The 68,676-nt window shown below is 59.6% G+C and overlaps 1 protein-coding gene and 1 long non-coding RNA gene across 4 annotated transcripts; one reads left to right on the plus strand and one right to left on the minus strand.

Annotated features, from left to right (window-relative positions):
* The first annotated feature begins 1,413 nt into the window (after positions 1–1,413).
* On the plus strand, positions 1,414–31,419 carry SLC7A5 (solute carrier family 7 member 5). Of its 2 annotated transcripts, none has more exons than XM_079907154.1 (10): positions 1,414–2,030; positions 15,852–15,977; positions 25,516–25,621; positions 26,082–26,126; positions 26,517–26,640; positions 27,094–27,197; positions 27,609–27,705; positions 28,308–28,457; positions 30,039–30,216; positions 31,293–31,419. In XM_079907154.1, the coding sequence occupies exons 1-10, from the start codon at positions 1,499–1,501 to the stop codon at positions 31,346–31,348; spliced, it is 1,518 nt and encodes a 505-aa protein (XP_079763280.1). In that variant the 5' UTR covers positions 1,414–1,498; the 3' UTR covers positions 31,349–31,419. The 2 variants fall into 2 exon arrangements, with proteins under 2 accessions (XP_079763280.1, XP_079763281.1); XM_079907155.1 differs by having other exon boundaries at positions 31,190–31,319.
* Positions 31,420–57,200: 25,781 nt separating this feature from the next.
* Positions 57,201–59,098, minus strand: LOC307178908. Of its 2 annotated transcripts, none has more exons than XR_013825309.1 (3): positions 58,670–59,098; positions 57,964–58,082; positions 57,201–57,462 (listed from the first exon to the last, which is right to left on the minus strand). It is a non-coding gene; the product is annotated as an uncharacterized lncRNA (long non-coding RNA). The 2 variants fall into 2 exon arrangements; XR_013825310.1 differs by having other exon boundaries at positions 57,201–57,519.
* Between the last annotated feature and the right edge of the window lie 9,578 nt (positions 59,099–68,676).

The following is a 68,676-nucleotide window of genomic DNA, read 5'->3' on the forward strand; positions in this document are numbered from 1 at the left end:
GTGACCTTCCCGCCGCCAAGATTTCATTTGGTTGGAACACTGCAGATGAAGGGCTGGCCTCTTACGGGGGGGTTGACTGGGGGGGATGTGGAAGGTCCAAATGACATGCCTTGGCTAAACTCACCTGCGATGGGATTCTAAATTCTTTCCCTGTGTACATGTCAGTTTAATCAGGTAGTATTCCTTTTTGTTGTTTTTTTTTTTTGCGGTACGCGGGCCTCTCACTGCTGCGGCCTCTCCCGTTGCGAAGCAGAGGCTCCGGACGCGCAGGCTCAGCGGCCATGGCTCACGGGCCCAGCCGCTCCGCGGCATGTGGGATCCTCCCGGACCGGGGCACGAACCCGTGTCCCCTGCATCGGCAGGTGGACTCTCAACCACTGCGCCGCCAGGGAAGCCCATCAGGTAGCATTTCTGATTCTTTCCTGCTTCCAGGCCTGGGGTGACTGGTCATCCTGCATTCCCCATTCCGACCCCTAGTTACCTGGCCGCCCCTCCTATCCAGGAGCCTCTGGAGTTCTTTAAGTCTAAAGCCCCTTCACCCTGCAGCGTGCCTTTGGATTTTCCAGGTAGATTTGGGGGAGGGAGTTCTCACGGTGCTCCTTCTGGGAGCCCCCCCATTTTGTCAATTTAATTGAGCTTTTGCAGATTCCTGGTTTCCCAGAGTCTGTGTCGCTACCTCTCAAATCTGTGAGCCCCTGAACGCTGCTCTTTGGCAAGGAGGTTCCCCTTGGGATAAAATGAGAATTTCTGAGCCCAGGAATGAGTTCAGATGTGGCCTCAGCGCTTCCCTCTTCTCTGAGATCGCACTCATGAAGCCTGGGATTCGGGACCTCAGGCCCTCAAGCTCCCCCCGAGGAGAGGTGGTTCTGATCATCTTAATACTTCTCAAGTCCCCAGGGTGAGCAGACCACGAGGGCGCCTACCACCTCGGGGCTGGGCGCCCGCCAGCGGAGCAAGCGTGCCTTCTTTGAGCCCCAAAGGCGCCTCAAATCCCATCCATCCTGTGCTGTGACCCCAGGTCGGCCCTGCTGCACCGCCCGCTCCCACACGAGCAGCGGGGTCCCCAGTGCGTGGGAGGGGCCACCGCGGGAGGGGGGCAGGGGCGACGAGGGAGCTAGCTAGGAAGGCAAGGAGCCCAGCGTTCCACGTGCGCGGGGAGGAGCTGGGATCCCCGGAACCACGTGGGGCCCGGACCGCCCGCCATGCTCCGCGGGACACCGCGAGCTCCACGTGCGCGGGGCGGGGCCGGCCGGTGCCTCTCAACAGAGGCGGACACCGAACCCCAGCCAGGCGAGTAAACCGCAGCGTGCAGGGCAGGGCGGGCGGCGCGGGCAGAGGGCGGGGCTTGGAGGGCGGGGCCGGCGGCGGCGTATAAAAGGCGCTGCGCGGAGCCGGTTAACGTAGTGGCCACGCCGGCAAAGCGGGTTCTCTCTGTTGGGTGGCGAGGGCCCCGTGTCCGGCCCTGCCCGGCCCTGTTCTGCGCGGCCGGCGCGGCAGCATGGCGGGCTCGGGCCCGAAGCGGCGCGCGGCTGCGGCCCCCGCGGCGGCCGAGGAGGAGGAGCGGCAGGCGCGGGAGCGGATGCTGGCGGCGCAGCGCGCGGATTGCGCGGAGGGCGAGGGTGTGACCCTGAAGCGCAACATCACGCTGCTCAATGGCGTGGCCATCATCGTGGGCACTATCATCGGCTCGGGCATCTTCGTGACGCCCACCGGCGTGCTCAAGGAGGCGGGCTCGCCGGGGCTGGCGCTGGTGGTTTGGGCCGTGTGCGGCGTGTTCTCCATCGTGGGCGCGCTTTGCTACGCAGAGCTCGGCACCACCATCACCAAGTCGGGCGGCGACTACGCCTACATGCTCGAGGTCTACGGCTCGCTGCCCGCCTTTCTCAAGCTCTGGATCGAGCTGCTCATCATCCGGCCCTCCTCGCAGTACATCGTGGCGCTCGTCTTCGCCACGTACTTGCTCAAGCCGCTCTTCCCCACCTGCCCGGTGCCCGAGGATGCCGCCAAGCTCGTAGCCTGCCTCTGCGTGCGTGAGTATCGGCCTCGGGACCCCGGCGGGCGGGTGGGTGGGGGGCGCCGAGCCGAGGCCGCCGCGCGCCCGCGTCCCGGGCCCCTCCCGGCACTCCTGGGCCATGCTCACATTCCGCGGCCCCGGGCCGACCCCGCAGTTTTAGACTGAGGGCACTAGCCCCAGAACCCACGTGCGTTTCATTCATTCATTTCCTCACCGCCTTGGGAATTCGGCAGACAGCAAGCAGGGTCTCCGCCCTGAGCCTCAGGCCGGAACTAACCTTTCCACTTAGTCCATCCAGAGCTCTTGGAGCTGAAGCAATATCCTTACTTTCTTGCAAGGCACCCACGTGGAGTGCTTGAATTTCAAAAGCCAACTACCTGTCTGTTTGAGTTCCCAAGGGAAACTCCCTTTTTCAAGAGAGAAATCGTAGTTTAAAAAGAAAAATACCAAAAAAAAAAAAACACCCCACACCTCATTCAAACCAGCTAATCAGGAAAGGCTGACTCATACAAAACCAAATAGTAATAAGATTCTGTGTGGGCAGTGAATGAGCTGCTCGCGTAGGCAGCAGTGTTGAGTGCCCTGAAGGTTGCCTAGTGAGTTGTAAAAGAGAGGTGCTTGGCTGAAACTTAAATGTGTGCAGGGTGGCTTTGGGGTCCCAAGCTGTGCTGAAACACAGCCATTGGGTACAGTCCAAATGTTGGTGGATAAGGCCCCAGTATGTTGGTGGAGGAGGTCCTGGTACGTTGGTGGGCTGTTTTCTGGTGGGATTTCAGGAAAAAAAAAAATCACTTGTACCAAAAGCCACGCAATTTTCTTTGCTTTGTGGCTGCTGCAGTTTTCCCCCTACCCCTTGGCGAACGTCTAAGGAGGCTTGCAAGACGGAAGTTTCCTGCTTTCAGAGCTGCCCCCTAATTTGAGGCTCTGTCTGCACCTTGACGGTGCACAGAAGTGCAGAGCTAACAGGGCTGGTTTGTGGTTTCTGTCCGAGCCCCAAGACTCAGGGGACTGTGCCATCCCTTGGAGCGGCTTCTGACCAGCAGGACATGCCGATGCTGTTGGGATTCTGAGCCTGGGGACCAGCTTCCCGCATAAGCTCACTGCGTGGTGGTGGTAGTGTTGAGGGGCTTTCAGAACTCTGAGGCACGCTCTGGGAAGTGGTGACCCCAGGAGACCTGACACCCTGACAGAGCAACTACGCTGTGGGGGGGGGAGCGTTTTGCCTTTTGGGGGAGTCTCAGCGATGAGGATCTCAGCTTATAAAAACTTTTGGTCCAAATCTAGGAATAGTCACGGCAACAGTCGATCTGCCTGAGGACGGGGAACCTGTGGCTTCTGGTGGGCTTCTCAGACGGTGCTTTGGGCTGAGTAAGGAAAAGCCCCAATTAAAGAATTTTAATTGTGCGATTTTCATCATTGCTAGGTCTTATTTAATGTTTCGGCCCGGGACGTAATGACGTGATACTGCCTTTAAAGGGCCCACTTTCTAGTCTTGGAAAATGGATGCCTTACTTTCTTAAACTTTTAGGTTTAAGCAGGTAAAGGCTCGGGGTGGATTCTGGAGGGGCTGTGGCGGGTACACCCTCACCAAGACTCCGGTCACCAGCGTGGAGGGTCACGTGAACAGCACCCCTTTGGGTGTGAGCTGGGCGTTTGTTGCTTTTTCTGATGGAAAGGAGGTTTTCAGTAACAAAAAGGGATACGTTGTCTGCAGGAGTGAGCGCTAGTCTAGAGCCTGCTGTGTCTAGAGGGGGACGTGGGCCTGCCCGAGGCTGGCGGAACTCGGAGCCGCTGGCCCGGGCTGCTCTCGGGGGCACAGAGAAAGGTTGTGGCCATGCAGGGAGGGGGCCTGCTCTGCGGGGTGCCTGAGAAGGCGGCAAAAAGCCACAAAGTTTCTGAATGTTGTTCGTTTCTTGCACACAGGGTGGGTTCTAGAACTTCTCCTCGAGAGGAGAAAGGACCCTCTGCGTCGCGTGCTCCCTGAGCCCCTCCCCACAGGGGGCACGTGCACCCCTGGCCCAGCAGCCCGTGCTGGTGCCTCACGAGCGGCCCCGGGCCTGCTCTTTGAACAGTGTATCCTGGGTTCAGAAGCCACGCTCTTCTCGGTGTTGCTAGTGGACCGTTCCTGTCCCCTGGTCTCGCCCCAGGACAGCTCCTTTCTTCTTGTTGTGCCTCAGTTTGGCTTTGGTGCTTAGAATGATCCCACTGACAGTATAGATGGGGGGAGGGGACGAGCCCCTTTTCTGGTAGGTCTGACGAAATGGGGCCCTCTCATGGCGTGGCCCTGGTGTTTCCATGTTTTTAACGAGCCATGAAGGTGAGAGAGGGACACGAGCCCCGTGACTCTCTGCCGATGGCCCCGGGAGCTTGGTTTGCACGGGTTATCTATCGCTTAGCGAGAACTTGGTAGCGTTAGTTTGAGATTCAGGGGACACTGGGTTTATCTTTGCGACAGAAGTCTCTCGGGAGAGGTGAGGCTCTCGCCTGGCCGGGTTTTCGTCTGCGATGTCTCTAGCCTTCCTGGCCGCCTCTCTCTCTGATGGGTCCAGGGGGATCTGGAGAGGCTGGACGAGGCATACACAGAGAGGAGCTGCCCAGGGCAGGTACCTGGGAGCCACTGTGGTTCAGAAACAGCTGCGACCTAACTGAGTCCTTTATCTCATGGAGAAGAAGGGAAGGCGTCTGAACAGGCTCCCATCTCCCTCTGCCAGATGGGGCCCTGTCTGAGTTGTGGTCACTCCCGCCCAGGACACGCAGGTGTCAGGGAAGTGGCTGCAGGCCTGGCCACCCGCCCTTCTCCCTCTCCCACTGCGGAGGACGGCCGCCCGGACCCCCCAGTTGTCATGCACGTCACCCGTCCATCTTGTAGAACCTGGCAGGTCTGCTGGTGGCCAGGAGTGGGACTCTGCGTCCCCTTCCGGCTTGGTGGCCCTCGGTGTGGCCTGCAAAGCGCTTCCTTCCTGCCTTCTCACAGGGGACAGAGCGGCTGCCCAGGCTCCCCGAGATGAGCTGCCGCCGCCCCAGTCACCCTTCCTCCCGCAGACCTGCGTGGAGTGGGGGCAGGGGGTCCTCAGCTGTTGTTCCTCTAGCGACCCGTGACCTGAGATATTTTCCACTGGTGTCAGGCAAAGAGCCTGCGTTCTGCACGTGGACAGACCCGGGTTCTGATTTGAGGAATTCGCGGGCCCTCCTAGCCTCAGTTTCCGCATCTGACATGGGGGTTCGTGGGGGGTGTCTGTGAGGAGCCTCGGCCACTGCGTGTCTAACGAGCATGGCATCCGGGGACCCCGGTCACATGGCGGCTGTGCCCTCCTTCTGGCGTTCGCCCTTGACCTCTTGAGCCGCCCTGCAAACTGCTCTCCTCCCCTCTATTAGCGGAAAGAAGGAAGGAGAGCGTTGGAGAGGAGGGAGGCCAGCGTCTCCCTGTCAGGAGCGGAGCTTAGCTGCCCATCGCACAGGCGGCACCGCGGCCCTGCCGGGGGGGGGGGGGGGGTGGCCCCGCCCAGGGCTGGGGCACAGCTGTCCCCCGCAGGGGAGGGTGCAGATGAGGCAGGGGTTTGGTGGCTGGGGGTGAGCCGTGGCCAGCTGGCTCCAGGCTAAGTTGGTCGTTGGGGTCATGAGCCGAAGGGGGTGGGGGGTGGCAGCACACCCTCTCCCCCAGGCTTCCCGGCGTGTCCACCGCTGTGTCCCCGGGCTTCAAACCAGGCCTGTCACAGCGAGGCCGGCACACAGCCCGAGGCCGGCTCAGGGTGTCTGGACGCCTGCCAGCCGCCCGGCCTGAACCCCTCGCCACGTGAAGCAGAGGCTTCTGGGTGTTTCCAAGGAGCTGGCAACCCCAGAATCGCGAGCTGTGAGCTGAGTGTAGACGATAGCATGGTAATTAGCCCTGAAATCCGACTTCCTGGGCCAGACATGAAAGCGCTCCGGCTCGAGTCACGGGGCGTGGCGGGTACTTCACAGAGCGCATGACTGAGGGAGGGCGTTTCTGACCCTTTTCCTCTGGGTCACGGACCCCTTTGATGATCCCATGGAATGTGCAGACCCTGCTCAGAGGTGTCCACCCTGCTCGTTCACCCCAGACTCGCGGTGAGAGCTTCCCAGAACCCCGGGGCCCCGTCCGGGTTGGGAGCCTCCCCCCGACCCCCAAGAGCAGTGCCCCTGTCACGGCATAAACGGCCCAGCCTTTGAAATCAGTGTCATCACCCCCACTGTACAGCCAGGGAGACTGCGGCGCGGTGGGCGGGAGCCGGGGCTGTGGTGCCCTTCCCCTCCGGAGCTGCCTCTCTCATCCGGCGTGGGGACACGGCCGTGTCCGTGCTGGGGGTATCAGGCGTCCGGGACAGTGTCGGTCGCCATGTCCAGGCGCCAGGTCTTCAGGGGCACACACTAGTGGATCTGGGGTGTGTGTGTGTCCTGGGCTCTCCGGGAAGCACTGCCCCCGCACTGTGGGGAGTCGGACCCCTTATAGGAAACCATCTAGAAAAACCTCCGTCTTCCTCTCAGAACTTTGCAAACGAGCTTCCAGGGCAGGGTGGCTGACAGGTGCCCCATGGGTTTCATCTACCCAGTGGCCACGGGCCCTGTCCCATGCCCACGCTGGCCTCCAGTTCCTGTCCCCTCCGGTGACTCACAGCAGGTGCCGGGGACCGGGGGGCACGTGATTCCACACCCCCAGTCAGTCAGGGTAACCTTCCTGGGCCCTTGTCTGGATTACTGGCTGGGGGAGCTGCCCAGAGTACGCCTGTCCCCACCAACGGGCCTTGTCCTGTCCTCTCCCCCCAGCAGGACCACTGCCCAGTCCAGCAGCTTCTTGGCTCAATGGTTGGGGTCCCCTGTACCTCCTGGCAGGAGTTCCCCACCCAGCTCTCTCCTCGGTCCTGGCAGGATCCTGCATTCTTGCTTGGGAGTGGGGGTTGACCGGGCAGCCGGAGGGAGGGGTGGTTTCCCCCCTTGCATGTGTGTCCAGACCTGCCTTCAGGCAGGGGCGTCCTCCGGGCTGCGCCACCCTCCCCCCCGGGGGATGCGCCTGCTCTGGGAAGTCTCCGGCCTGCTGCAGGGAACCCAATCTGCCCTCTGCGTCACCCTGACCTTGGCTGCTGGCTGGCAGCCTGATCGTCTGTGAGTCGCCCCGAGTGTAGCCAGTACGGAACCGAGGCCCCTGCCCAGAGACGTGGGCCCGTGGCCCCCCGTAACCCCGTGGCCCCCTAGCGCTTTGTCCCTGTCCACGTGAGCTGCCCAAGGCCGGTACAAGATTCAGCCCTCGGCATGGACGCTGGCTGCAGGGCTGTGTCCTCAGCTGGTCCCCTTCTAGGGCACCCTGTCAGCCTGAGTCAGCTGGCAGGCCTGCGAGGGCCCTGGCTCCGGCTCTCCGGCTGCGTGACCCGGGGCCTGGGTGCTGGGCCTCGCGGGGCCTGTGTTTCAGAGCCTGGAGCACGGTGGGGTGATCACGTTGTGCCTGCAGAGGGCGTGTGATTGGCCGGCCGTCACGGTGAGGGTCTGGTGTTGGAGGGACTGCAGGGACGCAGCACGACAGCAGGTGTGTCTGACACAGCGGCAGTTGGAGGGGCCCTGGCTGGGCACCCCACACAGCAGCAACACCCCACGCGTTACCAGCCGTGGTGTCAGACCCCTTCAGAGCTGAGGGAAAGGACGAGGCGGGGATGGGGTGCGTGTGGCTGGGAGGGACGTGGGGAGAGAAGCTGCCCCCAGGCGGCCTGTTCCAGGAGGGGCTGACAGCTCGGGCTGAGGGGCCGGGTTCGGGGGTCTGGGTGGGGAGGGAAGGTCACCAGAGTCCGGTTATGAGCACTTATTCCCGGGTCGGGGGGTTGGGGGGCCAGCTCACCTGCTGAGGCACAGAGGGTCGTCGAGGGTCCATGTCTGGCCTCATCCCGGGTGACCAGGGATTGCCCTCTCGCTGTGTGGGTAGGGACTCTCAGCCCGGGCTGTTGTCCAGGGTCGTAGGGTTCTGAAGTCAGCCCTGCCAGGCCCCCCCCACCCCCCAACCGCGACAGCCTGCTTCTGTGCCCCCCACCCAGCCGTCCCCTCCCCTCCACGGGTGTCAGTAGCTGTGTGTTCGTGGTGGGTGGGGCCCTGTGGGACTTGCTCTGGTTGGTGGGTCTCTTCCCTGGCTGCACCTTGGACCACATGGTCAGAGGACTGACGCACAGGCCCTCCCAGGCAGAGCCAGGCCTGTAATAGTACATACAGTGTGTGCTGGGGGAGCCAGGGGGGGGAAACCTGTCACGGGCAGCTGGGGTTGAAGACCCCAGTCAAGTGGCCAGAACATGGGAGTGGGACTTAGGAGGCCTGGGCGTCCTCACCCCACTCCCCTGGTGACTGCTGTGTGACTTCCGGCACATTGGACAACCTCTCTGAGCTCCACTGACCCCCAACTAGCAAATGAGGGGGCTGGGTGGATGCTGCAGTGTCCTCTCACCCTCAGGTGCTGCAGCAGGTTTGGGTGGGTGGCGGGGGGATTCCAGACCACAGAGGTGCGAGCCAGGGATGGAGACTAACCACGGAGTCCCCTGCACACACAGCCTCAGCCGTCCTCAGCGCGTCTTTACTCAGCAGGCGTGCCTGTCGGCATGTCTGCATGTTAAAACGCACCCGTGGGGCCAGCAGCAGTATTCCTATTTAGCTGATGAGGAAACAGAGGCTCAGACCTGCTGAGTAACCTGCCCAAGGTCACACAGCATGTTAGAAATCAGGGCCAACTTGGAGGGGGGCTCCCTCCTATGGGCCTGGCTGTCCTTGGGGCTGGGGGTGGAGGCGGGGGGACCTTTGGGAACCTCTGTATTCTGCAGGGCTCTGCTTCAGAAGAACCAAAGAAAGTGAGACTTGAGGGGTTTCTGCTAACTTCAGGGCTCGGGTGTCAGCAGATCTCAGAGTGAACTGAATCTGCCTTTTTCTGGTGTGTTTTGTTTATTATTATTATTTTTAATTTATTTATTTTTGTTTTTGGCTGTGTTTGGGTCTTCATTGCTGCGCAGGGGCTACTCTTCGTTGCGGTGCACGAGCTTCTCATTGCGGTGGCTTCTCTTGTTGTGGAGCACGGGCTCTAGGCGCGCGGGCTTCAGAAAGTGTGGCACGTGGGCTCCCAGTAGTTGCGGCACGTGGGCTCAGTAGTTGTGGCTCGCGGGCTCTAGAGCGCAGCCTCAGTAGTTGTGGTGCACGGGCTTAGTTGCTCCACGGCATGTGGGATCTTCCCAGACTAGGGATCAAACCTGTGTCCCCTGCCTTGGCAGGCAGACTCCCAACCACTGCGCCTCCAGGGAAGTCCTGGTGTGTTTTGAAATGAAGTGTCAGCCCTGTTCCTGATGCGCGCTGAGACCCCCACCACCAAGCAGGGGGAGCTCTGTGGCCAGGCGTCGCCCAGCCCCAGTTAAAAATGGAAAACGTGAAACACGTTCCAGGGCTGGTCGCATTTGAAAATGTGACTCGGCCTGTTAGCAGTTCTTTTTGCAGGAAATCAGTGGCTCGACAAGGGTGGGGGTGTTGGAGGGGCATCGTCCCAACTGGACTGAGGTGTGGCATCCGTTGGCTCCTGTGGCCACTGCCTCTCTCCGCGGAGATCAGACACTGGAATTGGAGCCCTTGGTCCCACCTGAGCAGCCCCTGCCCCTGAGAATTCCTTCATTTTCTTTCCGTTTTCCAGACTCTGGAGGCTCCGATCTGGAGTGGCCGGTGGTGGGGTCCTGGGTGGGTCAGGAGCTGGACCGTCACCCTGAGCGGGCTCTGTATTTGAGCGCGCCTGGAAGCGAGGTCGGCCTTCTCAGGTGTTCGGGGTACAGTTGGGTCCTGTGCGTGCACTCTCTTAGAGCCAGTCAAGGTGAATTACACGTCGTGAAGTCACCCACTGGTTCTCCCTGAACTGTCAGAAATGCAGGCTCTCGGGCCTGCCCAGTCAGACGCTCTGGGTTGCGGGGACCTGTTTTCCGAGGTCCTCAGGGATTCTGATAGGCTCCGGGGTGGGGGGGAGACCTATCTGTTATTAGGAGGCAGCAGAGTTAGGGCAGGAGGGGAAGGTGCTGGGTTGTGGAGGCACAGGCCATCGGGGGGGGGGGCCGGGCCTGGGGTGGAGGGGGCTCTCACCAAGCCCAGCGGATATCTGGGTGTCCAGGACCAGAGTGGAGGCCCCAATGCACCAGGCACCCGCTGTGAACGCCGGGTCCCCGTGTGCTGGGCGGTTTTGGACAGTAGAGTAAAGGCAGGACAAGAACGCCAGAGCGACTGGACACTTTGTCGGTGGTCACTCTCCCAGCCGCCTGGATCACGCAAGCCCAGGCTTTCCCTGGCCACAGTGGAGGAGCCTCGGCCCACCTGCAGCCAGGGCTCCGGGTCCAGGTGCCCAGCGGGTGCAGCTGTTTGGCGGGTAGAGCTCCGGACGGCAGGTGGGCCGGCTGCCTGGGCCCAGGGCTCGTCCGGCCTCAGTCACGGTAGTCAGCTCCTGCTGCTCTCCGGCCCTGTGACAGCTGCTGCCCCAAGAGACCGGGCTGGCCCGGCTTCCTGCAGCAGGCCCCGCCTGCCAGCCACTTCCGCTCCTGTCTCGGGGGCCGCCGGGGGCCTGCCGGCAGAGCTGCGGGTAAAACGGGGCTCGTCTGCCTGGCGTCTCGGCCCCTCCCACCTGTGTGGGGTGGCAGTTACCGCTGGGCCTCAGACTGGCTTTGTCTCAAGCATTGGCCCTTTTTCTTAGGCGTCCTGAAGCCACGTACAGAAAGCACCTTCTTCAGAGACTCATTTGAGGACGCCACCGGCGGCTTCGTAGGACTCACTTGGTAGTGAGGTTCTAGGCTCTGGGGCTCTGACCCGTGGACCCTGCATGAAACCCAAGTGATACCTGCACTCCCCTTTCCATCCTGGAGGGGGACGGTCCCTACAGACGCTGGGCCGGGGACGAGGGAGGGTCCACGGCTGCGGCCCCATCAGGACGTGGGGACAGTAGGTGGGTTTTCTGATGAGTGGGGGGCCAGCCAGTCCCCAGGTGCTCTGCTTTCAGATGGTTCTCTTGGCCTCGGTCATGCCGTTGTCTGGTGTGTTTGTCCTCGAGTCAGCAGAGGGGGTGAGGGTGAGGGGACCCCCGGGAGTGCCGGGGACGCTGAGTGATGGAGAGCACGCAGCAGGTGCTCACACTTGGCCCTCGTTGCCGGGTTTGTTGAAGATTTTGTTACTGGCAATACACAAAGTCCAGGGGCAGCCCTGGTCACTGGGCCTGATAAATCCCAGCAGGGTGTCACCCTCTGTCAGAGAGGGAAATGGATTTGGGTGTGTGGTTTCTTTTGTTTTTTTTTTTAACTTAAAAAATTTTTAATTTTATTTTCGAGTATAGTTGATTAACAATGTTGTGTTAGTTTCAGGTGTACAGCAAAGTGATTCAGTTACACATACACACATATCTATTTTTTTTCAAATTCTTTTCTCATTTAGGTTGTTACAGAATATTGAGCAGAGGAACTTCCCTGGTGGTCCAGTGGTTAAGGCTCCGCGCTTCCACTGCAGGGGGTGCGGGTTCGGGGAACTAAGATTTGGGTGTGTTTTTTGTATTTTGTTTTGTTTTGTTTTGGTGTTTTAAAACGAAAACAGGTCCCCTTGCCTTTCAAGCTCTCCCTTGCGAGTGAGACAGCCAGTCGGCTGCGCAGCGTGTACCAAGGGGCTGGGAGGCTGGCCCTCAGTGGCTGACAGCTGACAGCAGCCTGTGTGTGAAGAGTTATCATCAGGAGGTGGACCCTGGGGCCTGGAGAGTGAGATAACCGGTCAGGCCGGGGTGAGAGGTCACGTCAGGCAAGGCTGGGCAGGAGCCTTTGGGAACTGCTCAGATATGCGCCCTCCCAGAGACTGGTGGCACCCGTCCCATTTGTACGCTGGTGGGCCGAGCAGTGGCAGCTCCCCACCGGCCACCCTGTGCTCAGGGTCTGGGAGGGTCCCGGAGGCGCTACCCAAGGGGGGTCCTGAGAAATAACAGATGGGGGAGCTGCCGTGCATCCCCGAGCCCGTGGGCCAGCCCCTGTCCTCGGCCCGGGTGGCCCCCTGGGCACGTGTGGCCCTTGCGGTCTGCAGACAGGACTCTGAACTCAAGCCACCTGGTCCGCCAGGCCGCAACTGGAGTTGGCGCTCATGGCCCGCCCGGCTCTAAGTGTGACCAGCTGTCCCCAGGGCCATGGGGTGAGAGCAGCCCAGGAGGCCAGCCAAGGGGTTCTCCCTCCCCCACTGGGCAGCACTTCCTGCTGTCTCGGGCACGAGGATGGGGTACGGGTGGAGCCCCTGGGGTGGGGGGCGGTGGACCAGGGTGTGAGTGCGAGTTCGTGGGTCCGTTGGCAGAGGAACGGTGACTTTGCAGAGGGTGGCGGGCCGTCCAGCACAGCCCCGGGGCCCCCGGCTCATTTGCGAGGTTGAGCTGGGGTGCCCCTGCAGGCCAGCTAGGTGACTGTGTCACGGCGGGATGAGGGCAGGACAGGCACAGCCCTGAAGGGCGGGCTTCCCGCTTGGCCTGCGGCACCAGCCGCCAGGCCCCGCCTGCTCCCGCCTTCTGCACGCAGCCCACTGCCGCTCCTCTCCGGAGGCCGCTGGGCTCTATCTCCCCGGCCCCAGCTGTTGCGGGGTGCTTATCTGGGGGTGCTGGCACGGGGAACCCCGAGGGGGCCGGCTGCCAGCCGGGGTGCCCTCCCGCCAGTGTGCTGGCCTCACCCAGCAGCCCGCCTGCGGGTGCGCTGGGGGAGACTGTCCCCCCCCTGCCACGCAGCGCAGATGGGGTTACTGCCGGGAGTAGCGGTAGTGGCAGCAGCAGACCCTGTGTGACACCCGGAGCCTCTCGTGTCCCTGTCACCCCCCTCCGTCCTGCGGGTGTGGAAGCTGAGGCTCTGAAGAGTCAGGCACCTCGTCCAGGTGACGGGGCCTAAACCAGCGTAGCCGAGAGGCAAATCCAGCCTCCCAGAGCCTCCCAGCACTGCTTTCCTTAAGGCTGAGAGACACGGGCCCTAGTGAATCCCCTGATTTACTTCAGATTCTGTTTCATTTCAGAGTTTTTTAGAAAGGACACTGGGGAGGATAATAAAGCGTTTGTTTACTCATCAGCTGAAGTCAGTGGACATTAAAGTTTCATCATATGTCTCAGTTCTTCTTTCTATAAAGGAAATGAATATTACAAAGTCCACTTTGTTCTGGGATCCAGCCCATTCCCCTCCCTACTGCAGACGGCCAGCCCGGCCTTGCCTGTCCACTCTCTGACACGGAGCTGAGCTCAAGGAACAATACCCTCTGTCCACAGGGGCTCGGACACCTGCCGGGTGGGCTCCGCTCTGCACAGGCAGGGTGGCACCCTGTGTTCCTGAAGGGGAGGGCCTTGGGTCGGTAGAGGAGGGGCCCTGGGCCTCGGTCCGTCCCGCCCCCAGTGACCACTGCAGGGGGATGGCCCTGGGGCTGGGGCTCTGGGCCAGCCACACCCCCTTCCTGGATCCTCCAGGTCCTTGTCTGTGAGGTGGGGAGAGGTGCCCCTGCTCCCCTTGGGGTGCACACCCCAAATGGGGTGAGTCAAACCAGGTGAGTGGTGCAGCGGGAACAGCGAGGGCAGCTGGGCAGGGCTGGCGGCGGGAAGAGCCACCTCCCCGTGTGTGGCTTGGCCACGGCTCTCCCCACTTCCTGCCTGGCATGAATGGAGGAGTGTGATGCAATCTGTCAGCCTGTTGGCGCATCCGGAAGGGAAGGCCTCAGGGCTGTCACATTCCCCATAATGTGCGACTGTCCTGGAAAAGCCCCCTCCCCGCCTTACTGTGCCCAGGCTCCCTGGGGCCAGTGATGGGAAGGAACCTGGGCTGCCCTCCAAGGCCCCCTCACCCTGGCTCCCAGCCATGTGGCAGGTCGCACCAGCCTGGATGCCCAGGAGAAGGTAATTCTGCTGTTCAACCTCCTCCCCCGCCCCCGCCCCCGACCTGGCGGTGGGAGATCAGACGGGTCTCAGAGATCTGGGTCTGCCCCTAGCTCCGTGTACAGGGGTCCTCTCTGAGCCTCTGTTTCCTCTTCTGTGCTGGGAATGGCCGTGCTGATGTACTTAATACGGGACAGCTGTCTCTGCATTGGTCCCGAGGCCCCGAACTGAGAGTGCGTCCACCCCAGAGCCACACGGCGGAGGCCACTGGTCCTGTTTGTCCCTTGCACACGTCGGCCCCCTCATCTGAGCCCGGGCTCAGCTCCTGCTGCCGGAGGTGGCTTCAGTGCTGTGCCGTGGATACCCTGTCCCCCCGTTCTCACAGCCTCGTGTAAGCGCCACTACCCTGAGGCAGCTCATGTTGCCACGAGCCTCTGACAGGTGCAGCCTCGGCCCGGGTCCCCACGAGTGCGGGCCCCTCCAGGTGGCTCTTTGCCTTCGTATCTGGTCTGGGAACATCCGAGGGTTTCAATTTAGGGGTAGCAGCCAGAAGCAACTGGTTTTGAAAGTTTTCAGCCTGAGCTTCCTGAGGGCTTAGCGAACAGTCGTGGTCAGCCGCCGCGTCAGCCAGGCCTAGGGCAGCAGAGAGAAAGTGATGGGGCGGGGGCGGTATTTGGGTATCAGTTAATTTCTGGAAGAGCTAAGCGTGGGCGGGGTGCAGTGCGGGCCCCCGGCCCTAACCAGAGCTCAGGGGGCCATGTCCTGTTTTCCTCACACCTGAGCTGTCAGGTCTCATCTAGTTAAACAGCGTGGATTTATTTCGTTGTGGCCTTTCCCTCACGTCGTAAAAGTACACGTAATTGATTTAGCTGGGGGCGGAAGCCACGTGGCATCTGCCAGCCCGGGGTTGGTTCTGTCTGGAGCAGAAGCCCGGTCCACACTTTCTCACCCACCGCAGCCCTTGGGAAAAGCCGGTGTGTGCGGGGCATGGTGGACAGACGCCCTTCCCTTGGGTCCAGGCTGTGCTGGTTAATGTTCGACCGCCAGCCTGCCGAGAATAAAAGGCCCCATTTGCGCCCCGGCCATCTCCCTGGGCAGCTGGCGTCAGCAGCGGCGTGGGCACTGGAGCGCTGGCCTCGCGGCGTGCGTGTTTCCACGTGCGACTCGGCCGAGAGGTAGGAACCACCGAGTAGGAAGGCACGGGTGTTGAGTGTTGGTTTGTTGCCTTTGTTTTAATCTCGTTTTGTTTTGTGGTGAGTTTGCAGAGGGGCTGCTGGCGAGGTCCCTGAACACTGAGCGCTGCCTCCACCTCTGCTCAGGACTTGGAGGGTCTCCCTGGGGTCCCAGGCGGGGCCTGCGTGTGTCGGCGCATTTGGGGAGCCTGGCTTAGCTGCCCGCCCCCCCGTGTGTCCTCTCCCTCCCCGTGGTGGTGACTGGCATGGAGTTTGGGTCTTTAGTATCTCCTGTGACACCAGCCGCAGAGTTCGTGCTCGTTTGCTATTCTCACCACTGGGAGCCTGGGCTGTGCATCTCCTTCAGCCCCCGTGGACCGCCCCCCCCCCCGGACTTGTCAGGCTGATGCCGCACCCCTTGTGCCCCTGTGGGATCCTACGAGGACCCTCTGAAGAGAGGGTTCCCACCTTGAGAAGTTTGGGTGCCTGTGGGAGAGCCTGACACTTGTGCTGAAATGTCAGGTGGGAGCAGAAAGGTGACTGAGCACCACCCCCCCGAGATGGCAGTGTGGGCGTTCAGCCTGCTCTGAGCCCAGCGCTCTCCTCGAGGGCTCCTGCAGGAGGGACTCAGGTGGCGGTGACGTGTTGAAATTCATTCATTAGGACAAAAAGGCCTTTTTGGCAGCCTGGGGGGCACCTGGGCTCACGGCTGTCTCTCAGCCTGTGACCTCAGGGCTGGGGTTCTCCCCGCCGGCCCCTCTGCCCGCGTTTCCGCGGGACTCACTCGCTGCCCCTGTCTCCACAGTACTGCTCACGGCCGTCAACTGTTACAGCGTGAAGGCCGCCACCCGCGTCCAGGACGCCTTCGCCGCGGCCAAACTCCTGGCGCTGGCCTTGATCATCCTACTCGGCTTCATCCAGATCGGGAAGGGTGAGTGCAGCCCCTGGGCTCTCCCAGCTGTCCCGGGAGGCCCTGCTGAGCCTGGGGGCGTGTGGGGGGAGGGGGAGGGGTCCCCGTCTCTGAGCGCCCGGCCCCAAATCCACCGCCTTAGCTAACGGGTGTCACTGGAGTCGGCGCGTCACGCGCTCCCGGGAGAAGCACTGACACTGAGTTAGGCGGGCTGCACGTCACCTGGCGGGTCGTCCGTCCCAGAGCAGCAGGAGAAACAGGTCCGCCACGCAGAGGCCGCTGTCCTGCCCACACAGGGTGGGCCTGGTGGTGACCGGGGTGGGCGGTGGTTCGTGGGGAGAGCTTGGCGACGCGCCTCCTGCATCAGCAGCACGGCCGAGAGGCGCTGTTGCCGGAGCCGCTGGACCTTCCACACGGGAACGTGCCCCCAGCCCCCAGCAGGGCCCCCGTGCCCTGTGGATGGCTGCCCGCCATGCCGACCCCTCCGTGATGGGCGCCGATGCAGTGGCGTTTGGTGGCGGCGTGTCTTCCCGCTGGGCCGCGTTCTCGTGGATGTGCCGCAAAGTTTATGCTGCGGGCAGGTGGAGTCTCCCCGTTTCTGGCTACTGAGAGGGGTGCTGTCGGGAACATTCTCGAGGGTGTCTCTTGGTGAACGGAGGTACTGGCTTCTCCAGGATGGCTGGATGGCAGGCCCACGCTAGCCTTGGGCGTGGCTGCCACAGATCTGTGGTCACCGTGACGACACAGAGCAGCACCACCCCCACCCCCGTGGCCCCGTGTGTCGGGGAGCGGGGAGACCAGCCTCTGTGTCCCCTGGCTTCCTGGGAGCTCAGGTGCCAGCATCTTCCTGAAGACAAGACTTTGTCTGGAGGACCCCGGCCGGGCTGGGTTCCAGGTACCAGGAGTGCTGACGGGAGCACAAAGGGAGCTGAGGGACTCCCTGCCACTGAGAGCTTATGGGTGGAAACCAGTGGGTAGGAGGAAAAATCCATCCTGCGCCCACCAGACGGTCTGGCTGGGGAGCCCGTCAGTGTCATTGGAAGAGGACTTGCTGGTGCAGGTTTTGCTTGGCTGGTGTGATTAGATACAGGCTGATGAAGAATGTAGGGGGGCCGGAGTTTTGTAAAAACAAATTTCAGCAGGGAGAGCAAAGCGCCTTTGTTCAGCTTGAATACATAACGTGTTTATAATCCTACTGCCATCGAAAACGTCCCCCCCCGAAGCCATTCCTTTCTGAACCTGGGAGGCAGTGCAGTGTCTGCAAAATTCCTGTCCGCTGGTTTCCCTCCCAGATGGATGCCCTCCCTTGCAGAGGACACTTTGTGAAAACAACCCTTTCCCCACGAGAGTCGCCTGACTTACCCCTTGGGCGGCTGCCCCAAGGATCCCATGCTGAATGTTGGCGGAAGGGCCAGGACCCCTCGGGCAGGGGCTCAGCCTCACGGTGCCCAGATTGGCCGCGAGCCATGGTGCATCTGGAGGACATGACCCCCATCTCGCAGACCTGCCCACGTGCCGTCTCTGCCCTTTACCAGTGCCCGCCTGGCCTGCCTGGTGCCCAGAGGGGCCTGGGGGCTGCAGAAGGGGCTGGGGCGTGGAGCCCGGCAGGTCCAGGTTCCAGGCCTCTGTTCCAGGCCTCGTCCTCGTCGCCAGTGAGACTCGTGGGCAGTCCTGCCCGCCTTCCTGTCCTCCTTCACCAGAACTTTCTGAGGCCCCGGGTGTGGCTCTGTGCTGAGACCCAGTTGAGGACTCGGCCCTGCCGTCCAGGGCTCGCGCTGTGTCTGGTGTGCGGACATCAGACATGTGCACAGGAGACTCGCAGACGGGCAGGCAGGGCTCGGCCCCGATCAGGAAGGCCCTTCTGAGGGCCAGAGGGACGGCTGGATGAAGGCTCAGAGTTGGTGTGACCGGGGCTGGCTCTGCAGGGCCCGGGAGGGGCTCAGGTGGCCCGGAGGCCGGGGGAGGCACGCATGCAGGGCCTGGCACCACGCGAGGGCTCTGGATCCCTGCACCCCAGCCTTTTCAGCAGGGGGGCACTGAAATCAGGCTGGCGTTTCAGAGCCCAGTGGCCATGAAGTGTGGGTGGCAGAGGCTTGGCCAGGGGCGGCCACAGAGAGAAGCAGGCCCGGCGCGTGGTGTGGAGGGGGTGCCCCGAGGACCAGGGCTGAGTGACAGCGGTGGGCAGAGGGGCACTTCGTGCCCGCTTTGACTTCTCTCTGTCGGCCCTTTACCTACAACACCCAGCAGGCCCACGGCCCGAGGCCAGGCCATTCCGAGACTGGAGGGTGGGAGTGGGGAAGGCTCGTCCCTTGAGCCCCGGCCCCTCCTGGAGGACACACAATGGGACCGTTGTGGTTTTGCTCGGCTGTGTCCTCCGGTGGGCGGGCCCCCGGCGTCTCCTGGAGCAGTTGGAGCAGCTGGTGTCACCCTGCAGGTTAAGGGTGCCCCCTGGGGGAACTCACGGGAGGGGGAACCGACAGGCCCGGCCCCGGGCCCTGGCCTCCATGGCAGTTCCTGTGAGGTCACCTGGCGCTGAGACGTAGGCGCCCGTGTCCGGGAGGCCTGGGCGTGGAGGCTCCTGGCCCCTGTGCTGACCATGTGTGTCTGGGCACTGCCATGGAGTGACCTGGGGCAGGCGTGGCAGGAGTCCACCTGGGCCGAAGGGGATCCTGGCAGTGGGGAGGCCCCGGTGGAGCTGTGAAGGCCAGCGTGCCCCCAGGGCTGGGACGAGGCTGGGAGTCACTTGACAGTGTGCGTTTTAGTTCTTAGGTTAGTGGGCCCCCAGGGCACAGAGCGGTGGTGGCGCAACCCTGCCCGGCTTGTAGCAGGGTCGGGGTCCAGTCATGACCCCACAAGGCCTGCGACGATGGGCACTGTGTGCGGGGACGAGAGCTCCCTCGAGGGACGGTCCGCCCTGCGTCCTGTCCCAGGGTGGTGTCCGGAGCTGGTGGGGAAGGCCCTCGGCAGCCCAGCCAGGTGGCCAGAGCACTGGGGGGGCAGGGAGGAGACCCTCGTCCTGGGAGGGTCTGGGTCTCAGCAGGGCCCTTCGCTTGCTAGAGCCTTGGTGTCCTCATGTGTGAAGTGGCCACAGCGGCCCCAGGCCTTGGCTGGGGTTCAGTTCTCCCCACGGTCACCTGTGCCCCAGGAGACAGGGGCGGGGCCAAGGGGGAGGGTGGGCCAGTCTGCTCCTCACCCAGTGCCCAGAGCAGCAGGTCGCGCGGCAGACATGGGCACCCCTCGGCCACCGCGGGAGGGCTTGGATGCGGGTGTCTCTTTCCTCTGGGTGCTCTTTTTTCTTTTTTTTTTTTTTTTTCGCGGTACACGGGCCTCTCACTGTTGCGGCCTCTCCCGTTGCGGAGCACAGGCTCCGGACGCGCAGGCTCAGCGGCCATGGCTCACGGGCCCAGCCGCTCCGCGGCATGTGGGATCTTCCCGGACCGGGGAACCCACGTGCCCTGCATCGGCAGGCGGACTGTCAACCGCTGCGCCGCCAGGGCAGCCCTCCGGGTGCTCTGATTGTTTTTAGTGGAGACCTTTCCGTCGGCCTGCGTGGCTCTGGGCAGATTCCGAGTCCAGAGTCATCACAGGTGGGAAGTCACATGCTTTGCTTGTGCTGCCCTCGGGGATGAGACCAAAGGCCTGGAAGTTGGCTCTCTCCCTGCCGACCTTGCTCACCCGTGCCCTGGGTGGTCAGCTGCTCGGACGGGGCCGCAGCAGGACGGGGGCGGCAGCCACACAGCCCTGTGCTGGGCACACTTTGTGCCCAGGGGTCTCTGCAGCCTGTGCAGTGCAGAGAGGGTCCTTTGAGGCTTGAAGCTGATCTTGAGGCCCCGGGGCAGCTCCTCCAGGAGTTTAAAAGACGGATGACACCGGAGACAGACGCTGGCCACGGTGAATGGGCACCGTCACCACCACCCCCGAGGCAGAGCGGAGAATAGGCACCAGACACCGTGCGCTCAGCCCAGGGTGTGGAGATGGGAAAGAGGGACCCGCGGCAAGCCAGCTGTGGGATGCAGCCTCCCAAGGGTGCCTGGTCTCTGGGTGGAGCAGGAGACCTGCTAAGGGCAGGGGTCCTACAGAGCTGACTCTCAGATGGGGCTCAGTCCCACGGCCAAGCACCTGCTCGCTTGGCCCGTGATGGTGAGGCGGGATCCAAGGCCACGGCTGTGGCATGTCCTGACCATGCCTGTGAAGGCACAGTGGAAACAGGGAGTGTTGTGGGGCAGCCGCAGCGCAGGACACAGACCAGGGCCTTAAAACGACAGCAATTACCCCCTCACAGTCTTGGGGCTGGCAGTCCAAAACCAGGCCGCGCTCCCTCTGGAACCTGGAGGGAGGAGCGTCCTTGCCTCTTCCAGCTCCAGTGGTTCCCGGGCTCGTGGTTGCATCACTCTGCCTCTGTCCTCACGTGGCCCCCGTGTTTCTGTGTCTTATAAGGACGCTTTCGGGGAATTACGGCCCACCCTCGTCCGCGGTCTCAACCTTGAGATCCTTGCGTTGATTACATCTGCAAAGATCCTTTTCGAGCAGGTCACCTTCTGAGGTTCCAGGGGGACATGAACTTTGGGGGTACCCTGTGCAGTGTGCTCCACCACATACACGACCATTATGTGGAACCCCAGAGGGTTCAGGAGGGACCAGGTGGAAGGTTCCTGCACAGTGGACACCCGCCCACCCTGGTTCGGGGAATGACTTTCTCACAGTCAGCGTCAGCGTCCTGGGAGGAGTGCCCGTGGGCAGAGGCAGGAGGGAGAGCACTGGGCAGGGCGCGGCCTGGTCACCCTGAGGCTCTGGCATTTTTCCAGCTTGCCCCCAGCTGCCATCTCCAGGCTGGGCATTGAGAGACTGTGGGTTCCCATGCCCGGGCCCAGGCCAAGCCTTGGTGAGTGTGACGTAAGCCCGGCAGGACCTTGGGGGGACGCAGACGCCATGAGGAGCCCTTGTCCTCTGATTCAGAGGGGCTGGCACACCCCCCGGGGCTCCTGGTCCCGTCCCCACGCGCACAGCACCTGAGAGTGGGGTGCCCTGCGCCCCCGGGTCGAGGGTTGCCATGGCTCTGCCTGCATGACGCAGGGGGCTGGGCTGCTTTCCCTGAAATCGGCTCCTGGGGCCTTGTGAACACCCGCACCCCAGCCGCCCTGGTTCCCGAGGCTGCCAGAGAAGCCAGGATGTGGCTCTGCGCTAGCCTTCACCTTCCCGCGGCCCTCCGAGATGGGCAGACCCTATGAAGCGGCCTTGGGGCCTGCCCGCACCGCGGGTGAGCCTGGGGGCGGGACCCACCCCAGGTGGCATCACCTTCTGGGTGAGCAAGTTAGAGGCGGCTTTGAGGCCTGCCGGGAAGCCCCAGAGACGGGGTGGCCCAGGGGACCCACACCCCCAGCCCCTGCGGGAGGGCCAGCGCTCCCCCATCTGTCCATCGTGATGACTTTTCTGCCTGCCTGCCTTCTGTAGGCCTGGGGGCCCCATGAGGACAGAGCTGGAGTGGGGAGCTCGGCGGTCATGGGCGGGGGTGGGGTGTTAACGAGGTCCTCCATCCCGTGTCTGGCCGGCATCTGGAGCTCTGTGTTTTTAACAAGGATGGCATCCCGGTTTGGGGTCCGGGGCGGGGACGGCCGAGCACATGAGCCGTGCACCTGCCAGCACCGTCTATAGCGGGATCCCGCCCGGCACTGTCTGCTGTGTTGGCCGTCTCGTGTGTTGCCGGGTATTCGCGTCACCCACACTCCACCCACTGGATGACGCCCCCAGCCGTGACAATCCCAAGTGTCTCCCATCACCGCAGGTCCCCTGGTTGCTGGGGCCGGTGGCGGCTGAGACCACCGTGCGGGGTCTGGGATCTGCCCTGATCTGCCCTCCCAGGGGGTTTTCTTGTGTGTCCTCTGCGGTGGCCGCCAGGCACCGAGCGACTGCGGACACACATCATTCCATGGGGTGTGGCTGCCTCCCTTGCTTCTTCTACTGCTCTGGAGACTACCAGGCAGGTGCCGCGCACGCCCCCCAGCTCTCCAGACCTCTGCAAGCCCCCCTGCTGTGAGGGCTCCAGCCCCAACAGGATGCCCGGGCGGCGCGGGCAGGCGGAGCCACTGTCCCCGGGCGGGCGCCCCCGAGCCGTGCCTGTCCTGGGGGTCCCGGGGCCAAGTGCCTTGCAGAGCCAGCAGGCCTGGCGCCCATTCCAAGGCGCCTGTGGAGAGGAGGGCAGAGCTCGGCCAGTGTTTGGTCGGGTGCCCAGCCCGGCTGCGGGTCTGATCCAGGCGGCCCTCCAGCTCAGACGGAGGCTGGACAGACCCAGGAGTTCTGCCGAGGGGGCCCACGTGTGCACCCAATCGGGCGCTGGCTGTCGGCAGGAGGGAGGTGACAGGGAGGGGGCAGCACAGAGGGACTTGCAGTGGCAGATGGGAGCCCAAAGCAGCCACATTCCTGGCGGAGCTCCCCCTCAACCCCCTGCCCCCTGCACCACCGTGCCAGGGGAGAAGCAGGGGGTGTGCTGGCCTCTGTGCACCTGGATGCCCACTTTCCTCCAGGGCATTCGGGTGCTTTGTAGACAGGGAATGAGGCCCCGGATAACCAAGAGAGCTCCCAGCAGGACGGCCCGGCCACACCTGTCCTACCGAGGCCCCCAGTGGAGCCCGTGAGAGTCTTCAGTCTGCGTTTGGGCCAGAGCAGCTAGTATTTTCTTGGGGTTTCAGAGGCTGCAAAGTCACTCTAAATCCAGGAGATAACCGTTCTGCAGCAGGAATTCCATCCACCGTCTCAGGGCGATGACGCGTTTACGTCAGGACTGCAAGCCGTTAGCACAGCGCCCCTTGATGAAAACAGAGGCTTCCCAGGCCTCGGGGCTGAAAACGGTTCTGTAACCCCAGCCTGTATTTCAAGCCTTGAATTTTATTCTCAGCAAGAGCACAGGCCGTCCTCCTGCATAGCCGTGTCTCTAGCCCACACGTGCACGTGCGTGTATCCATGGTGCACGCACATGCACACACGTGTGTACAGTGTCACTAATTCAGGATCGTGCTCGAGGTGGGAGCCAGGTTTTTTTAATAAATTTATTTATTTATTTATCTTTGGCTGCATTGGGTCCTAGTTGTTGCACGCGGGCTTTCTTTTAGTTGTGGCAAGCGGGGGGCTACTCTTTGTTGAGGTGCACAGGTTTCTCATCGCGGTGGCTTCTCTTGTTGTGGAGCATGGGCTCTAGGCGTGCAGGCTTCAGTAGTTGTGGTGCACGGGCTTAGTTGCTCCGCGGCTTCTGGGATCTTCCCGAACCAGGGCTCGAACCCGTGTCCCCTGCACTGGCAGGCAGATTCTTAACCACTGCACCACCAGGGAAGTCCTGGGAGCCAGTTTTAATGGCTGCACCAAGATCTATCTTCCAGCGTGTGTGAAAAGCAGTTCCCCTTGAAGCACAAGCAGGAGATCGAAGTATGTCCTGATGGGGAAATGGTGCAGATTGAGGAGAAAATCTCAAGTGCCTTACTTGTAAGGAGCCCTTGCTGTGAAAGGCCTTCAATGTTCCAGAAGTAGTTGCAAGACCCTGACCGGCAGCAGCACCCTGTAGGGGTGCAGGGTCTTCTGGAGACCTGAGGTCGCGGGAGCAGCTGCAGCGTCTGGGAGCGGCTGCCTGCTCAGGATGCCAGACCCAGGTCCGTGGGCAGGTGGCCTGAGCCTCAGCTTCCCCAACTTGTGGGACAGATGCCCCCCCCCTCCTCACAGCTGTAAAGGAAGGCACATTCCAGAACATTCCATGGGGAGCAGCCGGGCCCTGGGTGCTGTGCTGGGGTGCCCTGTCCTGAGCCGGCTCTGTGCACTGCCCCTGCCCACCCGCCTGCTGACCCCCCTGTGACCAGGCGGTCTCAGGACCCGGGCCTGTAACACAGGTCACGTGTGGGTGGCGGGCTGGGTGAGCTGCCAGCCTCCCGGGAGCCTTTTCTCATCACGAGACCGTGGCCTCATCTGGGGAGCGGAAGGGACCTCCTGCGTCCTGAGTCCTTCTCCCAGCTCACGCCTGAGCACACCTGCAGGGCAGAGTCCAGGCATCCAGGGCATCTGGACCCAGAAGGGAACTTGGGGTCCCTCCCCTCCCCCCGCGGCGTTTGCCAGAGGAAATGAGTGCTGCCTTGAAGTTCAGGCTTTGACTGGGTAGAATGACGGCGTTTTATGGGAGCCTCCCTGCCACGGGTCCACTTTTTGACCTCCTCATACCGTCACCGTGTTGTGTTCCTGGGGTGACCAAGGCCATCGCCCTTGTGGAAGGCATGGCGTCCTCCATCCCCCCGTCCCCCGAGGGACCTGCAGATCCTCCAGCCACGGGCGGCAGTGACCCATGTAGCAGCCCCAGGGTCACGTCTCAGCCTGGTCCCTCGGGTCCTGGACCATGTGCTTCTCAGCAGCACGGGGCACAGACCCTCATATCCAGAGCCGTGGGGCCTGTGTCACGGCCGCACCCAGAGCCGGGGAGCCAGGAACGAAAACCCCGTGGAGTGTGGCCGCGCCCCTGCCCGTGTCTGTCGGCACCTGGCTGGCAGGCTGGTCCCTCCTTATGGAGCGAGTCTTTCTGGGCCTGGGTGTTATGGGGCCATTTCACAGATGGTGTAACAGCCTCAGAAAGGGCCAGACACTGTCCTAGTAGCCAGGGACCCTTCTAAGGCCCCCACGTTTCACGTCTACCATACTGGGTTGAGTGGTGGCCCCCAAAACATGTCCAACGGAATCGGTGGATGTGGCCTTACTCAGGAAAAGGGTCTCTATAGGTGTAATTAAGGAAAGGATGGAGCTGAGATCGTCCTGGGTTAGGGGGGCCCTAAGTCCAATGACAGGTGTCCTTTCGGGTCACAAGGGGGGCCACAGCAGAGGTGCCGGTGAAGGCGGGGCAGAGGTTGGAGCGATACGGCCACAAGCCCAGGACGCCTGGGGCCATTCAGGGTGGAAATGGTCAGCAGAGAAGCCGACCCCCTGTGTCCAAGAGCCCAGTACGTCCATCTGGGTTAGGGAACAGAGCTGAACCCACCGTCCCTCACCAGCTGCAGCCCCTCGGGTACAGCCACGTCCCAGGGCGGGTCCAGGTCGTCTTCGGGAGCTCGTGTGCCCAGACGAGAAGCCTGGCTTACGCTTAGCAGCTCTGGGCTCCCAACACTGAGGGGGAGAGTGGAGACGCAGCCCAGGTGCCCTGACTGGGCCGCATCTTGAGATCTGCAGGGAGCGTCCTCTGAGGCGCCCAGCGCCCTGGAGCCCAGGCAAGGCAGACCCACCCCGGTGCCCGCCCGTCCCAGGCATCCTGTCCCACAGGCACAGATGGGCGCTGGGTGTCCGCCCGGCCGGGGATCTGCAGAGCTGCCCTCCCCATCTCTAGTGGGCGGGGACAGGGGCCTCAGACCTAGCAGAACCGCGCTCACCCTGCCTGCCTGCCCCGGCCCCTGGGAGTTTGGGGGCTCACAGGTGCATTTAATCTGTTGCATTTTTGTCTATTACTGTATTTTGATCCAGGAACATTTCGGAACTTGTGGCTTGGCCTCCGTGCCACGATTTCTAACGCAGAATCCCTATCTGTCTGTTTGGCCCCTGCCAGGTAACATGTCCAATCTGGACCCCAAGTCCTCGTTTGAAGGCACCAAAGTGGACGTGGGGAACATCGTGCTGGCGCTGTACAGCGGCCTCTTTGCCTACGGGGGATGGTAGGTTCTAGAACATCCGGGCCCTGGGGCACACGTGCCAGACCCCAGAGTGTCCAGAAATCCACACCTCTCGGCCATCCACGGGCAGTTCTACGGGGCGGGGGCAGGAAACCCCACGCTTCCCGAGGAAGCACAGAGGGGCCCTCATATAGCAGTGCTGTTCTCGGCTCGTGTCCTGCCCCCGAGAACGGGGCCCCGAGATAAACCTCTGCTGACACCTCAGGGACGGTGCTGCTTCCCAGGGGGGATGGCGCTGGGGAGGGGCAGGAGCATCGCCATCTCAGGAGGCGCCCGCATGGCCCCAGCTGCTCACCAGGAGGGAGGGAGCGTCCTGGGGGTGTGGGCGTCCCCTCTCCACCGGCCCAGGGCAGCCAGGTCGGACTCCCCGTGGAACCTGCATTCTTTCTTCCCGATGACTGAGGGAGGAACGTATAATAAAAGTCTGCTCTCTAAATTCTAGGAATTACTTGAATTTTGTCACAGAGGAGATGATTAATCCCTACAGGTATGTATGCGAACAGAGACGCGTGTTTTTATCATTTTCACCTGAGAGAAGGAAGAAGCCTGGTTCTGTCCAAGAGCCCATCCTTGGGCTCAGCCCAGCCCCCGACAAAAGCAGTGCATGGCCTTCCGGGAGGGCCCCTGGGGTCAGGATCATGGGGGCCGTGTGATCTAGAAGAAGGTTCGTCCTCAGAATGGGCAGGAAGCCCATTTCACACATGGGGGCGTGGAGGCCGGCAGGGTTGAGTCGCTGGCCCAGGTTTGCACAGCTGCCCTGCCCCAAGCGCCACCTTCCAGCCACTTGCTGGTCACGTGCCGCTTCCCCTGCAGCGAGGGACAGGCCCGGCCCTGTCGTGGGCTTCATTTTGGTGATGTGCCCGCCCGGTCCTTGCAGAAACCTGCCCCTGGCCATCATCATCTCCCTCCCCATCGTCACCCTGGTGTACGTGCTGACGAACCTGGCCTACTTCACCACGCTGTCCCCTGAGCAGATGCTCACGTCGGAGGCTGTGGCCGTGGTAAGATGCCACCTGCCGCTAAGAGCCAGCCGCGGCCCTCCGAGCCCACGATGAGAAGCAGGCCGGGCCCCTCGTCTGCAAAGTGTGCTCCTACTCAGAGGGGTTGAGCTGGTGCTTTACCAAGCCTGCCAGCGGGTGCAGGGCGCTGGCTGTACGTGGGGACCCCAGGGAGCTTCAGCAGCGCTGGTGCCCAGACCACCCTGCACAGCTTTAAGTTGGCACGTCTGTGGTGGTTCCAGTGATGGTTGCTCTTAGAGCCGAGGGGCTGAGTCCATTACGGACCTCCAGCCCCACCTCAGAGGCCTGTCCCACCTTCCGAATGAATACTGAGCCCCCGGGGAGGGGATTGTGTGTGGGCCAGCCCGGGGGTGGGGGGCGGTGAGGCGCCTGCGGACGGCCAGGTGGGGCAGTCGGGGCGTCGCGGGGCAGGGCTCACGCTCAGCGTCCGTCTAGGACTTTGGGAACTACCACCTGGGCGTCATGTCCTGGATCATCCCCGTCTTCGTGGGTCTGTCCTGCTTTGGCTCCGTCAACGGGTCCCTCTTCACGTCTTCCAGGTGAGCCCCGCCAGGGCCGCCGCCCTCGGTCACGCAGGCTCCGGCGGCAGAGCGGTGGAGCGGGCGGGGCTGCGCGTGGGGAGCTGCTACGCGTGGCTTTCTCGCGTGCTCTCGGAGAGCTCTAGTTTTTGTTACTTTGAGTAATAACATAGCTGTCAAAACATTCAAGTGACACAGAAATAACGCACGTTCCTGCCCAGAGGTGACACAACTGCTGTGTCCGTCCAGGCTCTCTCGTGGGTTCACGTGAACCCTGTGGGGGGCTGGAGGTGACAGGGCCCCTTGCCAGCTGGCTCCGTGGGGGACACCAAGGCCCACGGCAGGGAGCCCGGTCCTCAGCACAGGCCCCCTCCGCTCCCCACCTGCCTGGGTCCCTCGGCCGAGGCCGACCGCCTTCCCCTCTGTCCTCAGGCTGTTCTTCGTGGGAGCCAGGGAGGGCCACCTGCCCTCCGTCCTCTCCATGATCCACCCGCAGCTGCTGACGCCCGTGCCCTCGCTCGTGTTCACGGTGAGTCCCCGCCCTCCATGGGGCGGGGGTCACTGGCGGGGCGAGGTGGAGGGTGGGCGTGTCCCTCGGGGATTGTTGGGGGCTCTGCAGAGGGAGTCTGGGGAGCGGCCACGCCGTCCCGGCTCCGCCTAGTGTCACCGGGCTGCGGGCCGGAGGCCAAGGTGCAGGTGAGACGGGCTGTAGCGCGAGGTGTGTCTCCACGTCAGGCTCTTCGCCACGCGCTCCCCCGAACCCCACAGGGCGCTGGATGGTTTTTTGTTTCTCGTTCCAAAATTAATGCATGGCGGTTATTAAAAAAAAGAGAGAGAGAAACAAGAAGTAGAAACAACCTGGAGGCGTGTGAAGGCAAACCCCCCCCCGCGGGGCAGCGCGTGGCCTGTGACCCCTCCTTGAAATCCAGGCGCCTCGGCCCCTTCCCCGCCAGCGCTTGAAATCCAGGCGCCTCGGCCCCTTCCCCGTCAGCGCTTTCCTCTGCCGTGAGGGCCTGCGTGTCCCACAGACCACATCTTCCTTTAAGACGGGAGTGGGTGCGTGCGGTCAGCCCGCCCGCCAGGTGTGTCCTGGCGGCGGCAGCGGCTCACGGCCCGTCCCCGTGCTTGCAGTGCGTCATGACCCTGCTGTACGCCTTCTCCAAAGACATCTTCTCCGTCATCAACTTCTTCAGCTTCTTCAACTGGCTCTGTGTGGCCCTGGCCATCATCGGGATGATCTGGCTCCGCTACCAGAAGCCAGATCTGGAGCGGCCCATCAAGGTGAGCGTCCACGCGGTCCCCACGTGTGCCCGGGCAGCCAGCGTCGCTCTGCGGGCCTCCGTCCCCTCTGCACACCGGAGCTCAGGGCACCCTTCTCCAAGGGCCCTGGTGAGAAGCCTTGAGTTCTCCTGATGACTGTTTGATTCTAGGTGCTGGGGTTCGTCAAAGCACACGATAGTCACCCCCCACCCCCAGCACCTAATCCTCCTAGAGCTTATCTTCTAGCGAAAGGAGAGGAGCAGGAGTAAACAGCTTGCGGCCCCGGGCGGCCGGGGTGGCCGTGAGCAGACTGCACGTGGGCGGAGGGGACGGGCCCCACCTTGTCTGGGGAGGGGCGCGTCCTCTGACTTTGCCCCTGAGTGAATGGGGGCTTTTCGGGACCAGGCTGCCCACCGTGCCCCCAGCCTGAGGTCGGCTCTCTGTGTCCTCATAAACTCAGTACTGGGCACAGCTGCCCAAGGGCGACCTTGTTTCTGCAAAAAGGGGGTCACACCCCTGCTGGGGAGGCCTGGTGAGCACGTCAGCTATGCCCCCGACAGTCATGGCGGAGTGAGAGGGCAGAGCCCGTGGCGTGGCGGCTGCCGACCGGCAGCTCCTGCCCTTCATCCGGTCCTGGTGGCGTGTGACCAGCAGCTGGCACCTGTCCAAGGGCCCCTCGCCCACGGAGCAGTCCTGCGATGCCAGCCAGGACCGGACTTCCTGTCTTGGACAGGTTCCGCCAGGGGACCCAGCGACCTCAGTGCCCTGGACCACCTTGCTCCCTGCTTGTGGGGAGCAGGCCTGTCCTTGTGGAGCTGGGGGTGGAGCAGGCATGAGGGCCGACCTGATGGGACCCTCGCTCACCCCAGGGTCTCTTGCCAAGGTGTAGACAGAGGGCGGGTTCCGGGTGTGGACAGGCCGCCTGGCAGGAGGCACGGTGGGTGCAGACAGGGGACAAGTGTCCCTGGGGCCCTGGCCGTGCTGTGGGTGCCTCTGTGGCTCCTCTTCCGGGCCCTGTGTGGGCGGGGCTGTCTGCCAGGCAGCCACGCAGCCTGTGGTCCAGTCCATCCGCAAGGACTCTCTGGGAAGGTGGGCGCCCCTTGCCTATTAGCGGGTGGCCACGGCCTTCCCAGAGGCATTGCCCAACACCACGGGACAGTGGTGAGGGGCGGGGCCGGGGGCCCGCCCTGCGATGTGGGAACCAGGGGGGCCCACCTTCCCCCACCTGGGAAGCCTGGTTGGTCCAGCTCACCCGCCAGCACCAGCTGGGCTTTGGGTAATTACTGCCCAGTGCTGGGTGCTGAGGTGGGTACACGGAGAACAAGGTTCTCAAGAGGCCAGCACGACCCAGGGGAACCTCAGGCCCTAGTAAACCCTAGAGACGCTGCGCGGCGAGTGTGGCAGCCTGGGAGGCCGGGCCCTTTTGGATCCGGAAGGATCAGCTGGGCGCAGGGCTGTCCGGGGGGGTCCATGGGAGGGGCTGGGGGGGCCCAAGGGCGAGGCCGGCTGTGGCGGGGGCACAGGGAGGGCGCCGTGCTCCCAGGGCTGGCCAGGACAGGCGGGGAGGCCCCGCTCCCCGTGTCAGCTGCGTCCCCTCCGCAGGTCCACCTGGCTCTCCCGGCGTCCTTCACCCTGGCCTGCTTGTTCCTGATCGCCGTCTCCTTCTGGAAGACGCCCGTGGAGTGCGGCATCGGCTTCGCCATCATCCTCAGCGGCCTGCCCATCTACTTCCTCGGGGTCTGGTGGAAAAACAAGCCCAAGTGGCTGCTGCAGAGCATCTGTGAGTACCTCCCCCCCGGCCACGCCTCCTCCACCCGCCCTGGGGTCTGCCCCGCCCGCCTGGCCGGGAGCGACGCGGCAGGCAGTGCCCACGGCCGGGGGTCCGCGGGGGGTCGGGGTCGGGACGCGTGAGGCCCTGGCCGAGCAGACCGAGCTGGGCGTGTCGGGTGGCGACCTGGCCTACGTGTTTCAGGGTAAGGCGCTCAGCTGCGCACCAGCTAATCTCAGAACAAGGGATTCCAGAAAACCAGGCCGCTCTTGCCAAGTAACGAAATCCCCGTCTGCCGCCAGCTTAAACCCAGCCGGCTGAGGAGGAGAAAACAGGGTCTGCACTGTGGCCACAGGGCTCATTTACAAGCCTGGTTCAGGACCCTGTGCCGAGACCACTGTTAGTGTGACCGGCTCCTGCATGGGCTTCAAAATCCCCAAGGTAGCCGTCCCAGAATTCTCATGGGCACCTGCCCGGGGCCCAGGACGCTGCCCATCATGTTGCTGGGGCTTTGCCTCCAGCCCGGACTGTAGTCCCTGTTGAAGAGCTGTCGGAACACACCAAGGGCCTAGAGCAGGGCCCCTCTGTTCTGAAATCTCCCCCGAGTGATGCTCGTGGAGGCTCTGTGGGTGATGGGTTCACCTGGGCGCCAGCACACCCGCCTGTTCCAGCCCCTCTGAGGACCGCGGTGGGCGTGCTGGCTGCCGGTCCTGGAGGTCTGCCAGGCGGTGGCCCAGGTGTGGTGTCACAGGCCTCCAGCAGGGGGGCCGCCATCTAGTTACGTCTCTCGATGGCCCTGGGGTCTGAACCGGGATGAGGGGTGGAGCCGGCACCCGCCTGTTGCCGGGATCCTTGGCCTCACCTCCCTGAGTAACGTAACCCTCAGGAGGCCTGCAGGCCCGAGGTGCGCACGTGCGCGCACACACACGCAAATTGGGAGGTTCCACGTAAATGTCTGGCTTTCTGGCTTCTCCTACAACCTCAGGACGCGTCAGGACGGGGCGGGGTGAGCCCACATCCCTCGCTGCCCTGACCCCCCAGGCCCGGGACCAGAGGATCCCCAAGTAACTCCGCTCTTCTCCTGGCAGTTTCCACGACGGTCCTTTGCCAGAAGCTCATGCATGTGGTTCCCCAGGAGACGTAAGCGACAAGATCTGAGAAGCTGCCGGAAGGAAAACGCAGAGATTGTTTTAAACCACCCACCCCTTAGAAAGCGACTCCGGTTCCATCATCCAGGCAGCTCAGCTGGGGGCCCCCACCGTCCCTCCCCCGGGGTGGCGGCCGGGCCACTGTGAACCCTGGTACGAATTTAGTCCCAGAAGACGGATGTCTGTGGATACCTCTCGAGCGTGCAGGCGGGAATGTTGGACCGAGGAGGCCGCGGGGCTTCCTGCCGAATCAGGCCTTCTCCCTTCTCACCTTTGTGTATTTGTACTTTTTTTTAACTTTATTTTATTTTTTTTGGCCGCACCGCGCGGCGCGTAGGATCTTAGTTCCCCGAGCAGGGATCGAACCTGTGCCCCCTCCATTGGGAGCACCGAGTCTTAACCACTGGACCGCCAGGGAAGTCCCTTTATTATTTTTGTTTTAACTTAATCTTAGGTCGCGTCGACGCCACCAAGATGATTATTTTTTAAAGAAACGTGTGTTGGCGGAGGGGGGGGGCGTCTTTTCTCCCCTAATGCCACCCGTAGCACGATGTGCCTCAGAGGGACCAGATCCTGTCGCCAGGTTCCGGCACGTCTCGAGAACGGAGAGGTTCTGAGAACCCCCGGCAGTGTTCCGGGCTCGGCCTCACCCTCTGGACGGTGGCCTGGACACACGCGCTTGGGCTTTGCCGTTTCTCTGTTACCGTAGATGTAGTGACTTGCGTGAAACTAACCCACGTGCTCGTGTCTCGTTGCCTTAAAGACCTGCGCTAGCTCCCTTCCCCACCCCAGAAAAGAAAGAACATCTGAATGAAAGGCTTGTAGAAGGAAAGGCCTTGGGCTGATCGACAGTGGTGCCCTGGTGCCTGCCGCGGGCAGGGGCATCCGAGCGGAAGTCAGGGGCAGCTGGGAGACCCCGGACCTCCCACCGGGACGTGCAGATCAGGGCCAGTTTGGGGGCTAGACCCGGTCACTCAGGACACCTTTGGGCTCCTGACTGTACAGTCTCTCCCTGGACACCAGCCTGAGCAAAGGCCAGAAGCTTCCAGCAGCTCCTATGCTGGGCGAGTGGGCAGTGCTGTTGCAGGTCAGGTCTGCATCGGTTTTGGAGCCAAGCTCTAGTCCTTTGAAAGCTTCACACTTGAAATCTGGAAGCAGACGCCGTGACCCCTCGTGGGCTTCTCCTCTGTGTTCCCGCAAGGCAGCTCTCCCGGGCCTCGAGGGCTGGATGGCAGCCCTGCCAGCTATCGGGGGCTGGCTCTCAGCTCCTGGCCAAGGCGCTGCTGTCCCCGCCCCCATCACCTGTCCCAGACTCGGGGAGCTCGAGTCCAGGCCTCGGCACTCTGCACCTGCTCTGAAGGCCACCTGACTCGGGGTCTGGCTCCCGCTGAGACCAGCATGGTACACCCGCCCTCCCCTCCGGAGAGCCTGTGCTCGCAGGCTTTCGTGTTTGTGGTTCCCATAGCATTTTCCCCAGGGGAGGCAGCCGAGGCCCAGAAGCTCCTCTGGCCTGGCCACCGGCTGGCTTTCCTGTGCTGTCACTGTCCACAGAGTCAGCTTGGGGAGCAGCGTCACCAAAGGTCAGATCGGCTCCCTCCAGGCCCCTCTTAGGCGCTGGCGGCTCTGCCTTGGTCTCTGACCCCTGACCTTCCCACCAGGGGAAGGATGAGACTAGCCCTTGGGCATCGAGCCTCACTGCTCAGCTGTAGCCATTTCCCCGGGGCCATGTGAGCTCCGAGTGGCCAGTCCATCCACTGCCACCCACCTGGGCTCCGGGGCCCCGCATGGTCCGATGGGCCCAGAGAGACCTGACAAGCAGCTTGTTGCGGGGGGCCAGGCTGGGCATTGAGGCTGAAACAGAGGTGGCCACGTGTCCACCCCTCCCTCTTCGTGCTGGTCAGGAGACCCCTGCCCGCCTGTAGCTCCTGACGTGTGAGGAGGACTGACGGCCACGGAAGTCTCCTCACCAACCCAGTTGTCCCGGGGCTGTAAGCCACGCGTCTAGGGGCTCAGCTCAGCGTCTGAAGGCAGAATGTCATCCAGGAGGTCAGAGACCTGGTTTTAGACTTTCTGTATTGGGGCCTCAGTTTTCTCACCTGTAAATGGGGCCCACAGCTGCTGTACCACCTGCCTGGTGGGATTGTGCCCCTTCAGGAGGAGACTGGCCATCGTAGCCACCGCAGCCCCTGGCACAGCTGGCGGGCAGGGTGCTGCCTGGGGTGCACGGCCCACTGCCTTTCCCACCGCAGCCCCTCGCACAGGGGGCGGGCAGGGTGCTGCCTGGGGTGCACGGCCCACTGCCTTTCCGCGGGGGTCCAGCAACCGCTGAGCAGATTTTGGCCTCTTTGCCTCCAGGGTGTCGGGGCGACACTTAGGACGCATCGTGGTCAGACCACTGGCTCTGGACGTGACCTGGCAGAGTGCAGGGAGCCAGGTGTCCCTGTCCAGACTGCAGTGGCCTTCCCACCACGTGCATCTTGGGGAAGTGGGGTGGCGCCAGCCCTGCAGGAGTGACGGGGCCCCTTTGCGCACTGAAAGGTCAGAGGTCGTTCTGAAGCGTGGCTCTCCACAGCATGTGGGAAGGCAGGTGGTGGGCCCAGGCTGTGATTCTTGGGGCTGTGGGGTCCCGTGCAGCCCAGGGCCCCCGCCCCGCCCGCCCCTTAGAAGGCAGGCGTGTCTGTTCTGGGGCAGAGACTCCACTCCCGACCACACTACTGACAAGCGTCCTGAGCGTTCACCTTCGTAGGTTACTTTTTTTTTTAAGCCACGTTTTGGCGTAACAAGTGTGCAGCCGTTCTGCTTTGTTTCGTCCTCACGTCTCACTAGTGTGAGGGATGCTGTTGGCACCGTGTTTATTCATCGCGGGAGTGGCGCACAGCCCAGCTGCTCCACGGGTCCCAGCCACGCCAGCCGCCCACCACGATGTCGTGTGGTGACATGTGTGACTTCACGCCTCTCTCTCCTGCCAACCGCTACCCTGTTACATGCTTGGCTGGTTCGGGATGGGCAGTTCTGTGTTTTGTGGGGGGGGTGTTTGTTTCTAAAGAATTATAAGCACTGCTGATGGTTTTCTGTCTTGTATTCGGTGCCAGGTTCTGGCTGTAGGGAGGTTCCTGGAGGTGCCTCCCCGGGGTGGGGGTGGGGGTGGGAGTGATCATACGCCTCCTTGCCCAGTTCGGTCATTCATTCATTCATTTGCCAACAGCCTCCTCAAGGCCACAGGTGGGTGCTCAGGGCCAGGGAGGAGGCGAGGGGATGAGGGGGGGGAGTTTGGGTCCAGCTCTCAGGAGGGACCTTGAAGTTGGGGCCAAGGAGCACAGGCCTGGCCTTGGGGCGACGGCCAGGCCGGGACCAGCGCCGGGTCAGGGGGAAGGGACAGGCTTCCACAGCAGCCCTGAGGGTAGTCATCACAGCCTCGGGGCTCTGCCAGCCCTCGCTCGATGCCGGCAAACTCCACTCCTCGCGGAGCCGTGCATGGCGGGACGGGGGAGGCCGCCTGAACCTCAGCGAGGGCAGGAGGCTCGTCCACGGCGGCTGCCGCGCGAGCCACGGCTGCTGGGACCAGGGGCCTTGGGTGCCCTGGGGGAGGCTTCCACTCCAGCCCCTGGGCTTGGGGCAAGGGAGTACCAGCCACGGGCCAGGTGCTGCCCCCAGCGGGGTGGGTGCCCAGGGTCCCTGAGCACCATGCAGCTTCACTTTTTGCTGGAGAAAACCTATTACTCCAGGGAGACCAGCTGAACGAAATCCCAGGGGCAGCCCCGTGAGATGCACAGACCGTGGTGCATCCACTAGTGTTAAAAGTCCTGCTTCCGTCTCCAGGGGAGCAGGTGGGACACACGAAAGGGCACTGGCATCCCGATCGTTCCTTGGCCCTCAACGAGAGTGCCTTTCACGGTCACTGACGGAAAAGGGTCTGGACACGAAAGGACAGGTCTCACACCGACCTGAATGAACTGCCCCACGCGTGTGGTCTGAGCGGAGCTGGTCAGGGTCCTCTGGGGCAGGAGGGGGCAAGAGAAGAGAAACGTCTCCGGGTGGGGGACCAGGGCACTTTCGCCCAAGCCTGTGCACGGAGAGAGCAGCCTGTTTGGAGAAGGTGGGGAAGAAGGTGGTGGGATGCTGGCTGCTGGGGGAGGCCTCTTCTCGTAGTCCCCGAATTCTTGGGAAATTGCCTGGGGAAGCGGCCGGCGGGGTCAGGCTGTCGGCAGCGAGGCATGGACCTCTGACATCGCTGAGCCAGCCCTGCCCGGGGGGTTAGCCAGAACCACCGTGAGGGCGTGGGATCTCGGCAGACTGGGGATGGGGGCCAGGCAAGCGGAACTGGATTCCAGGCAGAGTGGGACGGGGCGGGGGTGACATCCGGGCCCAGTGGGAGAGCTCAGACACCCCACGACGTTACGAGGACCCTGGGGAGGAAGCAGCACCCCCTGGCGCTCCTGCCTCTGGACAGGACCCTTTCGTGCGTAGTAAATGTGTGACCCTTCCCTGGTCTCCAAGATGGTGAAGGGGTGGCCCAAGAACCAGGAGAGCAGCACATCCTCACCCCCAAAGGCGCCCCCTGCACTCGTGGGGCTGCCCCAGGCTACCAGCCTCCCTTGGGGCCCCAGGACCCTTCACCCTCCTGCCTGAACTGCTCCTCAATTTCTTCGTGTGCCCGGCCACGCCACACAGGCCCCGAGCTGCACGCGTTATTACTTCTTGGGGCCCAGAGTCTGGCAAGACCCAGATCTTTGTTCTCCAGCCACAGGGTGACTTAATTCTGCAAGTAGGAACTCAACGGTGATTAAACTTAAATGCCTAGATCACACCAACACCCTGGGTGATCAGATCTTCACAGAACCTGTCTCTACCCGTTTCACTGGAGAACACATCCTCTCTGGGTCAAAGAGGGGCACAGAAGTTTCCAGAAGCCGCTCCCCCTCATTGATCTCTGTGCAGGCTGGTTGAAGGATGGCATGTGGCCCCCAGACGGGCTCTTACCCTCACGCCCTCCCCGAAGGAGGGCTCTGGGACCCAAAGTCGGCGTGGGTCTGGCCCTGCCCACCTCGTGGTCCCAACCCTTCCAAGCCCGGGCAGGTAGTAGCCACCTGCGCTCTCTGGGCCAGCCAGGCCCCTGAACTTGGGAATGCAGCAAGTCCAGGGTAAGGAGCCCTCAGGGCCGACTGGGTCTCCCCGCCCCGGAAGGGGCAGGCTGGGCCGCTCTTCGTCTCGACAGGGTTCCACCTCATCGTCCTTCCTGCACAGCCGGCGAGGCTGGTTCCTCTGGGGAGCGAACATTTTCCCACTGCCAAGGGCCGCTGTGTCCCGGGTGGCCATGGGAGCGGGAGGGTGCCCCTGGACGTGACTGCGCTTCCCGCCCGTCCCTCTGGCTACCATGACATCTTCCAGGCTCTGAAGGTGGTCTCGTGGGACGGCCCTGCCTGGTTCTCAAGGAGCCACGGGGGCGGGGGGCTGAGTCCCCAGTTCTTCCAGTAAAGCCACTCCTGTTTTCTCTCTGGGCCTCGTCCCTTGACTCGGGCTGCGAATCCCCCAGGGAAAGAAGTGTCACATGGAAGCCAGATCTGGCCTGAGTAAGGAGGGATGTTGGAAAGGTCACTGCAGATGGGCCCTGACCACAGGACGGGCAGTCGTCTCGGGGGAGCTGGGGGAGGGGAAGGGGCTGGAAAGGGCCGGGGCGGGGGTGGGGTGAGGGCGGCCGGGAGGGGCGTGGGGAGAGAAGATCCCCCAGGCGGCCTGTTCCAGGAGGGGCTGTGGAGCCAGGCAGTGTCCTCTGGTCTTCGGGGCAGGGGCGCTGGGCTGGGCTCTTCTCCAGGCTGGCGGCTCGGTGAAGTTCAGCCCCGTCTACATGAAGTCGGGGATGTTTTCTTCTGTTGTACCTGGCATGCCGCCCCCCACCCCGGCCACCTCCCGCTGCCTGCTGCTGCCCAAACCCTTCACGGGCTGTGGACAGGAGAGCCTGGCCTTGCCCTCCTCTGCTCCCCACGAGCCCCCGGGTTATGGGAGCTGCCTGTCCCGTCGGGGAGACAGAACCTCACCCGATAAGCCCGGTGCATGCAGGTTCCCAGGGCGATGGGTGTGCAGGGTCGAAGTCAGACGTGCCCACCGCAGGGAAGCAGGAAACAGGCATTGAAGCCGCCTGATCCCTTAGGCGCGTCGGCAGAACAATAGGAAGCTGCTAAAGAAACTGGCTCAAGCCCACACTGGAGTCCAAGGCAGCCGTGAAGACCGACGAGGTGATGAGAAGGTTCTGTGGCGCTGGCTGCGCGATGCTGGCAGATGCACTACAACCCACTGGACGGTACGCTCTACACGGGTGAATTGTTCAGTATGTGAATTACGTCTCCATAAAGCCGTTACCCCAAAGAAAGGAAGACAAAGACGGACGACTCGCCTTAGAAACAGCGTGTACCACTAAGCAGGGTATGGAATGGTGGACGTGGTACGCTACGATTTTTTCAAAAAAGGGGAAAACAGAATATACAAGTGTATTTTTCTGAGTATGGAAGGTCTCTGGAAGGGTTCTGCAGAAGTCGGTAACCCCAGCCGTCCCCAGGGTGGGAATTGGAGTACCCAGCGAAGGGGCAGGAAACATGTTTTCATCTTGCACCCTTTATACTTCTTGAATTTTGAATCCCATGGGTGATTTACACATTCACAGAAACAATACTTTAATTTTTTAATATATTTATTTTTTAAAAAATTGTATTTTTTTTTTTTTTAGAAACATTACTTTTAAATTAGCTTTTTAAAAAATCAGGGGGCTCTCTGGGATGCTGGCGCTGTTCTGTACTTAGACCTAGTCGGGTGGAAATTGATCCTGCTGCGCGTGAAAGCGTCACACGCTTTTCTACACGTGTTTTTAAATGTGCGCTGGACGCTTGGCTGCCTGGATCTTGCTGTGCATTTTTGATGTGCCCAGCAGACCCCAGGACCCCACCCATCTGACAGACATAATGCAACACCTGCTGCATTTGAGACAAAGACCCACCTCCATAGGACCTCGCACGTCTGCCGCCGGCTGCTCTTCCAACCCTTGTTGACCCACCCGCGCCCTCCCTCTGCACCCCACTGTGATGGGCCGCCTCCCAACGGCTGGGACACTCCCAGGGCCTTTGCTTGTGCTGCTTCCTCGTGGAGCAGCTCACCTGCTGACTTCTCTTGGCCCCTCACCCCCCTCCCTCTCTGGGCACTGGGATCCTGGGACCTCTGTCAGATCCCGGGAGGTTTATTGGAACGTCGTGAGTTGCCTTTTGGCTTTTCCCTCGCTCACCTCTGAGAACACATGGGCTGCTGGGGACTCCCAGAGACACTCAGATGGAAGCCAGAGAAGGGGGACGAGCTGCCCTCAGTTCTCCCGGATGTGAGTGTGCTGTGTGCCGTGAAGAGTCCTGGCCCAACGCTCTCCAGCTATGAGAGTTTGAGCAAACTCCTCCCCCGCCGAAGCCTCCGTTTTCCCACCTGTGAGGTGGGTGTAGGAGGTGGGGAGAGTTAAGGGAAGCGGCCTCACTCTTCCCGCCCCCAAGGCACACCCATGTCTGCGCAGGACCCTCCTTCCCTTCCGGGGACCCTGAGCCCACCACCGCTCCAGGGACAGGTGGGCCTATGGGCAAACACACGCCCGTCCAGCACGGAGCAGCCAGTGGCTCAGAGAGGCCCGAGGCCTGAGGGAGACGTGCTGGGCCTTCTGGGGAAAGTGTCGGGAAGAGGCAGTTTTCTTCCTCGGGTCGTGGCTGAGCGCAGCGTGAGGCCTGGAGCCTCTGCTTCTCTGGCCGGGGCCTGAGAAAGAGGCCGAGGAGTGGGGGAGAGGCTGCCGGAGGCACCCCTCCCCCAGATGGCGCTCCTCACGGCTTGCCCAGCTGGAGGCCCCCGACGGCAGATGCCTGCCTGCCTGCTTGGGTCGGGCAGCTGGGATGGACGCTGTGGGCATGGGGCCCACCCTGCCAGGGTGGCCGCTGACCACTGTCAGCTGGGCCTCCCCGAGTTGCCCTTGGCCGGAGGGGCCCTCCTCCCCCAGAGCTAACCCTGTCTCTACGGGCGGCCAGCATCCAGTGACGACTGGACACGTCCCCGGGTGTCCCCGGTTTGGGACTGAAGCGAAAGTTCAGCGTCTCTGTACACGGGTGCCAAATCAAGTCTCAGGGGCAGAGCTCTGGGCGAAGTAGAAGGGGGTGGCTTTATCGCTTTGCCAGGCGAAGGGGGACGCAGCAGGCTCCTGCCTCGGAAAACTATGCGTCCCAACCCGGGAGGATGTGATGAGGTTTCTAAGAAGCGTTCAGAGTGGGGTGCCGACAAGGTGAGGGGTGTGCAGGCCCTCAGGTGGTCGGTCTCACCTTGATGGGCTTCTCTGGTCCCTGTAAGCTCGCCTCAGGTGGTTTCGTGGCTTCTCCTCCCTTGATTAGCCAACTGTTCAAATCTGCCCTTTGGAACTCAGGGAAGGTCGTGGAGGCTGGAGTCTTGCCTACAAGAAACGGGGCCAAAAGGGCCTCGATGCCCGGATTCCCTCAGGGCCACTCGGTTTCAGGACAAGCCCGGGGCCTCCCCGCCCCTGAGCTCCCGTGGGGTCGGCTGGGGCCTCGGCCATGACCCCGTGCAGCTCAGCGGGACACGGAACACCCCGGTAAGCCTGCCTCAGAGATGCTCCTGGGAGACCACCCAAGAGGGGCCGAGCCGGGTGGGGGAGGGGTCTCTTCCACCTGTACGTTCCTCCCCGTGCCGTCGTGCACTGGAGGAAACCTAGGGGACGCGGGGGCTGGTACCCCGGGTCACGGCCCGTCTCTGCCCGAGAGTCACGGTGTCCCGTGACTCTGCCCATTTCTGGAGCTCCGCAACAAGAGAAGCCCCGGCAATGAGAAGCCCGCAACGAAGAGTAGCCTCCGCTCGCCTGTCCATGCCTGCTTCTCTCTTTGGCTCCTTCCAAAGGGAAATCTGCATCTCTCGTCAAACGTGAGGTGCTGGGGACCCCACTGGAGACCTGGCCCGCGACAGCGTGTTTCTGCCGCTGTCCTGACAGAGAGCACCGGAGGCCCGCAGGCCAGGGCGCAGCGGGGAATCATTAATTCTGCCAAAAGGAACTAAACATCTTGATCTCAATGATCTGGGCCAGTTTAGTCCAGCTCTGTACACATTTTTCAGGACTCTGCAAGTGGCACAAATTCCATTCAGATAAATCTCCCTGGGAGCGGGTGTAAGTGAATTCAACCCTTTTGGAAACGGTAAGGCAGCTTTCACTAGAATCCATGACTCACTAATTCGCTTCTGGGTGTGTACCCAGCACACACTTGCAAGGTGTGTGCAAGGCCCAGGGCCAGGCTCAGAATGTTCCCGTCACCACAGCCCAATCTGGGAACTGCCTGGGACCTCGTGAACCATCAAGGGAGAGGTTGTGGTGAGGTCACAGGTTGGATAATAAACTGTGATGAGGATGATGGCCCAGCCATGCCCGGCCTCGGCCACGTGGAGAAGGTGCACGAACCTCACGTTGGGTGAGAGAATCCTGGACCACGTGCCATCCCCGTGTGACCCCGTCCCAGAGAGTCCGAACTGGGGACACTTCGTGGAGATGCGTGGCAAGCAGCTCTTTGTACCCGTGTCCCTGGGCTGCTGTCACAGCTTAACACAACCCAGGGGCTTAAACAACAGGAATTTATCCCCTTGCAGTGCAGAGCCCTGAAGTTTACAATCAAGGTGTGGGCAGGGCTGTGATCCCTCCTGGGATGACGGGAGAGGCTCCTTCCTGCCTCTTCATCGAGGCTTCTGTCCTCACATGGCCTCTCCGTGTGTCTCTGAGTCTGTGTGCGTTTTCCATTCTCTTACAAGGACACTCTCAGGGATTTAGGGCCCATCCTAATCCAGGATGAGCTCATCCTGAGATCCTTGCCTTAATTACATCTGCAACGTCCCTATTTCCAAATAGGGTCCCATCCTGAGGCTCTGGGTGGACATGAATTGGGGGGGAGGGTGTCACCATCTAACCCACTAGAGATTCCGTGGGACTCTCTGCCCGCGTAGGACCCTCCCTGTCTCCTGATGTAAAGATCTCCAATCTGGGTCCATGAAGACGTCCCTGGTGTCTGGTAACATGTCCACTGGTGGGACAGCGGGGCCCACCCGCAAACTCGACCCAGATGGTAGTGTGCGTGGGTGATGGGGAAGGGGTGAAGCTGGAATCTCGGGAAACCTGACAACCACCCCATCTAGACCAGAGTCTTTACACTGTGGAGGAAACGACCCTCCCTGCAAACCACAGTTAACAGGGAGCCGGGGGTGAAGCAGACAGACCAGTGGGACCTCCCACCTCTACCCCTCACCCTCACCCTGCAGGGTAACTGCCTCGGACAGTGAGGGCGAGAAGGCTGGGGGGCCTGGATCTGGGCTACCACGGCCTCCTGGCTGAGACGGCAGCCTCTCAGCCTCCACGTGTCCCCAACACAAGGGCCAACTCCCTCCCAGGGCCGCTGTGAGGATCGACTGAGTCAGATCAACGTGGCTGACAGGTGCTGATGCCTGGGGACACCTGCTGGGTTTTGCGGTGCTGACCCTGCACCCCATGATATTCCAGCAGCTTCCATTTCTGGATTGGCCTCGCTTACGTTGATAAGCATTAATTCAGAACCACAGACCCAGACAGAAACAGCCAGAGGCTGCCAGACCTCACAGCTGAGAGCACCGTTCCACGCTCTGCTCTCAGGACCAGGCATCCATCGTAGCGCGCTGCTTCCCCTCACACTCGGTAGACCCCCTGGTAAACCAGGCCAGCCTGCCGCCCAGCCTGGGAGCTCCCAGCAGGGGCTGGAGGAGCGGACTCAGCTGGGGGCTTCACTCGGCCCAAAGCCCCCCTCACCTGCTACCACTAGGGTCGGTCACAGGTGACATGCTCAGCAAGGCCTTTCCATTTGACTTTTTTTTTTTCGCTGCACCTCGTGGCATGTGGGATCTTACTTCCCCGACCAGGGATTGAACCCACGCCCCCTACATCCAGACTGAGTTCTTTTTTTTAAATATATATATTGGGCTTCCCTGGTGGCGTGGCTGGGCCCGTGAGCCATGGCTGCTGAGCCTGTGCGTCCGGAGCCTGTGCTCTGCAGCGGGGGAGGCCGCAACAGTGAGGGGCCTGCGTACCGGAAAAAAAAAAAAAAAAAAATATATATATATATATATATATATATACACACATATATCTCTCTTTATTTTTTGGCTGCATTGGGTCTTCGTTGCTGCGCGCGGGCTTTCTCTAGTTGCGGCGAGCGGGGGCTACTCTTCGTTGCGGTGCATGGGCTTCTCACTGCGGTGGCTTCTCTTGCTGTGGAGCACGGGCTCTAGGTGCATGGGCTCAGTTGTTGTGGCTCGCGGGCATACTTGCTCCGCGGCATGTGGGATCTTCCCGGACCAGGGCTCGAACCTGTGTCCCCTGCATCGGCAGGCGAACTCTCAACCACTGCACCACCAGGGAAGCCCCCAGACCGAGTTCTAATCCCACTGAGTCACCCCCACCTTTTCACCCCAGAGCCCAGTGCTCTTGTCCAGGTATGTTCCTAGTTTTGTCTCTGGAATAAGCACCTGAATGCAGAGTTCCACAAAAGGAGGAATCTCTCTGCTGTTTCCTAATTTACAACCCAGCGCTGAAACTGTGCCCCAGATGCTGAACCGAGTGACCCAGCTTTCTCCAGCCTGAGCTCCGCGGTAACAGGAAGTCAAACCCCGCTCTGAGGCTGGGGATTGGCCCCTGAGAAGGAGGAGCCCATCAGGTCACGCCCACCGCTCCATCCTGGTCTGTCCTGGTTTATCCGGCCCAGGTGCCCCTCATCTGGGGAGAATCCCCACCTCCTTCAGGCAGCTTCCTCTCAAAGGGCTCAGAAGGTCAGGGAACTCTGAGCCTTTGCCCTGGCCAGGCCAGGCGGAGCTGTGGGCTCCGGCTCAGAGAATAAGACCCTCCAGGGACCCTCCAGGCAGCCGAACTGCAGCGGGCATCGCCGGCCTCCCCGCTGCTTCGAGGACCCGGCGCTGGAGGAGAGAGTTGGCCCCTCCAGCTCCAGCAGGAGGTTAGTGAGAGCGGGTGTGGCCACTGCCTTCCCTCCACGGCCACCGGGCTCCCAGCCTGTGGCTCTGTTTGCCCATTCAGCTCCCCCTCGGCTACCGCTTCACCTGGGTTGGAGGGCGCCGTGCAGCGACAGGTACCCTTGCTCTCCTGTGCGGTGCTGCTCTCGGGAGGGGCCTGCCCTCCGCGTCCCCAAGCTCTGAGCGGTCGTCATGGCTGCGGGGACACGGCTGCCTCCGTGGCACCAAAGGGAGAGGCTGTGTTTCTCAGAGGCAGCAGCTCCGTGAGTCACCACGCGGTGAAGCCACGTGGGCGCCGGCCGTGGCCCCGGGGAGAGGGGCGCAGCAGCTGCTGCTCCCGTGGGGCCGTGAGAGGACACAGCAGCCCTCAGCATCAGCCTGGAGGCCTGTGGGGGACGCAGGCCCTGAGACCACGCACCCACCAGGCCAGGAGCGGGCGTGGGCGGTGCTGCCTCGGTGTCCTGGGGCTCAGATGACCAGGAGCCGGGGGCTCAGACAACAGAAATCTATTCCCTCCAGGCCTGGAGGCCAGGAGTCTGAAATCAAGGGGTCGCAGGGCTGGGCGCCCTCCGGAGGCTCCGAGGAAGGGTCCCTCCTGCCTCTTCCAGCTCCTGGGGGCTCCAGGCCTCCCTGGCTTGTGGCCTCATCCCTCCAGTCTCTGCTCCATCTTCACGCGGTGTTCCCTCTGTGTGCACCTGAAATATAAGGACACTACTCCTTGGATATAGGGCCACCCTAATCTCAGTTCACACTCCACCTAAACTTAGCGAATTATATCTACAAGGACCCTATTTCCAAATCCGGTCACATCCGTGTTTCCAGGTGGAGGTGAATTTTAGGGGGGTCACTGTTCCACCCACAATGGGGTGGGTGTGTGTTAGCAGCTCCTGGCGTGTCTGGCATAGGTGGTCCCGACCGCTCCCTGGGGAGCCCCGGGTCAGTCCGAGCCCTGCAGCCCCCCACCGGCACCCCAACCTCGTCGCTTCCGTGTGGGTGGGTTTTTCCAACGGGGCTCGTTCTCCCATCTGGCAGGAGGACCGTATGGGCGCCTATATTCGGATGAGCCTGCCGACGGCTGTCACCTCCCTGGTGTCAGGCGTGTTTGCGGGTGTCCGTGAGTCTCTGGAGAGAGCGGGTGACCTCAGGACATCGCTGACAGGCTGGAGGCTGGCCGCCCTTTGTATCTCCACTGTGGAGCCACATTGCCAGGCGAGGAGCTGGTCAGGGGAGGACAGGGGAGAAGCGACAGAAATGTCCCGGGGCCTGGGGGATGGGCCTGCTGCAAGTGGGAAGGGGCAGAGGGTCTCCAGCAAACGCAGGGCCGGGGTCTCAGGTCCCTTCCTTCCTAGTTGAGTCTACTGCCTGTCCTCCTGGGGCCAGCACACCTGGCCGAGCACAGACGGCCCTCACCCTCGGAGGGATGGGGGGGTGCGCGCTGTGCAGAGGTTGGACATCAGCCTCAGGCCGTAAACCATCTCTGTCCTCTCTCCCAGAGTGTCTTCCTTTTTTTTTTTTTTTGGCGGTACGCGGGCCTCTCACTGTTGTGGCCTCTCCCGTTGCGGAGCACAGACTCCGGACGCGCAGGCTCAGCGGCCATGGCTCACGGGCCCAGCTGCTCCAGGTGCTCCCGGACCGGGGCACGAACCCGCGTCCCCTGCATCGGCAGGCGGACTCTCAACCACTGCGCCACCAGGGAAGCCCCCAGAGTGTCTTCCTTTTTGAAAAATTTATTTTTAGAAGACTTGTAAACTGAGGTATAGGGAGTCCCCTGGTGGCCTAGTGGTTAGGATTCCAGACTTTCACTGCCGTGGCCCAAGTTCCTGTAAGCTGCACGGCACAGCGAAAAAAAACCATTGAGGTGTAATTCACAGAACATAAAGTCAGTCATCTTAAAGTCCACAGTTCAGCGGCATTTAGTACATTCACGATGTTGTACAACCGGTACCTCTATCCAGTCCCAGAATATTTTTGTCACCCCAAAAGGAACCACCGTAGCCATCGGTAGTCATGCCCCGTCCCTCTCTCCTCCAGTCTCTGCAACCACTGACGTGCTCTCTGTGTCTATGCATTTGCTGCGTCTGGGCTTTTCATGCACATGGAATCATACAATATGTGGTCTTCTGTGATGGGCTTCCTTCACTCAGCATGGGATGCTGTCAGCGTTCTCCCATGTGGTAGCTGTGTCAGTGTTCCTTCCTTTCTATGGCCTAGTGATACTCCATTGTTTGGCTGGAGTGTTACTGTTTGTCTTCCTGCCATCAGCGGATGGATGTCTGGGTTGTTTCCACTTTGCCACAGCGAACGATGCTCATTCGGAAGCCCGTTTTCATTTCTTTGGGGCACACACCTGTGGGTGCAGGTTCTGGTCGCCTGACTTTGCTCTGACCAGTGGTCTGGGGCCGGCTCTCATCCCTCCCTGCCTGAGGCTCCCAGCTGCCCAGCCTGGAGGGGGAGGGGGCCTTGTTCCCATGCTTTGCTAGCCAGCTGCGCCAGGGAGCGAGGTGCAAGGCATCCCTCTCAAAACGTGACGGGTGCCTCTGCCCTCACCCGCCCCGTCGCAGCCCCTCCAGTGGCATTGAGAAAGTCCCAGTTAGAACGCCTCTCAACTCTTGTGAGTTTCCTTTTGGCCGACCCGCAGTTCCCATCCTTTGGCAAAACAGCCGAACCTGCTAGAATCGGTGGTGGGGGAAGAAATTTCTAGGTTCTTTTGGCTGGTCTAAGAATTAAATTGACATGAGACTGACTAACGGGAAAAAATCAAACAGAAGTTTAATGGCCAAAACCCTCACCTTAAATATCATCTTCAGCCAAACACGAAAGAGGATGTTGAGTGTAGGGGAGAGTCAGGTGTGGGGAGTGAGGAAAAGCCCGGTGGTCCAGGATGAGGTCGTGACGGAGATTTACGTCATTGACTTCCCCACTGATGAGTGTTTCCAGAGATGTGGTCCTTTCCTTCTGGATACAGAGAAGGAGGCACCCTTACAGCCGGAGATTTCCCTTACAGATGTCAATGATTCTTGCAAAAGGGTAACTTTTACTTGGCTTTCAGAGTTTTTCACCGTGTCTGGTGTTGCCTGGAAAATAACCAGCTTATTGTAGGACTCCACAAGGACACATCTGGGGGTGGCAAATTCTGTCCCGCTGCACATCTAAGGTGGTGTTTTGTTTACGTTGTTTTTTACAGTTACCTTCTGTTTACGGCTGGTTTTCCCTTTAAGTAAATAAAGTGAGTCCATTTAAAGAAACATAGTGAGAGGACAAGAGGCTGGGGAGAAAGTGAGATGGTTGGTTGAGTTGTGGGATGACTGGGGTCTGGGAAACCCCAGGAAATCAGTCCTATTGGACCAGGAGGTGGGAGACCAGCCCACTTGTGTTCAAATGTTGCATTACGGTTCTCCCTCTCTCTCTCTCTCTCCCTCTCTCTCTCTCTCTCTCTCCTTCCCTCCCTCCCTCCCTCCCTCTCTCTCTCTCTCTCTTTCTCTCTCTCTCTCTCTCTCCCCCCTTCTCCCCCTCTCTGCCCCCCTCCCCCCCTTCCTCTCTCTCCTGCTCTCTCTCCTAGGGGAACAAAATTTGCCATCCCAAATGTCTCTGGCCTGCGAATTATTCCCAGCTGAGAACAATAAGGCCCAAAAGACTCAGGAAGAGGCATTGATCTTCTGTCTTAGCTTATGAATTAGAATTTAGACAGAGGGCCTGTTTCAGGAATAGCATGGTCACCAGAGATTTCCACAAGGAATGAGGCCAGGTGTGGTGAGGAAACTCAGACTACAGTCGACTGTGTGTCCCGTTGTCTCTGCAGGCTCAGCAAACATTTGTTTACCAGACACATGCTTTTCCATCTCCATGTGAATTCCCTCTCTCCCCTTTGAGGTCCCAAACCACGACCCCAACATCCTCATTTGTCTTTACCTGAAGGTGGTGTTTAAGGTGAGGGCTTCAGCCATTTTGGCAAGTTACGCAGTTTTTCTGGGTGATGTTATGAAATTCTGTCTGATTTTTTTCCTCTTAATCTGTCTCATGTCAGTTTACTTCTTAGACCAGCCAGAAGAACCTAGAAGGTGTTACCGAACTGAAATTGGGTCCCCTCACCCGCTGTACTGCAAAGCCAATCTGCTGACACCAGGTTGTGGTGAAGGAAAGTGTAGTGTTTATTTATTGATTGATTTTTCGTAATTTTTATTGAAATATAGTTGATTTACCGTATTGTGTTAGTTTCAGGTGGAAAGTACAGTGTTTATTTGCAGAGTATGAAGCAAGGAGTACGGGCAGCTCGTGCTCATCAGACCCAAACCCCTGATGGCTTTCAGGAAAGGGTATTTAAAGGCAACATTTGGGGTGAGGGTTGCATCTTGTGGACTCGCCTCTGATAGGTTGGTGGTGAGGTAACAGGGTGGTGTCCCAGGAATCTCAGTCATCGGCCTTCTGGTTCCAACAGGGCTGGGGGTCTCAGCATGTAGTCACCATCCTCCACCTGGGCGGGGTTCTTAGTTTCTGCAGGACTTGAAGATATGCGTCCTATTATTATGTACATCCCTTGAGGAGGAGCTAGGTTCTGTTTATTGTTTAAGCTCTCATTCCTTTTCTTGCTTAATGGCTTTTCCTTTGTTCCTGTGTCCCCCCACTTCCCTAATTAGTAACTGTTTGAGTCCGCTCTCTGGAACTCAGGGAAGGCCCAGGAGACTAAAGCCTTTTTTACAAATAAGAAACGGGGGACACAGAGGGGCTTTTGTACCCAGAGGGCCCCACGGGGCCCTGCTCGTTTTCACAGGGTAGAGGAACGTTTCTTCTTCCTCGACACTCCCTCTTCTCTTCCTTCTGTTCCTTCTTTTTATTTATTTATTTTTTGGCCGCCCCGTGGGGCTTGCTGAACCCTCACCCTTGGTAGTGAAAGTGCAGAGTCCTAACCACTGGAGCACCAGGGAATTCCCTCTTCCTTCTTCCTTTTTTTTTTTTTTTTTTTTGCGGTACGCGGGCTTTTCACTGTTGTGGCCTCTCCCGTTGTGGAGCACAGGCTCCAGACGCGCAGGCCCAGCGGCCATGGCTCACGGGCCCAGCCACTCCACGGCATGTGGGATCTTCCTGGACCAGGGCACGAACCCATGTCCCCTGCATCGGCAGGCGGACTCATAACCACTGTGCCACCGTGGAAGCCCCCTTCTTCCTTCTGTAAAATTACACATCACAAAGTACACCGTCTGCAGTGCATCACGGGATGAGTTGGGACAAACACGTACACTGAGTAACCCAACTCCACACCAAGATACCGAACATGACTAAAAAGCCTTGAAAAACAGATTCTGGCTCAGCAGATCTTGGGTGCAGCCCAGAGGTCCTTAGGATAAGGGGTCCCTGGAGGGTGCTGTGGGGATCCAGTTGGGAGGCGCTGGTCTGGGGCCAGGATGCACAAGCCCAACCATGGACTAGCCCCTGGGTCTCACCGTCTCCCACCCTCTCCTCACATGCACACCGTGCTCTCAGCCCCAGGCCCTGGAGTGAGCATCCTCCAGCAGGTGGTGATACAGTCCATCACAGCCTGTTGGCCTGGACCACGTGGGGACTGCTATCATTTGAGCAGGTGCAGTCACGGGCACTTAGGGCGCTGGGACCTGCCTGACCAGCACGGGGGCAGCTGATGGGGACCCACAGACTCCTTTCCCCCCCACACACACTATTTTCAAATAATATGCATTAATATTCAAAGATCGGGAAACTTCACTTTAAAAAATGACCAAATTTCTATTTTTTTTTTGGTCTCAAAACAAAAAAAAAAACCCCAAGGATCTAGCAATGTCAGGCTGTCTGTCCCCAGGGACTGAAGTGGCTGGAGCACACAGCAGCTGCCCTGGTATCTAACCATCACCTCTACCTGCCCACTCAACTCATTTCTCTTCCGGGTCTGGCCCCGGAGACATGTGAGATTTCAACTCCTGGACCATATAAAAACCATCCCTGAGAGAGCAGTAACCCACATAAGGCCACCACATCACAGGACCCCTGGAATAGGGTGACATGTGCCCTGGTCCAAACACCTCTCCTCCCTGGGGCCTGCCTGCAGCTGGCGGTGCAAAGGGGCCATAGGTGTAAAGGCCCCAGATAGAAACGGGGAAAGGTGGAATGTATTGATTGCTCTCACCCAGGATCATTTACCAGGTGAGACTGGGATGGAGACGAAACTGTGTGAGCATCACCACCTCCCTTTTCTGTGCCAGTGACAGACATAAGCAGTGGATTACAGCTCTCTTTCTCTCGGAGCCAGGGTTTACCAGTCTTGGCTATCGACATTTGGGGCTGAATCACTCTGTGGCTGGAGCGGGGAGGAGGGTGACCTATGCATTCACTGTAGGAGCTGAGCAGCATCCCTGACCCGGCCCCACTAGATGCCAGGAGCACCTGCGCCCCGCACCCTCTGCTGTGACAACCAAAAATATCTCCAGGCACTGCCAGGCACCCCGCAGATGCCATTCAGGGATTGAGACAGGACCAGTTGATTAGAGCTGGCCCAGGTGAAGCCACTTTGCCGTCCTGCGGGGTGCGCGGGTCCTGGTTTGCATATCCGTGCTCGATCACCGTGACTCCCTCCAGAACCTCGCTGCATCAGACCAACATGCAGATCCCACGCTTGGCTCTGCAGCCCTGCCCTTCAGTGTGGAGCAGTGATTCGGAGACAGGCAAGGGCGGGCACCTGTCAGAGCAGCTCCAAGGAGCGCTGGCCCTGTTACAGCCGGTCTCCATTTACACGAGGGCCGGCCTGGGCAGAGACGGTGGAGCGTGTTCTGTTGAGAAAGAAGCCCCCAGGCACACATTCATCTCCTCTCATCAGTGAACCGGGGAGCCAGGTTAAGCCTCCGGCGGCCTCTTCGTCCCCTCCCCCTCGCGCAGAGGCTGGCTGCCGGCTGATGCAAGAGGCTCCGGGATTGCGTGGCTTCCTTCCCCAGAGCGGCAGTTCACGTGGGACGTGCGAGTGAACCGGCTGCTGCCGCGGTCGCGCGCACACAGAAAGCACAGGCGAGGGGGTGGCGCTGCCGGCACTCTGCTCGGCGGGGAGTTGGAGGGGCCCGGCTGGAATTCTGCAGGAGGGGGACCACGGAGGGACCCTGCGTCCTCCTGGAGCCCTTACAAACGCTGTGGGCATAGAAGGGAGGAGGGGAAGTCAGAGTGACCGTGTGTGCAACTCCCCAGGCACACCGTCACAGATGGGGTGGTGGGGAGGGGCGACGTCCTCAAGAGGGACAGAAACACCTGCTTCAGCAGCCCCGGGGACTGTGGGCGAGGCTCAGATCCTGGACGCAGTGGGGCTTTCTAGACGTGGGAGCATCGTGCCTGCAGAGAGAGGGGCCGGTGGCCTTGATGCTGCCTCTGCACGGCAGGCACGCGCCTTTGCTTAGCTGTGTGTTGGGCGGGGCCTCTGACGCCGGTTAGCTGTCCTTCGTGTCACCATTGCCTGAACGAAGAGAACCGGGCAATGGCAGGAGTTCGGGGGCTGTGCCCTTTGTCACAGGGGTGCACGCCTACCACACGAACATTTGGGCTGGATGCATGGGGGACGGGGGCGCGTCCTGTGCACCGTACGCGGTCGAACAGCACCCCGGTCTCCACCCCTAGATGCCATGGCACTGCCCATCCCCCCCAGTACTGGCAATCAGAAATGCCCAGTGTCCTGGGGGTGCCAGCCTGGAGGCCCCGAGCACAGCCCAGGGAGCTGTCCTTTCCTCCTCTGCCCAGTGGAATGTCCCATCCCGTCCCTCAGCCTGCCACGTCCACATCACCCTGTCCCTTGAGCTTCTTGGCCCTGGCCTCTCTGGAGCCTGGCCGCCCTCTGCCTGGGCTCTGCTGCCCTCCTCGGGGCTGGGCTGCTGGGAGGCGGCTCCTGCCAGACGTCCACAGGAGGGGAAGCTGGCCCCCGCCGCCTGATGTGAAGACAGACTCTCGGTCCTCTCGGAGGTCTCCTGAGAGGCCCCCAGCACCTGCTTGGGTGTCTGGAACATGGACATCTCCCTCTCAAAAGTCAGATTTCCCTAGAAAGCGGAGAAGACACGCTATGGCCTCTGTCCCGCGGGAGGCGTGGTGCTGGGGGCCCCGGGCGCTCTTTCCCTTCCGTCCCACCTGAGTGAACCACGGGAGTTGAAGAAAACATGATTCATCACACGTGCTAAAGATGGTGAGGCCGACCCAGGGCCGTCGCGTCGCGATGGGTGTAGGGCCCCTGCAGTGGGGTTTGCAGGAGCGGAGAGTGCTCAAGTCTGAATACAGCGTCAGCAAGTGGGGTATTGCGGCCGAGGAGCAGGTGGGGGTCGCTGGATGGAAACATTAATAGTAGGAAGCATCAGGGATGGATGAGGGAGACTCTGGCTCCCCAGACCCAACAGGATTCTTGCTGAAGGCAGCCCAGGGGGTCAGACATCAGCAGGGAGCGTGGGGATGAGGAGGTCGAGTGGTCAGAAGTCAAAGGTGGGCGACTCTGGCTAAACCCACTGAGCAGGCTTCTGGCTAAAACTGGTCTCTCGAGGACATGCCCAAGGATGAGGCCTCGTTGAAAAAGTGCTCAGAGGCGCCTGACTGGGGCTTGGTCCAGGGAGAGCCCCTGTCGCAGTGCGGAGGGCGTCTGTTTCCTCTGTTACCATCGCTACTCGGGAAGAAGTGGCACTTGGGGAGCCCGGGTCGCTGGCTGCAGGCCCCCAGCGCCGCAGCTGGGCAGGCCTATGAGGCCGGCAAGGCCACGCTGGGCCCAGACGTGTCCCCGTGAAATGTTGGCGTCCGGTGAGGGAGGGACGGGAGGCCGGGTTTCCTCTTTCTGCCCCGCACTCCCCCGCCATCAGGCCCCAAGATGTGGGATACAGTGGACGACCCTTTTCTGGGTGCAGGCCCCTTACTCGACATCTCTCAGGGGCTTTCGGGGAGGCGGAATGAGGATGAGGCCTTTCTCACCAGTGCTACAAGCTGGTGCTCTCTCTTCAGTTCCACACCAGCAGGGCCCTGGCGGGACAGGCGGCCTCCAAGGAGGGCAGCCTAGGGACCGCCCTTGGAGCTGAGGGCCCTGGGGGCGGGCAAGGGCAGGAGCGAGGACACCCCGAGGTGCCTGCAGTGGGTAGGGGAGCGGGGAGACGCAGCACCCAGCCTTTCAGGTCCAGGCAGAGCAGGCTGCATCACGATGCCAGGTGGCTCCGGGAAGCTGGGGTCACCTGGGAAGAGGGTAGGGAGAGGCACACCCGCTTGCAGCAGATGCAGCCAAAGATTAGCGGGGCGGGGTGGCTACTGGGTTCCGGGTCGGGGCTCCTGTGCCCCGTCCCCAGCAGCAGACTGAAAGAGGGCTCCCCTGGGGCTGGACGAGGCCGGGACAAGCAGTGACTACAGACCTGTGCCTGGGAGGTCGGGTCAAGTCCTGGCCCGTGGGCCGCAGGGCCTGGCGGACAGCCTCCCTGGTACCCTCCTCCACGCTCTCCTGGCACCCGGGCCTGCCTCTGCCGGCATGTTCCTCCGGCTCCCTGTTCGGCTGAGCTCCCTGGCAGCCGGAATGGGCCAGGAGGAGGAAGGGGCCCCGTGATGACTGAGACAGACGCGGTGGAGGTGTGATGGGGACAGTGCTGGAGCGCTCATCCGAAACGGACAATTCCCACCTCCTTTTTTTTTTTTTTTAAGATTATTATTTTTTTCATGTGGACCGTTTTTAAAGTCTTTATTGAATTTGTTACAATATTGCTTCTGTCTCATGTTTTGGTTTTTTGGCCACAAGGCATGTGAGAGCTCAGCTCCCCGACCAGGGATCGAACCCACACCCCCTGCATTGGAAGGTGTAGTCTTAACCCCTGGACCGCCAGGCAAGTCCCTTCCCCCCTTCTTCTGTCGTAGTGCGGCTTCTGCTCAGGGCCGCCATGTATAGCGGCACAGACTGTACACTGCACAAAGGCACCCTGGCCTGGACTTCCTTCATCAGAGGACGGGGCACCTGCGTCTTTGTACAGAGATGCTGTCCACTACCTAAGCCTCCTGTGGGACTGTGCCCACCCAGAGGGCGTCTTTTTAACAACAGATCTCCCCAAGGGGAAGACTTTTGTAGTTCTCGCCAAGCCACCTGCTCCAGCTATGGCCATGTTAATAGCAGCCCCAAGGTTACCGGCTTAAGACAATTTATCATGAGGGCTCCTGGCTCTGGGCAGTTGGGCTCAGTGGGTGGGTCCTGCTCAGGGTCTCACACAGCTGCAACCATGGGGCAGCTGGATCTAGTGTCCTCTCCCAGCTTCTTGGTCCTGGGCTGGCATGGCGGGACTTGCGGGAGCTGGGCGGGCCTCTCCATGGGGTCTTCCAGAGGCTGGCAGTCTCAAGGTGGTCAGACTTCTTACAGGTCACTTCCTCCAGATTCTACTCGTCCAGCAGCCGCGGAGCGCACCCACATTCAAGGAGAGGAGTTGTAGGCCCTACGGGCTTTGTGTGCCTATGTAAAGCCACCCTGTGCCACGTTGGGGTGGCAGCCCAAGGCAGGACCCAATACTAGAACCTGAAGGGACCTCAGAATGAGCAAAATCCCACCCCTTTCACAAGCCTCTAGCCTCGTCAGGAGCTAGAGGAGCTAGAGGAGCGTTCTTGGAGGGGCAGCCCGGATCACAGGGGATGTCGCTGTGCCGGGACAGGGTGTCCCGTGCAGGGCCTGGTGGCCCCTGGCGGGCGTGGGAAGGTGGGGTCTTGAAATGTGAGGGGAGTTCTGTCCTGTGTTTAGGTTCCACGTCTGTTCCATCAGCTGGGATGGACCAAGCCTCACAGCTTCCCAGGTGTGAAGGGCAGGGCTAGGAGCTGCCTCTGTGACAGCGGTGGGGAAGGGGGCTTCCTGGCAGAGGTGGTCAGAGCCTCGGGAACCCACGGAACTCAACTTGTGACAGTGGGAGCAGGGAGGGGCTCAAGGGAGAAGGAGGGAGGCTGGGAAGAAGGACCAACACCGGCCGAAGCAGGGAGGCCAGAGCCCTGGGGTCCAGAAAGCAAGCAGTTCCCTGGCCGGGGAAGGACCCCTGCTTGTGACCTTGTCCACCACTCCCACCAGGTTGTGCTGGAACTTGTCAGATTGGGAGGAAACGGCCGAGAGGACGTAGACATGTTCGGCCCTCCTGGCGGGCACCCCGGGCCGCCCCGAGGTGCCGGGGTGTGGAGGCACTGGCCCCTTGGATGGGGGTAGCCCTGGTCCACGGCTGGTCTAGGGGACTTTCCGACAGGGCCATGCGGAGCCTGGGGGAGGGAGGTCCACACCCCGACAACCTGCTAAGCGGTGAGCACCCGAGTCACACCCGTGGAATCAGCAGAGGTCCTTCTCCAGGCTTCTCTTCCAGGGGACCTGCAGCAGGCGGCCGTGCTTGCCACGGCTGTTTCCTGACCGGGCACCTCTAATCGGGGCTCCTGTGGCAACTTGGCCTGCCCTCCAGCCGCTGGTCACAGAAGCCACAGAGTCGGAAAGGCAGCCTGGGAGGTCTTCTTAGGCGAATGCGCTCTATTAGAAAGAAGAGTAGACAGAGGCCGAGAGAGGGGAACTGTTCATCTAAAAGCCACGGTTACAGCTCCTCTCGTGTTAACTTTAAGTTTGTTATAAACGCAAACACTACAGAAACCCAAAGTCCTCGGCGGTGAAGTTCCCTCCCTCCCCCTCCATCCTCCTCCCTGTCGGGTCCTCAGAGGTAAACCTGGCTTCTCTCCCGGTAACATCTCCTCTCAGGGCTGGGGAGGACAGCAGTCTGGCTCTTCTTCTGGGGGAAGCTGTGAAATTAAAGTGTCCTCCACCCTCAGAATCTTGTGTGCACATTGGTAATTGTGCATTTCAGAGCAAGAGTGAGGCTTCTAGGGACAAGTTCCCTAAATAGCTCAGTGTTGCCTCTCTTTCGAGTTTGGTTTGGTTGGGGTTTTTGAGAGCTGCTGTAACGAATTACCATAAACCGTGTGGTTTAAAACAATAGGAATGGACTGTCTCACAGTCCTGGGGGCCAGAAGTGTGAAGTCCAGGTGTCAGCAGGTCTGAGCTCCCCCCAAATGCTCCAGAGTAGAGCCTTCTGTACTGGTCAGGTTTCTCCAGAGAAACAGCCAACAGGATGGCTCCATATACAGAGAGATTTAGTCCAAGGAATTGCTCATGTGAGTGTGGAGGCTGACAGGCCCCAAGATCGGCACCCTGGACACCCAGGAGAGCTGTCGTGTGGTCCCGGTCCAAAAGCCAGCACGCTTTAGACCCAGGAAGAACTGATGCTTCGGGTTCCAAAGGCAAGAGAAAACTGTTGTCCCAGTTCAAAGGCCATCAGGTAGGAAGAATTCTCTCTTACTCAGTGGAGGGTTGGCCTTTCTGTTCTGTTTAGGCCTTCAACTGATTGGACGAGGCCCACCCACATTACGGAGGGCAATCTGCTTACTCAGTCCACCAATCCACATTTTTTTTTAAATTTATTTTTGGCTGTGTTGGATCTTCATTGCTGCGCACGGGCTTTCTCTAGTTGTGGTGAACGCGGGCTACTCTTCGTGGCAGTGAGCAGGTTTCTCATTGTGGTGGCTTCTCTCGTTGCGGAGCACAGGCTCTAGGCGTGCGGGCTTCAGTAGCTGTGGCTCGCAGGCTCTAGAGCGCAGGCTCAGTAGTTGTGGCGCATGGGCTTAGTTGTTCCGCAACATGTGGGATCTTCCCGGACCAGGGCTCGAACCCGTGTCCCCTGCATTGGCAGGCGGATTCTTAACCACTGTACCACCAGGGAAGCCCCCACCAATCTACACATTAATTCCATCCAAAACACCCTCAGAGAAACACTTAGAGTAATGGTTGACCAAACTGCTGGGCCCAGTCAAGGTGACGGATAAAATTAATCTTCACACCTTTCCTGCCTCTTCCGGCTCCTGGGGGCTCCTGGTGTTCCTTGGCCTGTAGCCGCGTCTCTCCAATGTCTGCCTCTGTCCTCACGTGGCCATTGGAAAATCCAGTGTCTCTGCATCTCCAACTTCCCTCTTCTGCCTCTTTAAGGACACCAGTCATTGGATTTTGTAACTTGATCACATCTGCAAAGACCCTGTTTGCAAATAAGGTCACATCCCCAAGTACCAGGGCTTAGACCTATGGACATGCCTTTCAGGGGACACTAAATCCAGTGAGGGTGGGCCCTAGATCCAATCACTGGTGACCTTATATAAAGACACGTGAAGACACAGAGAGGAGGAGGCCTTGTGAAGATGGACAGAGATTGGAGGGATGTAGGTATAAGCCCAGATGCCGAGGACTGTCGGCCACCAGGGCTGGAAGGGTTAAGAACGGACCCTCTCCTAGACCTTTTAGAGGCAGCACAGCCCCGATGACACCTTGATTTTGGGCTTCTGGCCTCCAGGACGGGGAGAGAATCAGCTTCTGTTTTTTCAAGGCCCCCAGTTTGTGGTAATTTGTTCTGGCGGCCCCAGGACACTCAGACACCCTGTTGGTTCCTATTTCTAATATGTTCCTTTTTCTTTCTTTTATTAATTGTAGTATAGTTGATTTACAATATTGTGTTTCAGGTGTATGGCAAAGTGATTTATATATATTCTTTTTCAGATTATTTTCCATCATAGGTTATTACAAGACGTTGAACATAGTTCCCTGGGCTCTACGTTAATTCCTTGTTGCTTATCTATCTTATGTATGTCTAATATATTTCTGGTCCCTTTAATCTCTATGCCGACCTTGTTCGTTCTGTGTTTTCCTTGCCATTTGTTTCTGTCTTGGGTTTATTGTGAAATCAGGCTACCAGGAAAGTATCTGACTTTTTAAAAAAAATTTTATTTATTTTATGTATTATTTTTGGCTGTGTTGGGTCTTTGTTGCTGCACGCGGGCTTTCTCTAGTTGTGGCGAGCGGGGGCTACTCTTCATTGTGGTGCGTGGGCTTCTCATTGCGGTGGCTTCTCTTTTTGTGGAGCATGGGCTCTAGGCACACGGGCTTCAGTAGTTGTGGCATGCGGGCTCAGTAGTTGTGGCTCACGGGCTCTAGAACGCAGGCTCAGTAGTTGTGGCGCACGGGCTTAGCTGCTCCGCGGCATGTGGGATCTTCCCGGACCAGGGCTCGAACCCGTGTCCCCTGCGTTGGCAGGCGGATTCTTAACCACTGTGCCACCAGGGAAGTCCCAGTACCTGACTTTTTGACCAAAAGAACTAGAATCATCTTTTCTGATTATTTACGCACATGGACGGCGGTGTCTCGGGGCAGCTACACAGCAGAAGGGTGAAGGTGAAGAGACAGGCCGTGGGGGACCACCCTCCTGGGCCTTCACCATCACCCGTGCCCACTCGCCGCCCCCCACGGCTCTGACTCCGGCCCAGAGCTTCCCCGTCAACGCAGGGACCAACGGCTGCCGGTCAGCCAAGACCCCATCCCCTCCTGCCCGCCTGCCGTGGGACCCTCAGCTGTTCCTTCCTCTCTGTGCTCTGTGACGCCAAGCATGTCAGCAAACCTGGGCACCTGGGTACTCAGCTTTGTCATCTGGACCACACCAGTGGCCTCCTGCCATGTGTATTAGTTTCCCTTTGGTGTAATTACCACCAGTGTCGTGTCTTAACACACACACATTTACTGGCTCACCATTCTGAAGGTCGGGCGTTCAGTCTGGGTCTCAGGCGTTCAGTCTGGCTATGATCAGGGGATCGCAGGGCTGGTTCCTCTGGAGGCTCCAGGGGAGGATCCTCTGCCTTTTCCAGCTTCTAGAGGAGCCGCATGCCTTGGCTTGTGGCCCCGCACCGCTCCGACCTCTGCTTCTGTCCTCACCTCTCCTTCTCTGACTCTGACCTCCTGTCTCCCTGAGACAGATCCTCGGGAGGACATTGGGACCCTCGGACAGCCCAGGGTTGTCTCACCTCAAGGTCCTTCACTTAATCCCGGCTGCAGAGCCCCTTTTGCCACGTGAGGCCGCACATGCACAGGTTCCTCCTGGGGTCAGGTCGTGGTCACCCTGCCCACCTCCCCAGCCTGCTGTCACCCCAGAGTGGCCAGAGTGCCCTTTCTGCAGACGGCAGGCCCTTTCATGTCACAGCCCAGCTTACCATCCTCCTGCAGCTCCCCTTGGTGCTCAGAACAAAATCCAAACCCCTCTCTATGCCCACCGCCCGTGGGAGGTGGTCCTGTCCCCCCGCCAACCCCTCATCACAGCACAGCGGCCCCTGACACCCAAGTCACTCCAGCAGGGCCCGTCCTCAGGAGCCTCCCCGCCCCTGCCCTGAAGGAGGCCCCGTCCTGCCTACCAGGCTGCCCTGTTTCATTCATTCCCCCATTTATCATTGTCCCAAACTACCTGTGGCTCCGTTCACCTGTTCCTGTCTGTCCTCCTCCGAGGACCAGCTGTGAGTTCCGTGAGAGCCGAGGCCTCTGTGTGCCCAGAGCGTGCCGACCACTCACCAAATATTTGTAAAGCGACGAGGAATTCCAGCAGGGGCTAAAGCCGGCCCATCGCCGGTCTTGGCACGGAGCATTGTCCAGTTCCCGGCCAGTTATTCAGACACACAAAGAGCTCTTGGCCTCGGCGGGGGAAGAACAGAAGGGGCAGTGTCCTGTGTAGAGACTCAAGTCTCGGCCTCTGGGCGTTCATTGTGCCACTTCAGCAAATGAGGTTCCCTCCAACTGTAGCAAAGCGACACCAGGAGCGGAGACGCTGTGCTCCTCTCTTGTCCCCCCTCCGCCCCCATCGTCTGGGAACCTTGCTCGTTTGACCTCCACCCCCAAATCTGAGCTTGGCCTTGGCTCCCGGCGGCAGAGAATAATATTTATTGGCGGGGCGCCACAGCTCGGCCGAGCTCTGTAACGACGAGATAAACGGCACCTGCATCTTGGCAGTAGCGTGTGACTGGTTCCTCCGGGTGGGAGAGCCTCGGGGAGTATGGAGGGCGGCGATGCTCAGAGACAAATGGCGGCCGCGCCCGGGAGGCGCGCACGGCCAGGTCCGAGCACGTGTGCCGTTCCTGCCCTGCGTCCCAGGGACCTTCACACAGTCTCGCGTGGCTGTTAATTATAGCGAGTTATAGGATTACCTCCGGAGAATGCAGTGTTGCATGATTTTGCCTAGGGCTGAAAAGATGTGTCCACCGGCCAAGTAGATGGAAGGCCAGGGAAGCAAAAGTCTTCTCTGAGGTAATAGAAATGGAAACCCTAATGTGAGTTTATTTTCATTTGCTCCCTCAGGAAGGAGCCCTCTGGGGTCCTGGAGACCCCTGAGGAGCCCGGCCAAGAGGCCAAAAGCAAACACCCAATGAGAAGGACCCGGCTTGCTTTACACGGGAGAGGGTCCACGGTGCCCAAGAGGGTCACACAGAGCCTCCAAGAGGCTGCGGGGCAGGAGCTGCTGTAGGAGTTTGCCATCAGGAGACCCCCACCTACACCACCACTCTGGGTGGGCGTGTGAAACACGTTTCACACGGGAAGTTCTGCATCCTTGTCAAGACTCATTTGTATCACAGGATGGACAGTTGAAACTGACTCGTGACCATCTCATGGACGGAGGGACCCTGCACATCAGCTGGTGCCTCATGGGCCACCCAGGACCACGGCCTCGGATGCTCAGGGCATGACCCGCTCCCCTCTTCTGGCCTTGTTTGTTGAAACCTGCAGGATCCTATGCGCTAATTCCCAAGGAATGAAACAGCCGGAGGGACCCCGGAATGCCGGACTCTCATTCCAGCGGATTAATGGCTCTCCCAATCCGATTGCACAGGTTTCAGAAGCTGCTTCCCTCCCACTTGACTCCCCTCCTGGTCTTTGGTTCCTCCTGCCTCCCAGGCAGGAGTCCTGGGTTGGAATAAGGGAAACTGCTGAATGCAGACTTGCGGGCCATGTAGAACACAAGCAAAGAGCGTGAGTGGCTCCTGACACTGCCCTTTGGTCCAAAGATCTGCCAGTCTTTTTAAAATGCAATTGACAAACAATAACTAGTTTGGCTTTGCCTTTTGAACTGGAGGCCCCTGGTAACTGGGCAAAACCCTGCCAAAGAACTGAGGTGACCCCAGAAGGAGCCAGCAGCAGGGGAGGCCGGCCATGCCAGACGTCAGAGTTGATGTGAGAGATCAGGAGCTGGTCTCGAGATGCCCAGACCGAGCTCCCACAGGCCCTGAGCAGTTCGGCAGTCAGTGAAAGTGCAAGCCATGTCCTGGTTTCCTCCTTACTTTCACCTCCTGCGGCATAAAATGTACCGAAGCCATCTCTTTGGGGATTAAAGGAAAGTGTAGGTTTTCTGAGAAGTTACAACATGTCCGAGCTCTTGCCCGCACATTACTTTGCACGCGCTGCTCCTTTCTGATGACACCTGGAAGCTAAGCCCCTTTTCTCTCCCTGCTGCTCTGTCATCTCCATCCTCTGCATTTCTATATAAATTTAGAATCAGCTGGTCAGTTTGCATGCGCACGGCCCGCACATGCGCACAGGACCCCCTCTGGGATTTTGCTGGGTGGCACTGAATCTATAGGTCAGTTTGGGACCAATGGACACCTTTCTGCTGTTGAGTCTTCCCTCACTTATTCACATCTGTGCGTCCACCTCCTCAGGGCTCCTTAAATTTCCCCACAGTGACGCTTTGTGGTCCTCAGTGTCGAGGTCTTGCACATCTTTTGTTCCATTTCTTCATTGGCATTTGACCTTTTTTGATGCTCTTATAAACGGTAACTTTTTTTTTTTTTTTTTGCGGTACGCGGGCCTCTCACTGTTGTGGCCTCTCCCGTCGCGGAGCACAGGCTCCGGACGCGCAGGCTCAGTGGCCACGGCTCACGGGCCCAGCCTCTCCGCGGCATGTGGGATCTTCCGGGACCGGAGCACGAACCCGCATCCCCCGTATCGGCAGGTGGACTCTCAACCACTGCGCCACCAGGGAAGCCCCTAAATGGTAACTTTTTTTTTCCTCCAGGGGAAAGCACGAACGCAGTCTTCCACTACCACAAACTATGCAGTCGCGTTTCCCACACTTGGGGAAATCGCAGAAGTCGTCACGCCCGGAGTGCAGTGGATGAGCTTCACCCTGGGAAAGCCGCCTTTGTGATCATGGTATCTCCCCTTCCAGCTAAGTACATAAATGGTAACTTTCGAAGATTTTTATTTTCTGTTTGCTTGTTGCTGCTATATATAGAAAAGAAATTTGTATGTTAATCTTGTATCCAGCAATCTAGCCACATTTAAGTGTTAATGCTAATCGATGATTGGTAAATTCTTTTGGTAAACTCTACGTTATGTTGTGTCTGAATAATGAGAACTTCCTTTCTCCTTTCCCAAGGCTTATGCCTTTGATTTCCTTCTCCTGCTGTCTCACGCTGGCTGTGTTCAATGGATGGGGTGAGAAAGGATGTCACAGCTTTAGCTATTTCTTCCCCCTTCCCCCCCATTAACAAGCTTATGAAGGATTCTGGGAAGATTGAAGTAGTAACATAGTTTTTGGATATTCCAAGAGCCCCGCTTAAAAACAGGTAGTACACCAGATAGAAAAAGAAAAGTTCCCGAGAGTATACGGTGGAGTTTCCCAGAGGCCACGTGACATGCTACAGCCCAACAGATTAAATGCACAAGCAGATGTAAGAATCCAACTGTCTTCTTTTTTTCTTTTAGTTAAAGGGGTGGGTTTTGTTTATTTGGGTTTTTTTGTTTGTTTTTTCTTTTTTGGCTGTACCACGTGGCTTCCGGGATCTTACTTCCCCTATCAGGGATCGAACCTGTGCCCCCTGCAGTGGAAGCTCAGAGTCCTAATCACTGGACTGCCAGGGAAGTCCCAAGAAGTCAACTGTCTTCTATTAATCCAGACATTAAGACATTTGCAAGGACATGAAACAATGACACTTCTGTTACTAAATGTTGTGTTTTCAGAGATATAGTTACTTTTTATTAAAAAATGTTTTTTATGTTAACATGTGATAGGATTATTATTGCCACTTTAAGTGAATGAAGAAATATATCTTTAAAATAAAAAACATTCCATGGACAACATCTATAGCAAAACAAGGAGCTAAGGTGTTCCCACACAGCCTGGAGCCTCAGTGCGTGGGGTTGAGCCTCTGTAGGCCCAGACCGTGGGGTGCGGGGTCTGTGCGGAGAGAGCAGAGGGCAGTTACATGCTGAGTGTAGGGCCCCCGAACGCCCACAGGTGCGCCCTGCACAGCGCGGCAGCAGGCCAGGTTGACATCAGCAGGTGAAGCTGGCAGAGGCGTGGCTGCTGGGATAGTGGGGCGAGTGCGGGGCAACCTGGTCGTATCTGAAGGGGCTGGAATGGTCCAGGCCCTGTGAGCTCTCAAAATGGCCAACCTGGGCCTCCTTCCAGGACAGAGCCCTACGTGGGGGGAAAACCGCAGGGCTGGGATCAGAGTTAAGCAGGACAGGGAGTATGGGGACAAATGAGGGAGACGGTGGGGATGAAAGGGGAGCTGCTGCCATGTGTGTCAAAATCACATGAGACCAACAGGAGTGTGTCTATGAAATAGGAAAAGCCTTTGAACCAGGTCTCCTGCTAAAAGCTCATGAACATTACATTCACATAAAAAGCAACAGAAAGGGCTTCCCTGGTGGCGCAGTGGTTAAGAGTCCGCCTGCCAATGCAGGGGACACGGTTCGAGCCCTGGCACGGGAAGATCCCACATGCCGCGGAGCAGCTAAGCCCGTGGGCCACAACTACTGAGCCTGCGCTCTAGAGCCCGCGAGCCACAACTACTGAAGCCCACGCGCCTAGAGCCCGTGCTCCGCAACAAGAGAAGCCACCGCCATGAGAAGCCCGCGCACCGCGACGAAGAGCAGCCCCCGCTCGCCGCAACTAGAGAAAGCCCGCGTGCAACAATGAAGACCCAACGCAGCCAAAAATAAATAAATAAATTCATTTAAAAAAAAAAAAGCAACAGAAAACTATCAAGGTCAAACCCCATACAAAGTTACGACAGGAAAAATGAGAATAAGCAGCAGAATGACATTCCTACAGAGAATGAGGAGACTTAGAAGGAGGTGCTGAAAAAAGATAAAAACTGAAACATGCTGTTTCAAAATAAGCTAAAAATATTTAGGACAATGATACAAAATATGAGAAAAACACCATTATAAGTCGATTTTTAAAACTCAGAAATGACAGACTCCAGAAAAGAATTAAAAATAAAAGAAAAGGGGGCTTCCCTGGTGGCGCAGTGGTTAAGAATCCACCTGCCAATGCAGGGGACACCGGTTGGATCCCTGGTCCGGGAAGATCCCACATGCCACGGAGCAACTAAGCCCATGCGCCACAACTACTGAGCCTGCGCTCTAGAGCCCGTGAGCCACAACTACTGAAGCCCGCGTGACTAGAGCCCATGCTCCGCAACAAGAGAAGCCACCACAATGAGAAGCCTGTGCACTGCACCGAAGAGTAGCCCCCGCTCGCCGCAACTAGAGAAAGCCCACGTGCAGCAACGAAGACCCAACGCAGCCATAAATAAATAAACAAATAAATAAACCAAAAAAAAATTAAACAGAAAAAGAAAAGAAAAGGGATGTCCCTGGCGGCCCAGTGGTTCAGATTCCACGCTTCTACTGCAGGGGTCAGTGGTTTGATCCCTGGTCGGGAATTAAGATCCTGCGTGCCAAAAAAAACAAGAAGAAAAAATCATTTCCTAAGTGAAGACTAAATTAGAAGAAACACAAGAGTCAATAAACACCATAAATAATGCTTTAAGAGAAGTAGAAGGTGAGAAGGAGAAATGTTTTAAAATTCAAAAGGAAACAAAGAATGTGGGACAAATTAGTTCAGGGATATTCTAATTCCATCATCCCAGGTGTCCTTGAGACTCCTAATCCCCTAGTGAGCTCACGGAGGGAATGGGGTTGGCCAAGCCAGAGGCTGGCTTTTTAAACTATATCTTTATATCTATATATTCTTTCGGATTCTTTTCCCTTGTAGGTTATTACAAAATATTGAGTAGAGTTCCCTGTGCTATACAGTAGGTTCTTGCTGGTTATCTATTTTATATGTAGTAGTGTGTTGGCTTTTTAAAACAATAGCCTTTATTGTTTGGAGCAGTTATAGGTTCACAGCAAAATCAAGCAGCAGGTCCAGAGTCCCTGCTCACCCTGCCCTGCATGGACTTCCTGTACCACGGTCCTGCACCTGGTACAGTCACCCAGGTTTATTCTCTCTCTAGGTTGGGGGTGACTTCTTTTTTTTTTTTTAAATAAATTTATTTATTTTTATTTTTGGCTGCATTGGTTCCTCGTTGCTGCGCGCGGGCTTTCTCTAGTTGCCACAAACGGGGGCTACTCTTTGTTGCGGTGCGTGAGTTTCTCATTGTGGTGGCTTCTCTTGTTGCGGAGCACAAGCTCTAGGCACGCGGACTTCAGTAGTTACAGCGCGTGGGCTCAGTAGTTGTGGCTCGCGGGCTCTAGAGCGCAGGCTCAGTAGTTGTGGCCCACGGGCTTCGTCGCTCCGCGGCATGTGGGATCTTCCTGGACCAGGGCTTGAACCCGTGTCCCCTGCATCGGCAGGCGGATTCTTAACCACTGCGCCACCAGGGAAGTCCTAGGTTGGGGGTAACATCTGAGGCCACTGCTGCATGGTGAGAGGGGGTTTGTTCTGGTATCATTGTCCTGAGTAGATGGAGGTGGAAGTGGATGTGGGGTGGCCATGGGGAACCAGGGAAAGGGACGGTCACTGAGCCAGGGCACACCTCAACGGGAGCCGGAGGGGCTGGAGTGGGTGTCACCGTGCTCCCGGCCTGTCCCAGGTACAGAAAGCTCCTGGGCCGAGAGGCCCCTGTAGCCCGGGGCTCGGGGCCTGGACGAGGGCAGCAGATCCCTGGTCCTGGCTGCATGCCTGCGGCCCCAGTGGCTTCTCCTTGTGCTGTTCCTGGATGTTCCCAGATTTGCAGAATCAACCCAGGGGTATTCTGCAAGGCCAACACGGGGGGAAGGGGAAGGGGGAAGACTAATTTGGGCAGTGCATGTGGAGTGAACTGTAGCTCGGGCCTGGGGGGGAGCAGGGAGAGGGCACAACCATGGGTACGGAGCTCACAGGTGGAGCCACTGCCCGGTGCGGGGCACAGGACTCAGCGCCTCAGCCTCAACCGCCTCCCCAAGCTCCGCCCTCCCGGGTGTGCAGGGGCCACGAGCTCTCCCAGCCCAAGCTTGTATAGAGGCCACTGCAGAAAGACCGGGACCTGGGTAAGACACTGTCCACTTTCTCAGTTCTGGCCTGAAGGGCCGAGCGGCTCCGGGTGAGCGACTCAGAACGCTGCTCAGTTATGCGGCCCCGCAAGGTCACTGCAGCTTTTACTGTGGTCACTGATTCAGAAAACCAGTGCTCCTCAGACCCCTGGCTTTGGCCGCGTTTGACAATCACATGAAATAAGGATCGTCCCGTGGAGGAAATCACTAACACTCCCGGCTCCCTGTGGCCGGCGGCCCCTGAGCGGGAGAAACAGGTAACTCAGTGTTCCCTTTGGTGCACGGTGGGGACATTTTGATCTTTGCATCCCTTACCTAGGGGTTTGTTTTGGTTTTCTGAGTGGAACTCCATGACCTTGGGCAGCTGGAGGAAGGTATCCTGGTTACCTGGTTACCGGGAGACCAGTGGTGGAGGAGGGCCCGGCCTAGGCAAGATTCTCTTACAGATTCCCTTCCTTTTTTTTCGAGTAAAGACCTCATCTCGCTGCATGGACGTGAGTCTTAAATGATGTCCTGTGTCGGTGCTTCAGCTATGGGGTTCGGGGGAAACTCTGGGGGGCGGGGTGGGCATCAGTGAAACACAGCACGAGGATCTGTGCTATTCCAGGCATGGGTGGGGAAGGGGCAGAAAGGGCCACAGTCACAGGAGTGAGGGGAACTCTCTAAGTAATGGGACTCTCAAAAAAACCTTTAATCCCTAATGGCACCCAAGATTCTAGACGATTCCCACCCCAGAGAACTCTGAATCTTCACCGCTCAGCAGTGAACAGTGCTGAGCAAAGCCCGGGGTATATACTAAGTAGTGAATGACTGATACTCAGAATCTCGAGAGCAAGGCGACGGGAGCGGTGAGGACAGAGGGTACCCCAAAGGGACGGAGGACAGCCATTGTGGAGGCTGGATGGGGAGAGGCCAAAGGAAGGCCTTCCAGGGCTTCCCTGGTGGCGCAGTGGTTGAGAGTCTGCCTGCCGATGCAGGGGACGCGGGTTCGTGCCCCGGTCCGGGAGCACCTGGAGCAGCTGGGCCCGTGAGCCATGGCCGCTGAGCCTGCGCGTCCGGAGCCTGTACTCCGCAACGGGAGAGGCCACAACAGTGAGAGGCCTGCGTATCGCAAAAAAAAAAAAAAAAAAAAAGGAAGGTCTCCATTGTACCCCAAAGACATTTCTGAGACAGCCGGACACTTCCACTCAGGGCGTTTCTCCCAAGAGCAGCAGGTGGGGCCTTCTGGGTGGGAGCCACACCAGGTGGGCAGGGGTGCTTTGCAGTCCGCACTCTGAGAAGTGATCTGCATCTAAATGCAACATTGTGACGTGCATGGGATCCTGAATGGGACCAGACAAAGGATATGAGTGGTGTCGACTTAAAAAAATATTCACAACCTAAAAGTTGAGAGTTATGTTTTATTCGGCAGGAATTTTTAGGACTTCAAGCCCAGGAGGCAGCATCGCAAGTAACCTTGAGAGAACTGCTCCCAGGAGGCGAGGGCGGGTACAGCCAGATTATATCGAAGTTTTGCAACGAAATGCAGGTAGTCTGAACGTCCAAAGATTATTGTTAATTAAAGGAAAACCAGATATCTCAAGTTAAAGGAATTTAGCGGTTTTCTATGTATGGGAAGATGCAAGAGTCTGGGCTCACTGAACTCATTCCTTTGATATGCACCTCAGCTCTCTGGGGCCCGTATCCGCAGTTTTCACCTCCTGAGTTTCCCCAGGGCTCACCGTGGGGAGTGGCTGCAGTCTGATGGCTGCTAGGTGGCAGGTATTCTTCTCTTTCCAGAGTTCCCTCAACGGCTCACCACTGGCAGTGGCTGCAAGCGCTGACGACTGACATCCTTTGTTTACCGATATGGCAGAAAATACTCCACTTCTCAGTGAGGACACCAGCCAAGTCCAAATAACGTCTGCAGTTTAGCTACCAGTCATGTTCCCGTGTTGGTTTCTCCATGTTGACCGACTTACCATGCCCTGGAAGATGAACACACAAAAACTCGGAACTATCTTTGCAACTTTTTTGCAAATCTAAAAGTATTCCAAAGGAAAAGTATCTGATTTAAAAAAAAAAAAAAAGGAGCCAAAGGTGAAAGCAATAGTAAGGCGCGGGAGGGGAGAGGGCAGGTGCGGGGGCAGGTGCAGGGGCAGAGGGCAGAGGGTGAGGCCGGAGAGCCCATTATAAACCCGGTGGAGAGAGCCGCGTGGGTCTGACTGCAGGAAGCACAGAGGTGGGTCGGCTCTAGTTCTTTCCGACACGTTGATGACGGAGATGACGTCATCATCATCATCGGAGATGACACTGTTGAAGGTTGAGATTTTAAGAACAAACAGTTGGCCTCCACGTGAGCCCTTGGTACCGCTGTCCTCACCTGGCAGGCAGCAGGGAGGATTCTTCCTGTGCCCAACGATTGAGCAAACAGTAATTTACAGGTTTCCATAGACATCTGAAGACACTGGGTGACTGTGCCGCCAGGGATTGCAAACAACCCTTTTCCCAGACATCACCCCCCCACACCCCCGTCATCTTTCCGGATTAGGAAAGCCTGGCCGACTCCTCTGGGGCCCCAGGGCTCCGGCTGTGCCTGCCCAGGTGTCCTATCTGAAGGCTGGCAAGCCCGGTCCTCCCTCGGTTCATCCTACAAAACGATCACAAAGCCTGCACCGAAACCGCTCTTAAAAACGCAGCTTCTGGGACTTCCCTGGCAGTCCAGTGGTTAGGACTCTGAGCTGCCAATGCCGGGGGTCCAGGTTCGATCCCTGTTCGGGGAACTAACATCCTGCAAACCACGCGGCGCGGCCCAAAAAACCCTCGAAAAACCAAAAAGCAACGCAGCGCCTAACACGTTATTCATCAGGGAGGTAAGTTAGTTCCAAGAGCTACTTTTCCGAGCCTCCCGTCCCGGCCCCTCTTGGCTCCCTGCCTGGGGACCAGCCAACCTCCAGCGTGACAGGCGCAGGGGGCACAGTTCGTGCCACGGAGAGCCGTGGCTGCTCCTACTTCCAGTGCCGGGGGCTTTCCTGCGGGCTCAGCCCTGGCAGTGGTGAGCCCCAGGCCCTGCTCCCGGACGCCATGCGGGGATGATGCAAGGTCAGTGTCACATGGCCTGCGGCCGTCTGTGGGGAAAGGCTGACCTCTGGTGGCCAGTTCCCATATTGCTGCCTCCGT

The sequence above is a fragment of the Stenella coeruleoalba genome (genome assembly GCF_951394435.1).
Source record: "Stenella coeruleoalba genome assembly, chromosome: 20".
Lineage (NCBI taxonomy): Eukaryota > Metazoa > Chordata > Mammalia > Artiodactyla > Delphinidae > Stenella > Stenella coeruleoalba.

Excerpts from the sequence above, each read along its gene's own strand:
- SLC7A5 (XM_079907154.1), top strand. The coding sequence starts at position 1,499 with ATGGCGGGCTCGGGCCCGAAGCGGCGCGCGGCTGCGGCCCCCGCGGCG. Across the intron at positions 2,031-15,851 it reads CGTAGCCTGCCTCTGCGTGC|TACTGCTCACGGCCGTCAAC; the intron begins GTGAGTATCGGC and ends CTGTCTCCACAG. Across the intron at positions 25,622-26,081 it reads CTCTTTGCCTACGGGGGATG|GAATTACTTGAATTTTGTCA; the intron begins GTAGGTTCTAGA and ends TCTAAATTCTAG.